We start from the raw sequence: 72,089 nt of genomic DNA, 5'->3' as shown, positions 1-72,089 counted from the left end.
CACCAACTTTGCCTCCCTAAGCTCAAGAGGGAAGAACCTATTAAGGAAAGCATGTTTAAACTCCTCCCACAACACCACATAGCCATTACCTTTCTCACCCTTCCATTGATCAAACCAAATTTGAGCAACCCCCTTGAGTTGGTAGGCCGCCAATTCTGCCTTCTCACAAGCACCAACATCCATAATGGTCAAGATTTTGCATACCTCATCGATGAACTCTTGCGGGTCCTCATCCACCTTTGAACCATGAAAGACCGGAGGGTTCATCCTCATGAAATCTCTCACCCTTTCCCCCGGGGTGGTAGTTCGAGGAGCTTGGGCTCCTTGTTGCACTTGGTTAGCTACCACTTGTGCAAGCATGGTGAGTGCATCACGGAGCTCACCATTGGTGGGTGGCTCTTCCGGTGATCGGGCCCGTCTTCCCCTCATGTTTGGCATGATGATCTAGCAATCCAAAGAACAAGCGTTAGGGAGGAATCACCTTATCGCACTCTAAGCACGACATAGAACATGAAGAAGGGAAAGCTTTCCTAAAACGTTTGTAGCCTCCCATTCATAGTCGTGGCGCGCTTCACAATCATGATTAGGATTCTACTCAACGCGGTGTGTTGGACTCCGAGGATTTAACAACCTAGTGCTCTGATACCAAGCTTGTCACGACCCAAGCCTAGGGCCTAGACGTGACATGGCGAATGAGGAACCCGAAGGAACCCCAAATAAGACTCTCAAACTTGTCATCACACTTCATCGGTTGCGGAAGTACATTCAACATTAATTAACACGAAATAGGGACTAAGAGCAAACCATTTCAAAATGACATCATAGAACAAGAGTCAAGCTCATTTACAAAATACTTGTCCAACACACACCTCTACATACATAGATAGGACGGGGCCATGACATACTACCGGCTCCCCTCATAGTCAAAATACAATTGCAAGCTAAAGTCTCAAAACATAGGAGTAGGAAACATAACATAGCCCTCGAATCATTGAGGACTCACCAACAACTCGGATAAGCACCGTACTAGCCACGTGAATGGAGAGAAGGATCAAGAGTAGCTCCGGTCCCTACATGGTGACATCATGTAGACAAAATATGCGTTAGTACTTGGAATGTACTAAGTATGCGGGGTGCAACACAACAATAGACAAGGACACAATCGAAATACAAGAAATAGTTTCATAGGCATTATGAATAACAATATGAGGATGCATGATCAAAGTGAAGTCAAAACATGTTTAAGTAAATCTATACTAATAGTAGATATCATATGTGAATGCATGATCTAACCAATCTATAACCCCAACTTAGGATGGGGGATGCCGTTCACACCCGGACACCCTGGTGGCAAGGTATAAACCCCTCACATGGTTGATGTTGGTCACACCCCAAGCATCCTAGGTGGTTAGATATAAACCTCTCACATGGTTGTCCGGTTCTTTTCCCCCGGACCGGGTATGGTCATGCAACACTTTATATAGGAAATTCCCATTAGGCTCTAATGCAATCTCACGTATGGAATGAACATATACACAAGCTTAGTTTTTCATCAACACATCTCTGGATTTCCATACATCTCATAACTCAAACTTTAAAGCATCGATTCATCAATTCTCCATAGTTGGACATTTTGTCAAACACCTTGAAGGCATGTAATGGAATCAAAGAGCATGGAAAATAGGGTAGTAATTATGCAGCCAAACCAGTGAACAACCTACAACAACACCTTTTTAACATCCACAATATCACATGAAAATCTCCACATCCATTCCAAATTTAGGTTCAAGTTCTAGAGTCACAACATGCTCAAAACAATCACTTTTCATGTTTAAAATTCAATGTGCAGGAAATTATTACAAAGAACAAGACTAATTTATGAATCTTAACTTAAACCATGAATTAGTGAGTAGAATAGAGTCTAGGCACTATGAGTGGAAGGACCCATGAGTTCAACACCACATACCTTGAGTTCTTATGAAGGTCTTGAGAGTGTCTTCAATTGAAGCTTGGAACTTGGAGCAAGAGTCTCTTCAATCTTGAGGAAGGTTTTGGATTAGGGTTCTTGAGAGAACTTGAGAGAAAATGTATCTAAGTATGGGAGAGGTGTTTTGAGAAATGTTTTAGAGATGGGAATTGAACTAATGGTATATAGGAAATAACATATGCCCTTTGGAAAAATGGTCCAACACTTAGAAAAAAAAATGAGGCGGGTGAATAGTAAAAACGCTCACTGGAATTTGCATTTCCTGCCGGACAGATTTTACGAAAATGGGCATAACTTCTTCGTCCGAACTCCGAATGAGGTGAAACGAAGTGCGTTAGGTAGCTAACTCAAAGGGATTTCAATGGATATGTTATTGGCCACCCAATAATTTGTGTGCTAGGAGATATGACCCTCCAAAATAGACCCTCGAAAAAGGCTTCACTTGGAAATTTCGGATTTTGATACGGTTGCTCTAATATTTGGGTTAGACCCATTTCCCACTCAATTTGACCCCCTAAACAAGAATATGAAGTCGGATTTTTGAAAAATGAAACGAATTTTTTTGATATAGCTAAACAAGTTTCCGGTAACTTCCGAAGCACATTTTTAAGAACCTTTTGGGTCATTTCAATATCTCCCCCTTGGGAACATTCGTCCCCGAATGACGATTCTAAACACTTCTTAAAGTCACAACTCTAGACTAGCAGTCCATCATGCATGCACTACATCTAAATGCAGATAACCAAGGAAGAAACTTCAATTCCAAGCTAAACACATTCAATGCAACACAAGGGAGTAGGAAGTACTTCTACCAACCCAAAATGCATGAAATTCTATATCTACTCATTTTTAAGGAGGAATTAACATCTCCTAGCTAAAACATGCTTAACACACTCTCATTGAGCCTAAATGCAAATTATTCTCAAAAAGCATTTATTCAAGGAGGAATCTTTTAACTCCAAACTAAGGCATGCTCATTAACTCTTCTCATGAAGTCTATATGAAACTCTACTCAAATGCACTACAACATGAGGCACACAATGCATATAAGTCATTTCTATCAAGACCTAAGCATTTTCATGAACATACATATAAGGAAATCATGGAAACACATAAACACACAATAACTCTACTAGATAGGCATACTATCTCCCACTTGGGAGTAAGCCTACACAACTCTCCCAAACATCATTCATACTAAGGACAATTTCAAAGTTTAACATAACAAGTCACAAAAGGCAAGAAATCCGAAAATTCACTAAAGCATAAAACACATACCGGAAAGGACATGAGGAGATCACTCTTGATCTTCTCTAGATTGGAGAGCATAAAACCTATTCTTTTTTTAGGCTCCACATCTTCACTACTAGAGGAAACTTGCTTACCCTCTCTTCTTGTAACCTTAGCCTTTGAACACTCTTTCATCTTGTGGCCACTCTCACCACAACTAAAGCAACCCTCTTTACAGGCCAAACACCTACCCTCATGCCTCTTACCACACGTAGCACAAGGGGGCCATAGGGACTTATTACTTATCCCTTGAGGTCTAGGGGTAGACACCCTCTCATCCTTATGCTTAGGAGCATTAGAAAAGCCTTGTCCGGAAAACTTTTGTTGATTCCTAGAACGACCATGTCCATTGGACCCATCATGAAAGGACTTATCATTATCCATCCTAGACCTCTTTTTCTCCCTAGATTTTTCCTCTTCAAGTTTATCTTTCTCCATTTGTTGAGCATACACTATAAGACGTGAGAAATCCACATCATCATGGAGCACTGCCGTACGACATTCTAATTCTACCACCTTGGACACACCCGTCAAATACCTACTCATCATATCCCTTGGACTTGCTACCATAGATGGAGCATACTTAGACAATAGAGTAAATTTTAGGGTATACTCTTGAACACTCATGTTACCTTGCTTAAGGTTGATGAATTCCTCCACCGTAGCCTCCTTCAACTCCCGGGGAAAGAACCTATTTAGAAATGCCTCATTAAACATTTCCCAATCTATGGGACTCGCTTCTACCGATCTACCATCTTTCCATTGCTCATACCATATTTGAGCAACATCCTTCAATTGATAAGCGACTAGTTCCACTTTTTCTACCGTACTCACTCCTATGATAGCTAGCACCTTATAATCCTCCTCGATAAACCCATCAAGATCCTCTTCTACCTTGGAGACACTAAACTCCGGAGGGTTCATCCTCAAAAACTCTCTCACCCTAGAAGCAGCGATCCCCCTTATTGGGTTTGCCGGAGCTACCACCTCCCTATTCAGTTGTGCCTTCAAGGCTTGGGCCAATATTAAGAAGGCCGACCAAATCTCCGCATTAGTCATATCCGGAGGAGCTTGGTGTGGCACTTGGGGAGGAACCTCTTGCTTAACATTGCCTTCCTTTTCTCTCCTAACATTTTCCCTTGTACTAGCCATACCCTAAAAAACAATGGGCACGGATTAAAAGAAGGGCCTACAAAAGCCAAACTCTATGGCACGACTTAGAGAATCAAGAAGTGATATGTCCTAAACATCCAATAGCCTCCTATTCATAAATGTGGTGCGTTTCACATTTATGAACAAGACTTTACTAGATGTAGTTTGAGACAATCCTAGAACCATTCTAAACCTTGTGCTCTAATTACCAAGTTTGTCACGACCCAGGGGTACACCCTAGATGTAACATGGCGTACTTGACCCCGAAGGGGTCTCATACAAGCCCTTAGCATATGATAGCATAAGATAATAGAAAAGTGCGGAAAATTTAAAAAACTTGTATCCATACAATCAAAGTCATTTTCATAAAAGCAAACATAAGTCTTTACTACACTTTGTCTCAAACCATCTAATACAACTTTAGAATAAAACTCTTGGGACACAACCCATACAATAGTCACAACATAAAATAAAAGACATAAAGGAACTAGTGGATTTTGTCCTAAAAGCAATGAGGACTCACCAAGATCTTCAAATCCTTGCAATTTCTAGAAACCTATCTCCAAGATTAGAACTCAATCTCCAAACCCTACATTTGATGAGAATATAGGCAAAATATGCGTTAGTACAAAATGTACTAAATATGTTAGCTAGCATAGTCATAAGAGCATAAGACAAGGGTTAGTCAATATAAGACATAATCCAAAATCATATGAAATACTTCATGAAAGATAAACTATAAGCATAAGTGAAATATCATCATAATAAGTAAAGTCTCCAACATAAGGAGCATATAAGCATTATTTGACTCTTAATCATCTATACCATAGTAGACTTATTCTCAAGTAACCTAAAAGCATGCATGTGCAATGGATGAATAGCATCCCATAATACCACCCAAGCCATGTATTCTTTTTTGGTCATCTTAATCATAGCCTATATACATGGTCAAGACTTTACGCTTCTCTACCATAAGGGCACCATACTTCTAAGTAACCTCGAAGCACACTTGTGCAATGCATTAAAGGCATCCCATACTACCCTTCACACTAAGCATAACCTTGAAGTCATCCTAGTCATATTTACCCTCTTTTGGTCTCATTATTAGCTTACTTCATATAGACAAGGGAACTATCACCTTTAGTCAATCATCTCATGGAAGGCAACTATAGCAACAACCCAAGCTAAGTCTATACTATATAAGAGAACACTTCATAAGTAGCTTCAAGTCATACTTGTGCAATGTATGAATAGTACTATCCACACTAAGTACCACTTTAGGCTATCATACATATTCCCTAGTTGGGGACTAATCCTTCTACTATTTGCCATTAGTCATTTTAGGTACTTCTCTATTTAGTACTAGGCAAGTCACAACACATGAATGAATTCTATTTCTCAATTCAAGGCTACCAAGGAATAGCACCCTAAAAGGCTAGACAATGCTATCATCTTTGTAACATTACTATATTAAGCTAAACTAACTACCTTGGAAGGCACACTAACATACAAGTCCAAGCTACTCTAGGAAGGGTATAAATGTTCCATCATAGCTATCATGAAATAGTCTTAAACCAACTAAGACATGCTACCCTTACAGGCATACTATGATGCTATTGTAAGCTACCCTTAAGAGAGTGTGATTCTCAATCCTAAGCTACCCTTAGGAGAGTATAAGTCCTCTATCCTAACCTACCATGAAATGGTCTTGGCCAAACCAAGACATGCTACCATGAAGGCATCCTAATAATGCTAGTTCAAGCTACCCTTAGGACAATATAGATCATCAATCATAGGCTACAATGACTATCCCTAACTCAAACTACTCTTGACATGCATCTTACAATGCTAAGTCAAGCTACCCTTAGGAGAGTATGATTCCTCAATCCTAAGTTATCCTTATGAGAGTATGATTCCTCAATCCTAAGCTATCCATCTTGGTGTTATCTTACCAAGTCAAGCTATACATGAAGGGAACCTATGACACAACTTCAAGTTATTCTATACTAACAAGCTTTGATTCATTTTAGGTTATTAAGTCAACCTAGAATCATTCTATGTGAGAGAACCTTGGATCTCATAGCATATTTATGCCTAACTGTGAATAAGAGAACAATACACAACACGATCACATAATATTGGCTTTACCCCCAAATCCATAAAATTGATAACTACAAGCTTTATTCGCAAGCTTTACCTCTTAATATCATCTTTATACCTATATTTCAAGGTATTCTAATCACATTCTTCATTAGTAGGTGATTATAGTCATAATTGATCATAAGGTTCAAATTCAACTTTACTAGTTATGATCCTTCATATTCAATAAGGTCTAGTTCAATTCATGATTATATGTTCCTAACCTTGAACAATTACTACACATGACATTGATTTTAGAAGATCACATATGAATCCTCAATTTCACCTTTAATGGCATAAACCCACATAATATCACATTCATCAATTAGACAAGGGTTTACCATAGAAATCACATAAATTCATCATAATATCATAATTCAATGCTAATTCATTCATAATTAGGTATTATCCACTAGATTGGAATCATACCTAAACACTACCTGCAATGTAGGAAGAAACCCTAGCTAGAGTTGGGTTTTGACTTCACAATTGTGGGAAAAGCTAGGTGGCTCTATGGGTGGAATAACCCATAGATGATTAAGCTAACATACCTCAATTTAAAGCCCTAACCAAGCTTGAAACAATGGAGGAAAATCTGCCCCTCTTCCTTCTCTTCTTCTTCTTCTTCTTCTTCTTCTTCTTCACTTCTAGAGAGAGAATTATTTGGAGAGAATTTGGGTTCTTTGAAGAATGAATGAAATCACTTAGTTTAGGAGTATATTAGGCTAATATAGTTGGTTTAATAACTTACTAACTGATGCTTATCGTGACCAACGATACTATCCTATGATATGAGTGTCTACGATCGTTGATAATATAGTAACCCAACCAAGGGTTGGGGTTGTGTCCCAAGAGAGCAGTTTTGAGAATTAATAGCTAATTAGAATTTCATTCATATTAGTCGTAGTTAAAGACATTTGCGATAAAAGAAATTGTAAATTAATGGATTGACACAAAAGTGTCAAATATCAAAGGGGGATTTTGTAACAAGTAAATAAACAACAAAATAAACAAGAAAATCAAGTATGGGGAAAAGTTCTTGGGATGTGACCGCAATTCAAGTTGAGATAGATTGTTGGGTACATGCTTTCGATAGGAAATTTACAAAATAATATTGACTAGGCTAAGCTTTAAATGGAAATAAGTTCCCTCTCGGGCAACTTACCCCATTTCAAATGCGTTCCTCTCGGACACCCATTTGCCGCATGAAGACCAGCCTATGCCTTACCCCACTCACTCTCTCGAGCTGAGTGTAAGGATATGGAACTAGGGCTCACTCTCTTGGGCTGAACATCATGTTGACCCACCCCTTAGGCCATTAGTCTAGTGGTTATTGTTTTGCGACCTCTCTCTCAGGCAAGCCGAAAACACATGGTTGGCTTTGTATTTGCAACTACAAACCCTTTAGATTAAACCACAACCACTAGGTGAAATCACCATTAAAATACATCAAGCAAGACCCAACAAGAATATCAATCCATATTTGCTAAATCACACCCCAAGAATGGGGGTTTTTAGCCACACATCAAGACACAAGAAATTACACCTAACATGATAATGAAATCAACTGGGTATAAGAAATTAAACCTTGAATTAAGCAAAGGAAGATGAATAGAGAAGACCCACTTCCAACTTGGGGAAGATGAACTCCTTTCTTCAAGTTTCCACAAAACCCTCTCCAAACTTAAGAGAAAATATAAGCTAAAGTATGTTCTAAGGTGAAAAATAGTAGTTCCACACCAAGTGAAAATTATATTAATTGTTCCACACTAATTCTACAACTCTACTAGTATTTATAGATTTCACAGATTTTGCTGCGGAGGATTGTTCGGCGACGTTAGTCGAGTTCGCCGTCTGACTCGACAACTCGCCCTTCGTCAGTTTCATCGCCGTTTCATTCTTACCTTCAGCGTCTTCACATTTTGCACCTTTGGGCAGTATAGTACTGCTTCGAGGAACTATTCGGTGGCGCGCCGACTGTTTCTTTCATCCCCTTTTGATCCACTTCCTTTAGAACTCTGCATACTGGAACATAGGGTGAAGTGTGTTCCTTCGGCGATTTGCCAAGCAGACTTGGCGATCCTCAGGTCTTCATTTCTTCGTTCTTTTCAGCCCTTTTTGCTCCATTTTGTGCCCAAGTGTCCATGTTTCTAGTATAACTTCAAATACTTGAAACTTATGAGTTTTCATTAGATATTGAGCTAAAATAAGCATTCAAAGACGCTATTTCCATTAAAATAAAGCCTAAATGAGTCCAATTTATGGACTCATCACTAAACGACCTCCATTAACCCCTAACTAATTACTAATTAACCCCTAGCCCCTAACTTAAAAACTAAATCTTAAAAACTGTCCCCATTCACGAAACCCCCACCCACAGACCATAGGTGGGTTCACGGATCGTGATGCACCTCCGTAGGTGCTGGACTGAGGCTACAAGTTGCAGGACAACTCAGGTTTTGACCCACGACCCCAACCCATAGGGAGTGGGTCCATCTATAGCCATTAGGTGGCTTCTGTAAGTGCTGCAAATTTGATAGCTTTTGGTGCTATTTTGAGGTCCTCCTCAAGGACCCCTTGGGTGGTCGTACCTTGATGCCCTAACCCTAAAATATTCATACTAAGTTTGGGAAGTCATTTTACGAGCCTAACCCTCATCACCAACTCTAAAACTCTCATGCAAGACTCTAGAACTCTCTAGTCTAACTTACTAGTTTTTGGGTTGTTACAGGTGCCTTAGGGGAAGAAGAGGGCTAGTGCATTCAAGCTGGTGGAATTTGTGATGGTCCGAGGGGAGAAAGTTAGATGCAGAAGTGATGATATACATGTTATATGTTTGAGCATGCCACAAACTTCAGGCATGACTATTAGAGCATGATCCAGACTCAGACTCTGGATGACTTGAAAGGTTGGCTGGCCCCCCTACTTTCTGACACCACCCTGAGGTGGATTGATGCCGGAGTGCCTATAGAGAAGAAGGATCTCAATGCGGCTAGATATTGGTTTGTATTTATTAGCAGCTTAATCATACCGTCCTAGAACGAGTCTATCCTCTGCCACCCAAAGACAGCCTGCCTTGGGAGTATCATTGCTAGGAAGCGGCTTCCTTTGGGCTTGATCATTGAGCAGGAAATGGCCTTGTTGGCCAAGCAGCGCCAGACATCCTTCCCATTCCCGGTATTGATAACAAAGTTATGTCGACGGGCTAGAGTTCCACAAGATGAGAAGAGGGATGTTGAGATTACACCCACTTCTTCTACAGATATTTAGCGTATAGAGGACGAGTACATGAGGGATGAGGCTGGTAGCAGAGGAGCAACCCTGGTGGACACATCCCCAGAGGTTGACATTGATATGATACATGCAGAGGCATGCATGCCTACTCCGGCCACTAGGCCTTCAGGTACTTCTAGCACCACTCTTTCCGATCCTCCTGGTACCTCAGCTAGTCCCCCTCCACCTAGATCTATTGTTGGTACTTTTGCTTCTATGTGTCCGATCACCCAGGTCATTTGGCCTAATCCGCCGATGTGTGTGCCTCCCAGTTAGAGGTCGTTGTTCCTAGGATGATTGAGGGAGCCATTGCTGCTCCATTGACACCTCTCAGTGCATCAATTGATACCGTTACGGTGAGAGTAGAGGTATGTGAGAGAGGACGGGGTTCTATTTCGGAAGTGACGGCCTTGAAGGCCGACATTATTGGGTTGAGGAAGGATGTGGACTGTAACACTCCGGAAACTAGTAGACCTAGCTAGGGCTTGACGTTAGGGTTAGAGCCTTGAACGTACCTTCCCCTACCTTAAAAATTCATGTATTAGTGTTAGAACATCAAGGTCTAAACCCCAAGGACCAAACCTAGGTCCTTGAGGAAAAGCCTCAAGGAGGTTGCCTGAAAGTGACCTACGGAGGGCACCCACGCCCCGTAGAGAGGAGTCATGGGTCACGCCTACCAAACCAGATCCCAGAACCATCCTGAGACCCTGACCCACACTTCACCAGCATGGTTCATGGGTCCAACCACTATCCATAGGTGAGGGGGTTGTGGGTCACACCTGGAAGGTAGTTATTGGGAGTTAGTTGAGGGGTAGTTTAGGGTTTTCCATTTTAATTAACTATTAAGTGACATCGTTTTATATTATTTTTGACTAACTATATAAGTGTTTTAAGCCCCTAAACTAAGTCATCTAAATCATAACTGCCAACTTCCCAAATCAAAATCAATTTCCCCCAAAATCTTCTCTCTAGAACTCCAAGGAAGAAGAAGAAGAAGAAGAAAGTCAAGCTAGGGTTTGAAGTAGAGGCCTTTTCCACTAAATTTTGTGAGGATTATTCATCAAGGTATGGTAGTTCTTGATCCATGGATAGTTTTCATCCATGGAGTCCCTCCAAACTCAATTTAAAACTAGTAGATTCCCCAAAAAGTTAGGGTTTTACTTCAATTCATGGATTCCTTTTCAAAAACGTTTTTATTGATTTAATTACTTTATATTATGATTGAATTGTTGTTTTGTTATAGTTGTATGATAAAATCTCCCAAGAATCCATGAAATCCCATATTTCCCAATTTATGCCTTTGTGATGTGGGTGACTTGATGAAGAAAGAATACTATGAGATTGTGCTTATAGTAATTTAGTCAATTGAATCATGTTATTATGCATATCTAATGTTGTAAATCTAGATGTATTGGATGGAAGGTGATCCTTGACCCAAGAAGGGTAAACATGAGAATTATACATGATTGTAGACTCATTATATATACTTTATGAACATGATTATAATCTAATTGTTATGTTGATTGAAAGTTCATTCTCATAAAATCATATTGAACATGATGTGAAAGTTCTTCTCACAATATGATGATTCTAAGGTTAAAAGTCCATTCTCACCTACTGCATCTATGAGCTATTTTATGAATTGTGTTGGATAGTGAGTTAAGGCACTCTTCCATGCAAGTAAACTCAATTTAAGACTAGCAAAATCAAGGTTGATGATAAAGTCAGCGAAGTTTCCATGGTGTTCTACCTTTGCGTAGTCTCGGTCCACAGTGGAAGGCTCTGCACCTGAGCCTCATTAGACTCAGCTGAAGTGTAAGGTGTAAGTGAAGGAAATAGAAGTCATGCCTTACCTAAGCCTTAGCCTAGTCTATATCCACATCTGATGCAACTCCGTACCGACGCCTCACTACTACTTTCATTTTTCAATTAATTAACGGCTAAGTGATTTCATAACCTGAGCTTTCCTTAACCAGCTGACCTTACTTCGTAACCTTAGCCTCCCTTTCTTTATAGTTTTCTAGTTCGACTAAGTACTTCGTAACCTCAACTTACTTTTTTGCTTACTGTAGCATAGGCCTTCGCCACTTCAAAGGGCGCTTCGCCCCTTTTTTTTTGAATTGAAAGAGGGGGTCTTACTTATTCAGGGGGGATGAAAGACAAATAAAGGGATCAGGGGGCTTTATGATCAGAGAAAGAGAAGGGGCGTGGTTGGTGTGTCACTGGGTCAGTGGGGGAACCCTAGGAAGGGGGGACGACCCGCCGAATTCACATCATAAATTGCCAACATGAACACAAACGAAATCTTGAATTGCATATAGAAAGAAAAAAACTCTATTCTTGAGGTATATGAAGAATGGATTTTTGGTCCCTTTCGTCCAGTGGTTAGGACATCATCTTTTCATGTCGAAACACGGGTTCGATTCCCGTAAGGGATAGGTACTCATTCCCCCACTTTAGTTAGTGTTCATTCTGAGTGATCGCTCGCTATCTGGCTGGAAAAGATGGTCCGGAAGCTTCCTCTCTCCCAGCAAGCAAGATGAGATCACCTCTTCTCTCAGTAATGGACTTCTTTTACTTCGTAACCTTAGCCTTAGATGTCCTTTAAAAGATTCTCAAACCTCCAACAGACAGAATCTCCATGCATGCGTTCTTTCTCTCCTCCCCTCAACTATACATCCTTTTTTTGCTTTTGGCCCTTTATGCTAGGCATTGAACCCCACCCCACGGAGCGGTGCTGTCTATGGAGCCTAAAGCTTAAACCATGGCAGTAAGCAGTAAGTTGGCCTAGTCTCTCGCCTAACCTTCGCTTCTTCAGTGGCCAAGTTTAGGCGTTCAACATCGGCCTACCACCTTTTTTTTCTCAAGGTTGAGCTTGTTCAATTGAAGCTAATACTATGCTGACCTTCCCTTGTTCAAGAGAAAGTGAGGACTTTCTTTTAGCTACCGGCCCAAACAAAAGAGATTAGCCTCTTGATCGATCGATTGATTGGATCGAAGTACGAAGGGGTTATTGAAGTCTAGATCAGCCCAAGACTAATGCCGAGCAACTAGCTGCTGCAGGATTGGACGTCTATCTATCTCACCATGCTCCCCTACTCCTATAAAGGCCGTTGGAAGGAATGCTCTGCTCATCTTTCTTACGACTCGTTACCGCAGCGCTCGTTCACCCCTTCTGCTTCTTCCATTCAAAAAAAAAAAGGTAGTTTTCCTTGGTAAATAGCGTCTTGAAGTGAAGCGAAGGCATTATTGAAGGAAAGAAATGATGGGTCGGTCAATTCATTAGGTAGGAGATGCATGGACCTGTCTTAACCGCAAGTGCATTCGCTATTCGATTCCATCCTAAATCCCACCAATTCCAAATATGTATCTCTTCTTTACTTTTAAGTGACAAGGGGGTGACAAAGGGTATACTTTCTTCTCTATGTCGCCGTCTCATCAATGAGCGTAGATTAATAGCCAAGCCTACCCTTTTGTGCATGTCAATTGTATCCCATTTTCCAGTATAGTTTTCTTTGATCACAGATCGACAGGTGATCCGTCCTTTTCCCCCTTTCTCATAAGGCTTGGTCTGACTCTGAGAAAAGAAATTCTGTGTTTAGGTCCCTACTAAGCAGAATTCGTAAACTATGCAAAGGCTCTTTAAGACTTTTTCAAAAGTTTTTAGTAAAAAAAGCAAAACCAATTCTCAACGCCCTTACGAGGTAGTGATAAGTTAAACTACTCGTGTTGGCATGGAAGTCAGCCCAGGTAAACTGATTCCATTCTGCTACTAGGGTTCCAAACCTTCCCCTGAGCTCTAGAATCTAAAATACCTTTTCAACTCAAGAAATGCTAAAGCTATTTAGAGTTGGTATTTCTAACTAAGTCGGAAGGAGGGCTTGGGCAAAGAGCAACTCTCAAGTACTTTACTTCAGTCCCAGTACTGAAAGACGTGACTTCAGGAGTGGATTTCGGAAGGAAAGACTTCGTTTACTTCCTGCAAATTGCTTATGTAAAAACTAGTAGAAAGAAAGGGGCGTTCCACCACTTGACTATAAGGAAAGGAATTTGAAAAAAAATAAGAAGTAAATTCGCATATAAAGAGATGGGTTTCCGGGCTTAGATTGAAATGGAATCGAATGATTACAAGATAAACAATGAGACAAAGAAGAGCACTTAGACAATTACACTTTGAGTACAGGGAAGTCTGTTGGTAGGAATTCCTCAGGGCTATTACGGTTTTTCACCGAGCGGGTAGGATCGAAGCGATTGCAGCGAAGAATTGATCTGAAATGAAGCACTTCATCTATAGGCATTGTAGAAAGGATAGAATATGCGCCTAATCAGTTCTTCTCGAATACTCCAGTATGATGGACTGGGGGGGTCCACCAGATAAAATGCAACACGATAGAAAAGTTCGCTCAGCCACATAAGATCCTGAATCAAAATCAACCATAACTACCATCTCGGTCCATTTTCATTCTCTTCCCTGCCCGGGAAGGGGGATCAAAGAAAGGTAGCTTGCTTCTCTCCTGGACGGATGGCGACTTATGTAGTGGTCGGCCTTCCTACCAGAATGCCTTCTTGGTCGAAGAGCCCCTTTTTTACTAGTAAGGACGCAGGAAGCAAAAAAACTTGCGCGAAGGACGTTTTCTTCTCTGCCCTCTCCTCTCCAAAGGCCAAGGGAGAGACTGCATCCCTTTCCTTCGGTAGCTCTTTTGGTTTCCCAAGGATAGCGGTAGCTGGGGCAAAGCCCGCTTTCTTCGCTCCGCGAATGAGAGAGAAAGTCAGAGGAAAAAACACGTTCTCTCTTTGCGAGATCCGAAAGTGGAGAACGCATAGCATTCTATGGGTACATAGGATCAAACGTAAAGCAGCGCTCTCTTGGCAGAGTTTTAGGCGGCAAGAGACTTTAGGGCTTGTTGGAGCTTCTGAGCGTAACGAATCGAAGCCGAAGACGGATCAAGGTAGCTTGCCTGCCAAGCCGATAGGCGAAGGGCTGAAGGATGGAACGCGCAAAGTAGATCGTGCACCTGTCGTGTGACCCGTTGGTCCTAAGCAATGTCTTGCGCGAAGCGACCCACTTAGAAAAAGCCCCCCTTTATGTTAGGGGAGCACTAAAATGCAACTTCGATCGGATGCGGGTATCAAATCCCGCCGCTGAGATGTCCAGCGGATTCCTGGGCCTTGACGAATGGCCGGCCACCTTTTACGTTAGAAGAGCAAAAGGCCCAGGGCATAGCAGGATGAACCAATGTGAATGAGTGTAAGCTTCGTTGCCCGAACACGATTGGTGCTGACCACACTAGGTGCTACCGTGGTAGCAAGAGAGGCCAGGCGGTGACAATTGAGAGGTTGTCACTGAGCATTCCTAGTCACACGGGAAAAGAGGTCAAATGGCAAGGCAAGGCCATACGCCCGTTTGGCTCCTCGCGGAGTATAGCTCACATCCAAACATCTGATTGGGGAACGGGGCAACGCCCATGAAGCTCCGGCGGAAAGGGAAGGCCTGCCAGGCCGTATGCCCATGGGTGCAGGATTCTTCGAAAAAGCGCGGGCTGACTCGGAGACCTGGGACCCTGGCTTAGTAATGAATGAAGGGAAGCTCTTCGAGCTTTCTCCGCCAGCGGCTTATGTAGTGGTCGGCCTTATAAAGCTCGCTAAGCCTCGCTTCCCTCTCCCCTTCACTTATTAAGTGGAAAATAGTCGTCGGCATTCTATAAGCGACTTGACCGAGTCTACGAAGCTTTGCTTTTCTTGTAGTCGGCCCGTAATGCCTCCCTTCATTTGCTTGCCTCCTTTCAGCTCAGAATGCCTAATGCCTATTATTTAGTGCTAGAAGCTAACCGCCATAAGCTCACCCTTCGGGTCTCGCTTCCAGCGCAGGAGGCCAAGCATTCTGCCAGACGTCCCGGCCTGGGAGCCCCGTTCGCCTTTGGTACTTCAGTAGATCTTCTAAAATAAAAAGCGCTACTTCAGCCTTAACTACAACTACATTACGCAAGCCCCGCCGATACCTACCTATAGAGTAAAATTCTAAAAAAAAAGTACCAGTGACGGCGACTTTCTAGGTTTATGGATTCAGTCAGCTAAACTCCATCAAACTCCTCAATCAATATCAACAAGATGTCGTGACCGCTTAGGCTTGGTTTACTTTGGTTTGAATGTAAACTAAAATAAGCGGCGTTTATTCAAACAAAGGGAGCCGAAGGTTTCCTTGTTTAGTAGTACGAAAGTAGTTCTACTATTAAGATGTTTAATATTAATAATAAATATATAGTGTTGTAGCTGTAGAACAGAATGACGTTCGCCCTTACTTTGACTTTCTGAGAAGGACTTAAGTAGCTAAGTTTCCAAAGGCGAACACCCCCCTGTCCTTTATAGTATAGTCGTAAAGGGCTTCTCAGAAAAGTAAGGAAGAAGGCATTCGAAAGGCCGACCACTACCACTATCTCATAGGCATTCTGGTGGTAAAACCGACGACTACACGGCTCTATACCAAGTCATGAGCGATAGCGAAGCCAAGCCGCCGTCTATAGGCGAAGGGACGAAAGCCCGACGAAGGCCTATGCTACAGTAAGCAAAAAAGTAGGTTGAGGTTATGAAGTCACTTAGCCGTATACTATACAAAGGGAAAGGCGTCGGTACGGAGTCACGTCAGCTGTGGATATAGACTAGGCTATAAGGAACGGAGTCTTAAACTATGGACCGAGACTACACTAAGGAACAAGGAAGCTTGACTGAGAAAAGAAGTCAAGGAACGAAGCAGCTTCTCTAATAGCCCCGTTGAATAGGCGGGCGAAGGCTTTTTGAAAAAGTATTTTTTTTCTTGTAAATGCATTTTTTTCTATTTCGAGAGAGGGGGCTTCAAGTTCTTAGGAAGAGCCGTACGAGACAGCTCACGTACGGTTCGGGAGCCGAGCCCCTGCGCAGGGGCTTAGGTCAACACTTATATAATAGCCAGTCATCAATTGGAGGCGGGCAAGATGGTGATGAATTGCGATTGGTCTAAACCTTCGACTAGCGACTTATTGCGGCCTGCCCAGAATGCCCATACAGACTAAGACCTTATTCACACAGCGAAGAAAGGCCGAGTGGAAGGGGGCAGTCAGCTGGCTGCTTCTTTGCCATGCGCTTTGCTTCGCTTTATTTTTTAGAAGAAAGAGACCAAATGAGAGTGAAAGGCAAGGGCAAGCGATAGAAAAGTCCCTCGCGCGAACTACTACTACTAGAAAATGGTGAGACCATTAGTGAAAGAAGGACCAAGGAGGATCCTATCAGGAAAAGTTATCGTGGTCTTGTTCTAGCAAAGGTCACCTTAGACTATGGGTATCTGTTCGCGATGACCTAACTGGTGTTGTGAATCAGTTTCACTCTCCTCCATCGAGTGAAGGGTGGTTCAGTCAACCGCCAACCCTGACTCCTCCACCAGATAATCTGGCCTGGAGCTCATTCCCAGTGCGCGAATCGAAGGGGATGGCCCAGCCCCGGGTTCGAAAGGAGAGAAACTAAAAAAGCTCCATGCATAGTCGAAGGGCATCTTCGGAGATACTGTGCTTCTGAGGATGGATTGAAAAGGTTTCCTTGTTTGAAAGATAAAAACAAGGAAGATTCTAATATTTTGCGCAATATTTTTCTATTACGGAATTGGACATTGAGACAAAAAGCGAAGCGGAAATCGCTTCGCTTTCTGCCTATTTGGGTCTATTTCGTAAAATACAAACTCTATTTCATATATATTTTGAAAAATATATAGTCAGACTAGAGACTAAAGTAGAGTAGGAGGAGTCAGTTTTCTTTGAAGATCGAGGAACGTAGTGTCGGACAATTATGCCATTCGGAAGAAGTCTTCTACAGAAGAAAAGCCTGTTACGAGTAAGTGGAGAGGAAAGATCTCCAGAGATTCTTATCTCATTCCATTCCAGTGGCTCAACCAGTAACCAATGGCGAAAACTAAAAAATCCATGGTTTCCCGGTAGAACCCTATTTCGCCCAAGTTGTTTCGGAACCGGAAAAAAGAAGCGGTTTTTCGCACAGCTTGCTCATAGTGCAGGTCCCACTTGTATATCGTATTTGGCCGAAGAAGCATCGGACAGGTTGGAGTTCTTACCTTCTTGGGACTCCATGGACCAAGATCTGCTTTTATTATATGGTCAATACGATCTACTTTAGTAGATATATGGATGTAGAAAAAGCAACTAATTTGGATGAAATAGAAACATCTCTTTTCCATTTCTATTTACCCAGTTCATATCTTTGTTTCGTGTGTTCCTGGGAGGAATTCGATCTCGGAATACCACCTAAATAACTACGGCCAGAGAGTCAAATAGGTCGGGAAGAAAGAGTCTGAGGTCGGGTTGGACGACATACATCTTGGTTGGTTCCACCACCACTAGAGATTGGACATATATAGAATCTTTCTTCTAAAAAAGGGATTCTTATATATATATTTTTAAAATAGCTGCAAGACAAAAACCGAAAGCCCTTCTTTTATTGTTGTTCCTCCCAGATACATGGCTTACATACCCGGCTCAACATTCTTGGAAAACAATCGAATCGAGGGTTCGGGAGCCTATAAGTGGAACGTTTGCTATGCTATAAGGACTGTGCGCCTACCCGGATTGGCTTCGCTATCGCTCCCGTGTAGGGGTCGGTCTATCCCAAAAAAGGGGTCCTCCTATCTGAAAGGGATTCCGAAGCGAGCGAGTTCCCTATTCCGTATCTCGGCCATCTTATCTGCAAGGGCGGCTTCCTCCGTTTCTGGTTTGCATGTCTTTCATTCTGAATTGCCTCCTTTGACTCGTGCATGCTTGCGTTTAGATAGGTTAGATACTTCTTATATTAGGAGAATTATTGTAAAGGAGTAGTAAGGGAGTGAAACCCCGATCTAATCTTACACGTGCGAGGACAGTCCTCTGAATAGAGTCCATTGCATCCCACAATAATCGACGGGCAGCCCTCGTACATTTAGCATAAACCGCTGAAAACTCGAAAGTCTGTCCACTCTGAGTGGGCAGAGCCTTATTACCTTATTAATAGGAGGGATGCAAGGAATTGATGCTACGAATGCCATAGCAAGTGAATCAGAATAAGCCCTAGCCCAGCTACTGATTGGAAAGTCTTATCGTCATCTGTATAAACATTTATCTACAGGTTTTTCACTTTTCATTCATTGAATGACTTGATTCCCAAAGGATGAAGGAAAACTTCTAGTGTACCCAGTTGCAGGTCATACACTATATCTTGCACACGAGATAGAAAAGTAAGAGTTCGGAGAGTTGTCTGACAACCTTCCCAGTTCCCGCTTCGGTTCCAAGAGAAAGGAAGGGGCTGATCCGATAGTGCGTGCTGGCCGGTTCGATACTATACTCCTTGCTTTCAGAGCTGGAAAGAGTGAGTGGAATAAACGAAAGGAGTTGAACGAAAAGATACGTATATCTTCGAGCTTGAAGTGAACGAACGGAATACTTGAAGTGAGTCTAACTAGTATAACGAGTAAGACAACGAGTACTAGAGCTCCCTACTCTCAGTGGACTACTTATAGGAGGATAGGGAAAAGCTGCGTGCAGTTCAAGAGAGATCGACCAAAATCAAAGGGGGGATAGAGCAAGGGCTCCACGCTCAAGGGACGGGCTATTCTACATAATACGGATAGGCGTATAGCCTTTTTCTTCTTACGATCCTATCGTTTCTGCTTCAGCGGAATATTCTGATTCGGCTTTAGCTGCTTCGTCTGTATCTTCACATTATTCAAATGATCCTGAAGCGGACCTTTCCTCTGTGTTTGTTGTAGCTCGCCCTTACTTAGTTCCTTCCCTGAGCTAACCTCCCCTACCACGTTTCTATATGCCATTAGGAGAAGTCAGTCTGTGCAATCCGCAATCATGAACCCGGCTCTGCACTAAAGAAAGGTGCGTCTGTATTAACTTTCATTCAGAACAAGCAACGGTGAGCTACCGCGGATGCCTGTGTTAACAAGCACCAAACGGTGTGAACAAACACCGGCCGGCTTCTTGCCGGTGTGCGTTAGTGAAGCTAATAGTTCGGATGCCAACGTTTTCTTGCTCCGTTTCCTTGGTACCCGAACCGGAGAACTATCCACAAGACTGATTCATGCTCCAAACTCGAGAAGAAGCTTTCGAAGGCGTGTGTACCATTACTTGTCCTTGTTATTCCAGTAGTGATTTTTGGCAAGATCAATATATAGTGATCAGTTATGATTGCTCAAACTACGGTACATAGTTTCAAGTTAGGCCTTACTTCAGTCTGGTCTCCTCTCCCAGGTCTCAGCTTCAGGCTCCCACCAAAAACCGTATGAAAATGGCAAGGCAAGCAAATGCACGAACGTATTGGAGGCTTTCTCTCATAAGAATCTTATTTTATCAGTATACGCCTGATCGGAGAGTTCAGTCACACCGATAGGTCCGCTACTTCAAAGGCATCGCCTTACTTAGATCACCTGGGATTGGATCTTCTTCGACCTCTAGCCATGACGCTCATCCCTTACCTTGGGATTCAGTAGGTTTCCTATGCTATGAATCAGATCTTTGGCTTTACCGTGTTACTATTCGGAGAATGGAGGTGATCTCTCTCTATCTTCAGTCAGTCATTTCTACCAGCTTCAACTAACTTCCTTTAGGAAGGAAAGAAGTCCCATTGATTGAGCTGTTGATGGAATAAGGGCTACTTTCAAACCTGAAAGAGGTCCAGGTCTTGGAATGGGCTAGGTGCAGCTATTGAATTTGTCCTAGTCGAAAGGGAAAGGCGATGACTATCAGTTTGACTCTTTTTCCAAAGAAACGAGTGGAATATAAGACAGCGAGTAAGGGAATGAGTTGTCCAAATAAGCTCTTAAGAAGGGAGTTTCACTCGACAATAAAGGTTTGTACTGAAACCATTCTCAGACGGAATCGACTGACTTCTAGTTGCATCGGATCTAGAGATCTGTTGCCAGTTCCGATAGAAGGAAATGGAGTAAGGTTTAGGCTTTACCCAATAGTTGTTGAACCCGAGGTTGGTAATAAACTGAATCTACTCAGTCTTCTAGCATAGCGGAGTGAGGTATATCGAAGAATGAACTTGCCTTCAACCACAAATGGGGTCCTTTAGGCAGCCGATTGCCCATTTGCTTCCACTGGCTTATGTCGTGAAAACTCATCAATGAAATAATGAAATGAAGAGAGGGGATTTTCCCATCCTATGAGCCCTGCGAGCTCATGAGTCGTCAGCCACTCAGAGGGATTTATCGCCGAAACGCAGCGACGAAGGGCTTACCCCGAGACCTAGCATCGTCAAGGTCAGGATTAGGGCACGAGTTCTAAAGTGAATCATAAGGGGTCGCATATATAAATCAGGCTTGTGCAAGCAAGGGATACTTTACTTCAAGAGAATAGTGTGCCTCACTTTAGCTAGGCTGAGAATACGATTTCCGACATTAACTTCAAAAGAAAGAAGGAGAAGACGATCTGCGGCTGCAAGTGTGTATGAAATAGCGCGTATATAGGAGTTGTTTGAATGGGTTGTGTCAGCCTTTTCCATGTACTGCAATTGGTCATATCACAAAAGGCAAGCAAGGCCATTTATCTTATCGTTGAATGCACAAATCCCCTATTCGCCCAAGGAATTCTTACCGAAGGGTAAATGTTAACTACTTGAATAAGAAGACCGGAGTCTACCTTCACATTAGGAGTTCCCTCATTTCAGATTATGTAAAGTACCCAAGGACGTAAGCCTTTCGGCTGGTTTAAGATAATGAGAAAGAAATGAAACCCCATTTCAGGTTGATTCGATTCCCCCGCTTTCCCAGGAAATGAGTTGTGTAGCGGTTACCTTAGGGTTAGGGAGGGAATAGCCTTTCAATCTACTAGTAGCAATTCCATAGCTACCTGAAAATACACTTTCTTTTTTTCTTAAGCATCCCGCCTATTCCTTAATGTTAGCTCAGACACTAGGCAATAGAACGAAGTTAGTTCCTAATTCCCATAGTTTCTGCAGTGCTTCTTCTACCCATCTCGATCAAAAGCCCCTTCTTTCCTCATTCGAGGGACATTTTTCTTTAGAATTTCTTAATGGAAAGAGGAAATCCGTTGTTCGGAAGAGAATACAGAGAATCGCGAGGAGCTAGAAGAAGACTGTTGCTATCCGGCTATCTCGAAATTCAATGTATGAATAAAGGGGCTTTTAAGCGCTTCCCTCATCTTAGAGTTGCGTATTCAATTCGCATAAAAGAAGTGAGCAGGATTTGCTGCCGTTTAGAAGCACAACATGATGCATATACGCTCTTAGTACAAACACGTGCAATACTTTTGCCACGAAGAGCTTCTTGCTCTCTAGGCTTGAAGGCGGCAATCTAGTTTCTATTGAAACAAAACGAAGGAACTTTCCGGAGTGAAGATTTAGATTTAAGTCTAAGGCAGCGAGTGAGCCGAGGAGTGGTTGAGTGAAATCAGTAGCTGCCTTTTCGGAATAGGAATGGCCGATGTTCTTGCTCTTCTTCAGTCTTCTTAGGATGAAGCTTTCACTGGAATTTCCTACTCTAAGTTCAGTGACCTGGCACAATCTAATTATTAATTAATAGAACCCAGAATAGGCTCAAGGCCATCTCTTCCAACATTTTCTTACTTCTATCCCTTTGAATAGCAAAGTTGCCCGCGTTTCGTAAGGCCAAGAGTTCTGTCATTCCTCTCTATCAACTCGGAGTCTAAGGCAAGGAACTTTCAATTCCATTTTCTTTTCTTTTCATAGGCTCTTTTATTGAGACCAAATCATTTCTTCTTTCAAAAGAGTCCCCCCCCCTCCTGCTATTACTACTAAAAGACACTAGCCGCAATAAGAGATGAAATAAGACCGAAGTCGTTCAAAGCGAAAGATGTTTTGATCACAGACAGGTTCTAAAAGAAGAGAAAAGAGAATAGGGGCAAGGGCGGCAACACCAGAGAAGGAGCTAAGACCGCTTAGGCCTTTTACTACTAATGCCCCACACTAAAAGAGAGAAATCTATGTAACTTTGGATCTTAGCAGCAGTTTCCAAAAAGACTAGTAGCCCTTATTCCTTGCATCAACAGGCAATCCCGCATAAAAGAAAGGCTACTGACTTGGCTGATTCAACAAACAAGGGAAAAGGGCATCCATTCAAACTGCTCTCATTCCTATGTTGACACCAAGAAAAAGAAACCCTGGAGCCTTCCTCTCTATCCATTCCTTTTTCATAATCATAAAGGATGGAAATTCTTAACTTACTAAACCAACAACAGCGGAGTAAGCTCCCATATCCGTGAAGGACTACTTTCCAGCTGAGGAAAACTTCTCGTTATTGCTTTTGCTATTAAAGAGTAAGATGTTGATTCTATAACAGCTCTGATTCCTTCACCGAGAACAAGAAGGAAGTCTTATAGAACCAAGCGCTAAAGAAGGGGGTGGGATCTCTCCTAAAAGAAAGAATTGACCTCGAACCTGTCCTACTTATTCTCCCTTTCCCGTTCCTGACCCTCACCCTCAAGTCACGACCTAATGTAAGTTCTTTCAGTCATTTTCGAGCTAGCATAGCTACTGATATGGAATAGCCCTTCTCTAGCTTGGAGCTTGGAAAAGCGGAGTCCGATCTACAATACGCCATAACCATCTACCCCGTCCCGAGCCTCGTTTGCTAAGCGGGCTCATAATCCAAGCCTCTTGGTCTGAGGAAGGGGAATCCCATCGTGCTGGCTTGGCATGGAAGGAGGGCAGCCCAAAAAGTCTTTTTCGCAGCTTGGTCAGCGTAAGCTCAATGCTTATGGCTTTACCCAACATTGTTACTCTGCTTACTATGTCTAAAATGGGACCGCGAAGACAACCCATCACTGAAACTTTCTTTGCTCTCGCTCGGCTCACTCCCACCTGTCTTCTTCCCACTACAGTGAAAGATCTTTCACATCATCATATGAGGAACCTCACTAGCCTTCTCGGCCAGTTAGTCTAACCACAGGGATCCCTTCTTGCTTATCCACCCACCGTAAACGATTACTAACGAACTTGGAATACGAATGAGATAAAAAAGGCCATCATTGGGGCAAACGATGCAATAGCTTCGGTTAGAGCAAAGCCCAAAATGGCATAACCAATTAATTGTTTTGCCAATGATGGATTTCGCACAACCGAATGAATCGAGGGTTCGAAGGAGAGTTCTATGATCTTGGAAGTCAATCAAATCTCTCTTTTGGTCAAAATCGGTATGGGTTGTGAATCGAATCTGTATGTCCTCTAACCAAATTAGCGCATATTTCTTTTTCTTTGTTGAATAGTGGAGCTCCACTCCAGTGAAGCAATACTGAATCCGGAGAGTTCGATCCATGTACTTTGTTCTGTACACTACAGATTTGACTACTTGCAAACCTCTAACCAAGGCTTGCTTCCTAGGATCTAGTCTAGATAATCTATCTATGATCTTTCCCCTCAAGCTAGTTAGGGAACTACCTTCGCTCTGCACCTTATCCTTCGATCCAAGCCAAGAGGCAAAAGGCAAGCTCACTTAGAGGCTGCGGTCATTCTTGATTAATGTAGCTTCGTCCTCCTTATCAGAATTGGTCTCGTCAGATGCATGGCCGATGAGGGAGGCTCTAGAAGGAAAATAAGCGGATGGAGACTCTGAGGGTTAGGGGATAGGTTTGATCGAGAATTTCATTACCTAAGTATGCCACTATAGCCACTAAAAGGGTCATATCTTGTTGAATAGGAAGTGAAAGGAGCGAGACCTTGCAGAGTAGGTACGGAAGGGAAGGCCTCTTCAGAGGTAGTTAAAACCCTTTATTTCAGGGAGGCAAGATAGGATCTTTCTTTTAGGCTAGGACCACATACCCTAATTGAGACCCGGAGGGAGGTTGGATCTACTCTAAAGTAGAGTAGTTGTACTTGCCTTTTTCTTAGAGTGGATTGAGGAAGAAGTGAAACTCAGATGAGACGTAGTCTTGCTGCATCACCTGAAGAAGAAGGGGCTAACCTATCCAATAAATAAGCTGGATCCTCTGGAGTTAGATGGCTAGGATAGCTACTTACCTTACTGGTGTCCGAAGAAGTCTCTCGGTACATATATCATATGAGATGTGAAAGCGATTTCCGACTTAAAGACTACTAGTTGAAGTAGAGCCAACTCTAACATTCGACCAGAAGGTCAGTGCTGGGAAAGCAAAGAATGGAATGTTTGTTCTAAAGAAGAAGGTTGCTTGATTATTCTTTTCAGGAGAAAACCATAAGGACTCTGTAGATTGCAAGAATGCATGTTCTGATGCTTGCAGGGCTCATTTACTTCCAACAATCCAACAAAGTGAGTTTCACAAAGGGAGGTTAGCGAGATCCCAACTCTGAGGAAAGAAAAGAAGCTCGACCATGAAAAGGCAAGTCGGGTTTCACCACATATGTGTGGTACCCGGCCCCACACAAACGTGGACTCCCATGGCTTTCTTGGAAAAGAGGGAGTATCCCTTCTTTCTATTAGCTCTTGTAGCTATGGGCATTTAGGATAATCTATGTATCTTAAAAGGATCGTTAGAAGCTTATCCTCTATCTTTTATCCCCCAACATCGTGGTTGTTTGAATGTCTCTATTGTTATCTCCGAACGCTACAGACGCTAGTTCTCATCCGTTGTTCTCTCTTAACGTCCGGTCTTCAAAATCCTGTCTTTGAGGAAGTCTCCCCCGACTTGGATTTAGGGGGCTCACTTGCCCAATGGATGTTCCAATTACTAAGCTGACTACCTTCCCTACCCTGGTAGCTCTTCAAGTTAGTTTTCTTTGCCTGCCCTCCATGACTAAAGTGAGTAATGGGAATAAGGTTCTCCCTCCACTCCTACTAGTTCTGGATCTCTCGATCTAGGGCGCCTTTCCTTCACTCTATTCCCAAGTCCTGGGCTAAGCTGAGCTTTGAAGTCGGGCTTTCTTCCTAAAGCCAAAGTCCGGTCTCTTCCAAGTGATTTCCTTTCCTGCATTCCTTCCTAAAGGCAGGACTGGGTGGGATAAGTTGCTCCCTCTTTCCTTGTACCGAGCTAAAATAAAGAATGATGAAACCTGTGGCAAGGCATAAATAGAGGCATTACTCGGGTGATTTCATACTTCTGTTCTTCCTATGGATTCCCTACCCAAACGGGAGGGGTACGGAACATAGGGACTCAAGCCAAGGCCTTTTTTTCATTCTATCGTGCCTATCAATGTGGCTCCCGACTCTAGTTCTATCATTTGATACTCGATCTGGCTAGACGCCCTTTCCTATGGAGGTTCTGTGTAGGATTTCAATCTGAGATTATATTAAAACAAATAAGATTCTAGGTATAGCGTTACGTCTGCATCGTATGACTTTTTCTTTTTAGTACAAGTCTGACTTAAAAACTACAGTTATTGAGCTTCCTCTGCCTACGAGAATGGGTCTCCCCCTATCAACTATCTTATTCAATAACAGATTCTTTGAAATTCAAAAGACTTAGTTCATAGATTGCTCTAGATAATGAGAAAGGAGAGTAGCCCGGAGTGCAGATTAAGGGAGTACCTGGTGTGCTTCTTTATGAAAGATTCACTGGGGGAAGTCCAATTGAGTATAGTGTGTGCCACATGTTTGTCGATGGATAACGAAAACCGTACCGAGCCTGCCACTTCCTAACCCAGACTTCCAAATCTATCTGATTAGCCCATGGGCTGAATTGGTCCTTTAAGTGGGATTGATCCCTGTACCCCTTCTCCCTCTATTAGTATTTGGATAGTGTTCACACAACCGTCCTTTCTCTTTTATCTTTTGATTGGTGTTCCCTATACTCCCATTCTCCTTTTGGTGGGATTCTGTCTCACCTCCAATTAGCTTTTGGCCTCTATTCGGAGGTCGGGCTTCATTTCGTAAGCGTAAACTATATAAAGAGAGCCATTCTATGACTATGAAGGGTAAGCGAAAAAAAGAAGTTCCTTAACCCGATTCTCTATTCAATTCCACAATCAACTCCACAAATTGAATATCTTATATAATTAATATACGGCTCCAGAAAGAAAGGCAAGCAGTTTGCCTGGTTCACCAAGTTCTACCACTGCAGGGCCCAATCATAGTCAAAAGCAGAAAAGAGAGGATTTGCAAGAAAAAGTCAAATAGACTAACCTATGAGCATAAGAAAGAAGAGGAAATCGAATTGTGTATGATGAGCTTGAGTCGAGTCATAAAAAGGGCTCATCATAGCCCTTTTAGAGTGACTTTCACGGTTATGATGAGCTTTCTTCTCCCTCTCCTATTTCAAAGATCAAATTCCAGTTTTTTCTTATGTAGTAGAAATGCCCTACAATCTAAAGTTTTATGCTTCATGTAAGAAATGTTTTTGATGGATGCAGGACTTGGGACCCTCAGAATTTGTATGCAAGATGAGCCTACAGAGGTGCCAATCAACCGAGACACCAGGTTTGAGAATAGGGTGGGATTCCTGGATCTAGTGGCCGGTGAATCGTTGATCAAAGAGTGAGCAGCCGCCAGGTTTAATGATTTGGTGGGATCTACAAATGTAGTGGCTGGTGAACCACTTCTTCTTCTTCCACGAAGATTCAGACAAAACCGAGCTTGGATGGAACTGAACAAGATTGAGCAAACGAAGGCAAAGATCAAAGGCTTTATTATTGAGAAAGTAAAAGGAGGTTATTCAGTAGCCATTGCAGGTTTCATTACTTTTCTTCCATTCCGCCGCAGAAGGAAAAGGATATTCAGTGTGCCTGATTCATATGCAGTTTCCTCTCTCAAAGATGCCCAATCAAGAAGGATGTGCCACCATTCCCGATGGGAAAGAAGCTAGGGCAGTTAAGGAGGGTTATATTGGGTGATCGTATCTGAACTTGAAAGACTATCCGTGGAATCAGAATCAGATTGGATTGAAGGTAAGGACGACGAAGCTGGAATTATATGGTTTCGATTCTTCCTAAGTGATTAGGTCACTCCTCTTCTCTCCGATTGGGGAAGTCTCCAATTCCCTTACTTCAATTTCCAATGACTCAGTATAATGCTCATTTGACTGTCGCGTAGGTAATGTGTTTACTGGTCCGCCGGGTGAGACCTTTTGTACTCCTTATTTCGTTGATTAAAAGCCGGATGAGAATCCTCTCAAATCCTCGAATGAGAACTCCCTTAAGGAAGGGATGAATCTAGGGAATAAGTCGCAAGGATAGTTCCATTTCTCCGCTAGCCGGGGACATGACTTCCAGCTGATAAACCTGCTCTTGCTCCATTCGCTGAATCTGGAGATTTATACTTGTTAGAAACTGTATTCTTACTCTTCTTTGTATTTCCGGGGGTCTTTCGCAAACTAAGGCAAATAAAGAGTCTTATTCTCCCTTTCAGTCAGCCGGAAGTAAGAAGATTGCTGCTCTAGCCCTAGCTGCTCTACGCGGATACGATCTTTCCTTACTGAACAGCTTCCCCAGATCATGTTACAATTAGAGTTGCGGAGATAGAGAAGGCTCATTCTCCTTTAATAGCAAAGGCCTTTTCACGAGCTGGGCTCGAACCTGCGCTTCCCTGTCTAGGAGTGCATTCCGGAAATATAGTTGGAGATGAGTCTGTCGACCAGTGCTTGAACTAAGATTGTTTCAAAAGAGAAAGGGAATGAGTCTGAAAAGACAGGTCGAGAAGGGTTGCGAGCTCAAACGAATAGAGTTCAAGCCGAAAGTGTTTCAAAATAGAAAGAGAAAGGCTGGAACGAAGTAGCTCGCCTAAAAGGAGGGGAACGAAGCACTCGGCTGAGATTGTTGGAAAAGAGAGGCAGGGCCCGAGGCACTTGCTAACGAGCAGGCGGGACAAGACTGACTTGAAAAGACGCTCTACTTGAAAGGCAATGGCTTTGAGGGTACTAACTGTGATATATGGGTAAGGAAAAAAAAGAGTAGCTCAGGCTCTCGAGGCATACTAGCGGGGCTTGACTAGAATCGTAGAAAGAAGCTGGGGAGAAAGATCCAAGTGCAAGCATTGAGTCAAACTGATTCAGGTATAGCAAGATAGTTCTTGTCTCCTTCTTCTACCTACTTTCCTTTATAGCACTTCTAGCCTTGAAAAGATAATCTTTCTTAGTTGTCCACTACCTCACTCTTTTTTTTTCCTATCTCAAGGGAGTTCAGTTCCCCGAGGATGAACAAGCAAGACTACAAGGCTACTTCCCCGCCTATAAATGTCGCATCATAGTATGCTTGCCGCAGCATAAGATGCCTATCGCATGATAAGATGGATGGCGGAAGCCCATACGTACCAATTCGTCTCTTTAAAAGATGCGGGTCTATGAGACTGTATGGCGACGGTATGGTGTAATTGCGGGTATGGCCTGGTGGCAGGCGTTAAGGATACCCGGTGCTAGGGTATTGATGCAAGGATGCAAAAATGACTCCATGTGTTTTTTTATTAACATAATATTCTACATTACAAATATATCCTAACACCCGGGATGGTGCTACCCTTCTTCCCTATCCGGAAACTAATCCAATGAAAGCGCAGAAAAGCCCAGAGACTGTACTGAGCCATTCGGTGACTTTCGCGGTCGCCCTCACTAAACCAACTTGAATCTGAACTACTATTTGCGCTCACCTCACCGGAACCTAAATTTGTATTCACCTCTGCTACATCACCTGAACCACTAGTAGTAGTACGATACTTATGGTTCTGAAAGATCCAAGCCCTTCCAAAACCGTATTAGTACATATTTTACCTCCTCCCGCATAGGCGCATCTCGTAGAGGCGGTCAACCCATTTTTTATTTAGACTATCAATCATTCGTTATCTCTCTTGATCATGGTAAAAATTTCACCCTTTAAGGTCGAGTAGAAATCAAACCTGGGATATCGAATCCCTGGTATTTTACATTAAAGTTTACCAGCGATAGGTAGCACACCCAGTTCGCGGGTCTCTCAACCCGGCACCCATCGTTTATACACCTGCTATGAGAGGTAATCGTGTCCGCCCAGGACTCGAATACATGCAGCAGTGAATGGCATAAACAGGGATTTCTCAATGATGCCTTCACCCCGACCGGAGCCCTTAGATATGATGCAAAAGGGCTCTTGGTCTATCCTTGATCAGAGATTTCTCTATGAAAAATATGAATCGAAGTTTGAAGAATGGGGAGGGAGAAGGAGCCCTTGACCCGCAGGAGGATTTATTCAATCACATAGTTTGGGCTCCTAGAATATGGGCCCTTGGGGCTTTCTATTTGATTGTATCGAAAGTCCCAATGAATTGGGATTTCCCTATTGGTCACGTCATTTGGGGCAAGCGGATCCTTTATGATGAAAATGATGAGCTTCAAGAGACTGATTCGGGGTTCCTGCAGAGTGGAACCATGCAGTACCAGACACGAGATAGATCTTCCAAAGAACAAGGCCTTTTTGAATAAGCCAATTCATTTTGGACCCTGTAGATCCACTCTTTTTCCTATTCAACAGATCAGCCCCCTAGCTCTGTGTTTTCACATCGAGAATTATATGCAGATGAAGAGCTGTCAAAGGGGCTTCTTACTTCCCAAACGGATCCTCCTACATCTATATATAAATGCTGGCTTATCAAGAATACGCAAGAAAGGCACTTCGAATTGTTGATTGATCGTCAGAGATGGCTTAGAACCAATAGTTCATTATCTAATGGATCTTTCCGTTCTAATACTCTATCCGAGAGTTCTCAGTATTTATCAAATATGTTCCTATCTAACGGAACGCTATTGGTCTTAGAGGCGATTAAACTTCTAGAATAAGAGAAAAAGTTCCCTACGCTGAAGATGTTGATTCTCCCTCTTCTTCTCCTGCCACATGAATGAATGTTTCTCTTAAGGGAAGCTCTCGTGCCCCAAGCTATCTATTCAATTCCCATGTCTGCATTTTTGATTTGGAATCCAACTAACAGTATTCCCGACCCCTTAAGAGACTCGTATTCTCTAGACTGATGGAAGACGCGGGCCTGGCATATTCGATAAAGTATCCTTTTTCAGTTTCCTTTCAATCTCTAGACTGACCGTCGCACCCTCACCTCAGAGATTGGCTGAGCATAGATAAATCTTAAAGTGTTCTTTCATCTGCGTTTTCCTTTATGGTAGATTCGAAAAGTATCCCATCTTTTAATCGTTAATCTCATAAAAGAGGAATCTCGACGCCCTAAAGTACGACCATTATTGGAATTGGAATCGGCCAGGCCTTCAAGGCTTCTATCTCCTCTCCTGTTGATTTTCTTTATTTTGTCACCTCACTTCGTTTGACTTTCAACTATGCAAATAAATAGGTGGGGTTATCATTGCGTTAAACTTCCTTGAAAGGGTACAGAGTGGATCCTCGTACCATACTCGAGCTTTGGATCAATTCCTTTGACCGGTCCTTTCGAGCTTCCAGTTCATTCTGGATTGCAGCCTAGGAGGGCACTCTGGAGCAACCTTTCAAACTGTTGTTGAATCCATGGGTAGGGAAGAGAGAACCAGGTGAACTGAAAGATCTTAGTAGCCAGAGGAAAAGAAAGCAAAAGCGATTCCCGTAGTAGCGGCGGGCGAAATGGGAGCTGCCTAAAGCATGAAAACGGGGTTGTGGGAGAGCAATACAAGCGTTGTGCAGCTAGGCGAAGTAGCTCGAATGTTGCACCCTAGATGGCAAAAGTCCAGTAGCCGAAAGCATCACTAGCTTAGGCTCTGACCCGGGTAGCATGGGGCACGTGGAATCCCGTGTGAATCAGCAAGGACTACCTTGAAAGGCTAAATACTCCTGGGTGACCGATAGCGAAGTAGTACCGTGAGAGTAAAGAACCCCCGGAGTGAAATAGAACATGAAAGCGTAAGCTCCCAAGCAGTGGGAGGAGCCAGGGCTCTGACCGCGTGCCTGTTGAAGAATGAGACGGCGACTCATAGGCAGTGGCTTGGTTAAGGGAACCCACCGGAGCCATAGCGAAAGCGAGTCTTCATAGGGAATTGTCACTGCTTATGGACCCGAACCTGGGTGATCTATCCATGACCAGGATGAAGCTTGGGTGAAACCTAAGTGGAGGTCCGACCAACTAATGTTAAAGAACCAGCGGGTGAGTTGTGGTTAGGGGTGAAATGCCACTCGCACCAAGAGCTAGCTGGTTCTCCCCGAAATGCGCTGAGGCGCAGCAGTTGACTGGCCATCTAGGGGTAAAGCATAGTTTCAGTGCGGGCCGCGAGAACGGTACCAAATCAACGCAAACACTAATACTAGATATGACCTCAAAATAACAAGGGGGGCAAGGTCGGCTAGTCAGACAATGGGGGATAAGCCTCATCATCGAGAGGGAAAGAGCCCGGATCACCAGCTAAGGCCCCTAAATGACCGCTCAGTGATAAAGGAGGTATGGGTGCAGAGACAGCCAGGGGGTTTGACTAGAAACAACCACCCTTGAAAGAGTGTGTAATAGCTCACTGATCGAGAGCTCTTGCGCCGAAGAGGAACGGGGCTAAGCGATCAGCCGAAGCTGTAGGATGTCAAAACACATCGGCAGGGATATTTGAATTCCTTGTCCACTCTTTCCAGTATTTTCAAAAAACAACAATTAGGAATAGAGAATATATATCAAAGAAAGGTCTAACTTATGGAATCATTTTTTCCATTGCTATTTGATATATTTGGTCATTAATATTAGTGAATTAGGTGAAAATGCGGAAGAGAGGGATTCGAACACTGGGTAAACAAAAGCCTACATAGCAATTCCAATGCTACGCCTTAAACCACTAGGCCATATCTTCTACATAATGATTATGACCCAAAAACCGAGTGAATAGCGAGTCAGTCATAAACAATTATTGATTAGATAGGTACGACCAATCCATTCTAACTAGAAAAATAGAAAATTTGGCATTCCCGTGTTCTTTTTTTGAATATCCTCCTTCCTTGGATTAGTATTGGGACGCATATATCAAAAGCTCAGTATGAAATTTGAATGAGATATATCTTTCTTTTTTCAAATTCAAAATGTTCATAATTGAGGTTACACAAAATCGGAGCCAGAAAAGGAAAAAGTGGAATCTGGAAAAGTATTCTCTAAGGGTAATGTAATTGAGTGAAATTCATTTTGTATTGTACAAGAAAGGAATTCCATTTGTGTATGTGCTCCCGATAAAAATAAATAAGGTACTCTATTCCATTACATACATGGATCGGGTTGAAAAACCAGACCCAGTCTCTCTTGGAATTCTGAATATGCCAATAAATAATGAATTGTACTAATCCACATATGTCTCTCTCCCATCAATCGGTACTAGTTGAAGTAATGAAAAAATCCCCTTTCCTTACAGTCAAATTGCTTTCATCTCCTTTGATGAGAAATGCGAAACAAAAAAGAAAAAGAAGATCCCTCGTTGGGAATGAAATTATGCTCCCTGCCCCCCTTTCATAGAAAATGGAGAGATGAATATATCTATTGAATCCGTCGGGACTGACAGAGCTCGAACCCGCAGCTTCCACCTTGAAGGGCGGTGCTCTGACCGATTGAACTACAATCCCAGGAAAATTAGGTGTACAGCCTAAAATCAATTTAGATTCGAACCATTTAGTTTCGCTATGTTATAAGAGATAGACAAATGATATACTTTATTATTATTATTAGATAATTATATATAATTATTATGAAAAAAAAATGCAGTAGACTCATAGTGGGCTAATTCGTGAATTGAATCAAATGGGGCCTTTTCATTTCCAAATTAGAACTTAATTAAACTAAAGAGTCATGCTCTTTAAACGCCCTATAAGAAGAAGAAAGAGGCTTAAGTCGTCGCTTCCAATCCGATAAACGGCTTTTTCATTTTCCACGAAAGTCCGTCCCAACAATTGTTGTAGAGGATATAAATATGAATATGAAAAAAAAAAAGGTAATCGCTTGGAGAGTCGTTTTTTCATTTTTAAGTGGAATGTTCATTATTATAATAAGTAGTCAATTAGGAGAACTATTATCTCACTACAAAGTATACTATTCCTCATCTTTCATTATTCATCTTTTATATTCGTCCAGGGAAAAAGATATTCTAGATACCCCCATCTATTATGAATCGCCAAAGTCTTCCTACTTCTCCATTGTTACAATCAGATCCGAAAAATGAGAAATCAATCAAGATGGACCTGAATTGAATCATGACTATATAAGCTATTCTGATATTAAGAGATTTAATATAGATGAAATTTGTGGAAGCGGACCTTTGATTTCCTTGGACCACATAAGAATTCGTCGTCCAATTGAATCTGCTTTTTCCTGGATGCTCTATAGGAATCCACCGCTATTCCTTTCCTCCATCGATAAATGTTCATCCCGAGTCACAAGCGCAATCTCTTTTTTTCACTATTTTTTCTTTTCGTTATAGTAATGCAATGCAAGAGGTCGGAAATCTGGTTGTTTCTGATGATGAAAAGAGCTTTTATCTTATGTGAAATTTATGAAAACCCAAAATGTCGGTAATGTTAGAAGACGACCTACGACATCTAATGGTCAGATGTCGTAGGTCGGTATATCTTTGAAAGCTCAGACGGAGAGAATAAATGGACTCCTCGAGGGCTAGTTAAGCCACTTTAGTGCAAACCAGAAGGACTGGAGTTGTTGGATGTTACTCAGTCCTGCTATAACTTAACAACCAAAAAGCTCTGCATCGAACTTCAGCCCCTTCGAGTTGGCCATGGGGTAACAGCCTCTGACGCCTCACACCATTGCGACAGGAGGGGGCTTGCCCATTAGCCTACTTTACCAAGAGATGGCAGGAGCGCAACGACCTTAGCCCAAACCTACTAAAACAACCTAAAGATTTGTACGTTTGCTGAGCAGACCCCTTAGACATTTTAGAAAAGGGAAGGAAACTTCTCACCCCGAGAAAGGCGGGAAGCTACTGCTTCAAGAATGGAAGTTTCTCCTTTACTTTTTTAGAACGTATCGCTATTTTGAAATTAAAAAAAGGTTTATGGATGAAGTAATCGGAATAACAAGTGGTTACAGTTGCGGAAAGCGGGAAAGTCGGGAACCGTCGATTACCTTTTGAATCAAAGTAGCAACAAGCCGAGTATTACGACTACAAGGGAGAAGCAAAGCTTCGTAGACATCTTCACTTCCTCCTCGCTTCTTTCCTGGAGACTAGCTTCTCAAGTGGGCGGCTTGGTAAGCAAGCTATCTTCAGCATCGGTAAAATCCCTATCAATAATAGGCCAGAATGGTGGGGAAGGAGGCCCTCCCTACTTCAATGGAAAGGGGGGAATCGTCGTTTCACAGCCGCTCCTCTCCTTATAGTCAAGTGGCTTTCACTCCCAAGAAGTGGGAATAGGAGTCAATCGATGACAAAAAATTGCCTACTGCCTTATCTCTTCTGGAAAGAGTTATATCTCCCTTAGGTTTGAATTCCTTCAGGAGATAACCAACCATCTTCCCTTTAAGATAGGGGTTAGGGAGGGAAATTGAAGTGGGAGTCCTTCTACAAGGGAGTTTTGCTCCAAGGGCTATGGATCGGGGCGAGGGTTGAAGCAGCGAGTTGGTTTGTGAGGGTATACGTGTACGAGCATGCTATTCATGAAAGTCTTACCTACAGAGTAAGTATGGGCCGGATTGGGACTGCTTTAAAGGAGAGATTCCTCTTAGCCATCGGTCGCTTACTCCCAATCCTGCGCGAAACATAAGTCATATACCACGTCTGAAGACAGAAATTCTCTCGTAGGATTTTTACTTCAATAGTAGATATCAGGCCTTTCAGCATGTTGTTCACGAATTCTCCTATTTCAATAAGAGACGTGTTTGGGCCCGCTTTGAAGACAGCCAAGAACTACTAGCACAAGATCCAGTATTTGAAAAGGTTCATACCCATAAGGGTTCCAAGCTTCAACCCACTGCTCGAGCAACTTACTTATATATTGACTTTTCTTGAAAGGGTTCTTTTCAAATGAAAAAATTCATTATGACAGCGGTTCAAGGAAAACATATTAGACTTGCCCCACCCGGGCATAAGCAGGAAGAAGACTTTCAGATTTCAATACACAGAGAGGTATCTCTTGAAAAGCTTCTAAGAAAGCCAGTCGAATAGAATGGGGACTTGCTTAACAGCAAAGAAGGAAATTTGGTTAGAACGGGGAGCTGCTCTCTCGCACTTCCCAATCTACGTTCAAGCACACCAATTCCAGCGGAATTTGAATTCTAAAGGGGTCGCATGCGGAATGGAAGAGGCTGGCTGATTCGATCAAGAAGGGCTAACTCAATGGAATTCATAACTCTTTCAATCTTCTCCTTATTTCTTGGCCGGGCAGTAGTGTTCTCACTTCCAGGAAGAGCCACATCAGGGAGGATGGCTGCTTAAAGCAGAATTCAATAAAAGCATAATAGCGGAAATGGGTTAGAGCTATGATCAACTGGGTAAACCCGCGCAAACAAAAATTATTTCTGATTAGGGATGATAATCGCAATGGCGAGGGTCTGTTACCTACCATAAGTAGGGACTCACAGAAGACTATTAACGACTCTTCCAAGAAAGAAAAGAGAAAGTGTGAACCTAAGTCAAGATCCCACTTCAGATTCATAACATCTTCCACCCTCTGAATCAAAGATTTACTCACTGCCAACAAAAACATACTATATTTACTAGTTTAAATGATTCACTAAGCTAGTTAAAAGCCTTATTACGCAATTCCACCAGTGTGTAATACATCCAACATTCTCAATATTAAATGTTTTTGGCAAGCCAGAGCAAGACTTCTATGTGGGAACCACCCTGTAAAGGAGACATGTCTAGTCAAATAGGCTTCTAATAAGAAATTTGCTCAGTCATTATTTATGCAATGACTTTCCTTTTTGTAGTGTCAACGTTACCTTTATATCTCCCTCGTCTAGTCGAGATTCCCTAAGAGAAAGGGATCAAATCTGTAGTTGTAGTTTCTATACGTCAATCCAATCTTGCTTCCATTCATCATCCATTCTGAGGAAAGATTCTTGAATAACAGGCTAAGATTATTCTTATAAGTCCTTGTCCATTATGTATGCTCCAGTAAGAAAGTCCCTTACTTCGGCTAGTAAGGATTTTCATTTTAGGCAAGCAGGCTGCAGCACGAGTACCCTTTTTTTTACTTTTGCTACAATAGAGGAGATTTCCATTGGACTAGCTAAAAGACTTAGATAACACACCGGGTTTACATAAGAAAAAGTTCACGTAGAGGAAAGAGATTAGACTAGTCATTGTACTAGTAGCATCTATGAGCCTCCCGCTTCGGTACCACCTCCTTTTTTACCACCCGAGTTGCCATGTCAACCCTTTACGGTGCTTGCTTCCTAGCTATAACTCACACAGTGCAAACATCATAAATGAGAACTAAGCATAGTCTGACTCCCTAGCGCACAGAGCAAGAGTAAGCTACTTCACTCGAGAAGAAGAAATTGTTGAGTGAACAATCCGGCCTCTAGCCCTTCAATGATGGATTTGTCTTCAAAAAACCCCGACCTCAGTAGAAAACTAACTGCAGGGCTCTCATTAACACTATTGAAGACGTAGCCAAATATATAAACTATTATACCATCCAATGTATACTGATGAAAGCGGTTTAAACATTCCTGCTCATCGGAAGTGAGTTTATTACTAGCCTTAAGGTAATCCTTAGCAGATGGTTCATCCCCCTTAATCAAAAGATTAATTAACAATGGTGAAGCCTGATACATATTTGTATATCATCATATGGATATGCTAGCTCTTCCATATTTTTTTGTAATTCGATTAATCTATCACTATCGTACTTGTGAACTTGCGATTTACGCAATAAATCCAATACAGTATTTTGGTATTTAGAAATATTTGAGATATTTATTCCCTTAACAAAATAATCATCATGGACCAGAACATCATAAAATTGACCAAAGAAGATATCATAACTGGAATCAGTTTGATAACACCTGCAAGAATAACGGAGCCTGGCTATCAAAACTGGATTACCTGATCTATACATCATCATAGAGATTTGTTCATTCATTATAGTAGAATATAAACCCTAGAAAGAAAGACTTTTCTTTCACACAGCTCACCCGTGCCAAACCCGGTAGCTCTAATCTCTCATCTAGGAGAGAGCAAAATGGCATTGATTAAATTCATGGTAAGCAGGGATTATAGCCTATAGAGTGTTCATAAAACTTATACCATTTTTTGCATTTTTAGAAACTATATTCCTTTAATAATGAACACAGTAAAGGGCATACTTTGTAGTTGCAAATCTTCTGAGAGTATCAAAATAATCAATATGATATTTCCAGTTCTTCTGGAATGAGGGGTATAATTGTTCATTGGTTTTTTTATTGCACACTATATCCATATAGGACTCGTAAGCTTTAACTATTTTCTCAATCTTATATGCAATAAGCTGATTGCTAATTTTTTTATCAAACTCATTTGCAAGCCTGTCTCTTGATATAAATAGTCATTCCTTTCTTTCCTTTGTTAGAGAATCACCTCTCTCTGGTCTGGTAGGAATTCCATCTCTTCTGTAGTCATGCCTGTAGTCAGCCAGGGAGTGAGGAAAGCCGCAGCTCTGGTGCTCGATCTTAGGTCTGAGGTATGGGTCGAATCATGATAAAGAAGGTTCGGTGGTTGTATAATTCCCAATACTAATGAATGAATGGGTCGAGCTCTTCCTTAATGGAAAGGATTGTGGCTATAGCGCTTGTGGCTGCAGCCATGCAACGGATCCGGGACCGCATTAGCGCTCTGGAAGACAGGAAAAGGGACTTTGCCTAGCTACCACGGAAAGCATAGTCAGAATAGCTGGAAAAAAAAGTGTTCTGTCAAAAGTAGGGAAGAGCAAGTGTCTGAACAGATAAATCAAGCGATAGGGGCAGAGACTTTACTTCGCTAGGACAGAGTTACTAATGATTGAGGATTGGCCTAGGGCCCTTTTTCTTTTATAAGGGAAGAGATTGTAGTTGGGTACAAATAGGACGGTGAAACACGAGTAGGCAAGCACGTGGGTTGTACCGGTTAGCTTTGAGTTGTCGAGTGACAATTGGCCGAGGGGACTTTCATCATGTAGCTGGGTACAAATAATCCAGTTAAAGATGAGTAGACAGGGCGTTAGGCTAGGGCCAGTGGGTACGTAAACGAGGACAGATCACATGGTCTTGTACTTGTAACGACCCAAAAAAAAAAGGAACTAGTGAAACTAGAGCCTCACATGTGAGTTTGGAGTTGAGAACTTGATGAAATGATGAGAAATGACAGTGACGTTCGGAAACTAGTCGTTTGAACTAGTAAGTTGTAAGGGTCTTGTCGTTGAAGTTTGGAGTGTTGTTTAAGGGCTTAAGGGGTTGATTAGCTAGTTGATTAATCACCTTTATAAGCTAGCAAGACCTTAAGCTAGGTCATGAAATCATTTAGAACCGAGACCCTCAAAACAGTTTTTAGTTTTAAGTTAGGAGTGAGGGTCAACTTTAAATGGTCATATCTTTTAGCTCAAAATGAATTAGGTGGACCATTACCTATCCAATTAAAGGTATCTGAGTCCTCTTTCCAACGCCACCGAGTTTGCCCTTTTCCGATCTCGGAGTAAAAAGATATGCCCAAAATAGTGAAGCACTGTCAAAAAGGGCGAGCTTAGACGGGTTTGGTGGAACTTTTAAGTGGGTCCTTATTTATTTTCCTAAGTTGAGCCCCTTTTATTGTATGCCTTTCCTAGAAATTATAAAACCCTTCTAGACCAAATTCTTCCATTTTAAGTCACTCCAATTAGAATTAAAAAGAACTCACCTCCTCTCAAATACTTTTCTCTCTACAATCCTCCATTTTAAGAAGGTCAAGAACTTGGAGCTAGGGCTTGGATTGAAGGTGGTTTCTTCATCAATTTTCTTGGGGAATCTTAACAAAGGTATGGTGACCCTTGATCCTTGATTATCTTTCCTTCAAGGAGTCCATTCAAAAGGGTTTCAAAAGTCTTCAAAGAACAAAACTACCATTTTCTATTCTAGGTATGGGTTCATGGGTAAAATGTTTTCAAAGTCATTATATTGGTGAATTGAAGTTCTATTTATGATTTTAAGATGATTTTTATATGAAACTTCTTCAAGAACCCATGTTTTCATTAAAAGCCTAGAATTTGCTAATGAAGTGGGTTTAATGCCTATGATTTAATGTTGATAAAATTGTGTTTAGATTGGATTGTATTGTTGATTTATATGGTTTTCTATACCTATTTATGATGAATTGTTGGTATATGGATAATTGAGGATTGTGGCCTTATGGGCAAGTTATGGAAGAATTCTCTTGTGGTAAGAAAAATGGCTGGGACTTGAGTGTTGTTGATTATGGCTTTGGAGGATGGTAAGTTGGCTTAATCTCATATTATGGATAAAAAAGTTGTTCTTGCTTGGTTTGATCCACTTATGGTGGAGGTGTTTAATTATGGAATGCATTGTGACCATGGCCTTGAAGGCATAGTATGAGAAATATAAGTGTTACATGACATTTTTATGAATGGGCATTTAATGGAGCTAATGTGATCATGTTATGAACGTAAAAGTGTTATTATTGAAAGGATTTTTTCTCAATTTGACACTCATGAATGTTGATGATAGAATACGAAGGATTCTCCAATTTATTGCATATCTCGAATTGGTAGAGCTTGTGCATCATTTTCTTGTTTAAATGATTATATTATTGGTTGTTGAATCCTCAGATCGGTAGGCTAGTAGCACCCTTCCACTCATGATAATAATGAACCCTGGAATCGGTAGGCTTATCGCACCCTTCCATTAATTATAGTAATGAACCTTGGAGTCAGTAGGCCTATGGCACCTTTCCATGAAGGTTAATGATGAGACTTGAACCGGTAGGCCCATGGCACCCTTTAAAGAGGAGTTAATGAGCTTTCCTAAATGAACCTTGAAACGGTAGGCTTAAAGCACCCTTTCACGTGTTAATGAATGTAATTTGGAGTTGGTAGGCCCATGGCACCTCTCATATGTGATAATGTCAAGGTAACAAACTATTCTATGGGAATGTAGGCTAAGCACCGAGTGGATTTGGTTAGATGGAAACTCCCCCAATGGTTAGGCATGAGTTTCAATGATCGTCTACCTTATCCCATAAACTATGTGCCCGCATAGGTAGCTAGTGGATCCATTAAGCTATATTTACCGGTCTTCCTTAGGCAAGTAGACCACCTCTTTATGGTGTGGGGACTTATGACACCGGATTCCATGACAAGCTCTCATGGTCTATGTCGGTTAAATGCTTACTTCCCATCATGTGAGATTTCATTATGGTTTCTTGATAGGCTCTACAAAGTGTAGGTAGTAGTATGGGATGCTACCTATACATTGCACGAGTAGGCTTGGAGAGGGTCATAGTGAGTTTCTCTAAATCCTAATGTATGTGACACAATTGTGGCCTAAATAAGGTTATTAAAGAATGTTGGCTCTCAAATGCTTAATATGAGATGCATGCTATACTTGGGTTATATTATGAGTTATTTTCCCTTGTCATGTCTTAATTAATAATATACCTCTTATGTATGAATATTGTGCAAAGGTGAAAGAAAGGAATGATAAGTTACTTTAAGTGACCTAAATGTGGTGCCTTAGTATGGATGGTGGTATGGGACGCCATCCATACATTGCACGAGGTATAGCATAAGGGTTGCTTGAGGTGAAGGTCCAAGGTAAAGGTTTTCATGTTGATATTGTTTAAAGGTGATATTATGACTTACTTGATGTTTATGCTTGTCTTGTATGTCTTTTATGCAACTGTTCATGATACTTCAAAAAGTGGCATAATGCATGGTTTCTAGCCAAAATGTTCCTTTTAAAGCATGTTTTGCATGGTCATCATACTTAGTACTTAATTGTGCTAATTCCATATTTCTCTATTTTCTACTAGTGTAGGTTCCGGAAAGTGAGCCGGTTCTATAGTAAGCTTAGAACTTGAAGTTCTTCCAACATCTTGTGGTATGTCCTCATATGTCGAGGACAAGACTTTTCTATTCTAATTTTATGATAAGGTTCTTGTAATAGACTTAATAGACTTCTTTTGATTGTAAAGGGTCGTGTCCCTACTTATGTTTTGTGATTGTGTCTAAGATAGCCATGTGAGACTTAGACTTCCGCTGTGTGTTTTTAAAGTTGTTTTAATGAAGCTTGAATGTTTGGATGTAAATAAGTTTTTAATTCCGCACTATTATCATTATTGAATGCAATGAATGACTATGTGGCTCGTATAAGACCCCTTCGGGGTCGAATACGCCTTGTTACGACTTGGGGGTGCTCCCGGGTCGTGACAGTACTGGTCAGTTTTGAGCTGTCGAGTGACGATTGCTCCATCTCTTAAGAAAGGACGCGGGGGGCCTGTCTTATAATAAAGGGGGTACTCTCTTCTCTGATGTGCGCTATATTATTGTGTCCTATTCCTTAAGGAGTGATCCGGGATTAAGCCACGTGGCGATACCCGCCAAAAGAAAGGGGGCCTTGAGTACTCAAATGCGTACGAGGAAAGGACAATTATTCAGCGCACTTAAATCTAGTGGATGGGGTTCCATATTCATGAAAAGCCAGGTTTGAACCATGTTACGGAACCAAGACAACCTATCTTACTAATAATAAGAAAGGGTTAAGGGCCTCCAACGCCTATAAATAGAAGCTTCTTTCTCTATTTGGCAAAGCAAAGGGAGATATGGATCCAGCTACCACTGAAAGACTTTCTCAAATTAATCAAAGAATTCTAAATGTTGAAAATGAAAGGCGCGAACGTCAGCAAACGCTTCATGCTTTTTTAGAGCATGTGCCTGCTGTTTTTCCGGAGCTGGTGGAACAACGCATTCAACAGCTCCTTAACCAAATTCAAACCCTGGAAGAAGAGGGGAGGACCCTTTCCCGAGACAGGGAAGACCTTATTGTTAGGATGGCCTTCCGCATCCGCGGCGGAAACAACTAAGAGTCAGTCGACTCTTTGGAGTTTAAGAAGGTTTAAATAAGTGTCTGTAGACGCAAAGTAGTGTGTTTCTTCTTTTTCTTTGTTTAGTGGAGATCTACTCCTATGCTAAGTGTCTTTGTTGTGTTTGCATGTATCACTAGTAGTCTTCAATGCTTCCGTTGTTCACTTTGTAATGTTGTGTTTAGTTGTGTGGCTGGTCTATGTGTGTGTAAGCTTCCTATTTGATGTATTCCCATGTAACGGCTATTAATGAAAAAAATCCGCTTTGTTCTAGTTCATTCTCTTTCCCTGTTTTGTGCAGAAAAATTGTTGATTTGAATTCTTTTTGAAATCTCGTTTTTTTCTTGTAAATTTCTCACATATACAAGCTCAAACTACAGCCAAGAGGGTGGAAGTTGTGTGTTTACAGTCACTCTCCTATATCCTATAATAGCATAAGCATAGCAGAAAGCTTCCATGCCTCGCTATCCTATCTTTAAAACCGACACCGAAGGAGTTGAACGTAGTGAAAAGAGTCGTTTCTTTGATGAAAGACGCCACAAAGCTAGTATAGTTATCGCACACCTGATCTTCTTTCTGATAGGAATGATCACCTTCTAAACAAAATAGGAGTGAGAATTCCCCAACGAACGGAATAAATGAGTGAACAAGCACCGAAAGGTGTGCGTTAGTGAAACGAATAGCTCAGTCCTAGCGGACAGGACAAAACTTCCCTTGGAGAAAGCCAGCCTGAGGGAACTGGATTGGTCATTCCACCATCACTCGATTATAGAGGGTTGGAGCCCTCTCTCTGAAAGCCCTCTTGATGCGATGAGAAAATGGCTAGTATTCAAGGCTAGTCCCAAGAAAGCAAGCTAAAGGGCTATCCCGATAAGAAGATGAAGCCTGATCGGGCCAAAAATGAAAGCAATCGAAGGAAGGGGTAGAGCATGTTCTATTTTTCCGAATCTTTCAAGATGAAAATAGAGGGATTGGCTTAACTTCCTCTATGCGGTTGCATACAGCTTTGCTTGAGTAAGGAGTAGGCCATTCCAGATAGGCTGCTTTTGCTATTACTGAAGCTTTTAAGAAAAAGACCTTTCCTTTATGATATTAAGCTTTATGATATTAAGGATTTTTCCAATCATTAGAGTGGTGTCATCCCCTTTCATTCATGTCTGATGGATAAAAGCCCTTGGGCCTTCGTTCATTTTGTTTAAGAAGGCTGCGACATATACAGCATCTTTCCATAGACTTTTTCTTGCCTGGATGAAAATTCAATATATGAATAGTCATTCCCTCACAAATTCTTTATTTGAATATCTTTGCTTTGTTCGTTCTACAGATATAGATTAAACTGCCTTTCTTGGCACCATCCCTATTCTGATGGCTCAGTACAAGACCGACGGAAGAGAAGAGGTGAAAAGGCTAGCGAGGCAGAATTCTTTTTCTCTTTCATAGCGCCGCACAATGGAGACATTGTAGTGCTAGACCAGATTTACCAGCGGACAGTTGAAAAACGATACGACCCAGGACCAATTCTGGTTCTTCTTTCTATCAAAAAAAATCGAATTCGAAAGCGCACCACCCTTCTTTACTTTACAACCAGCCTCCGACCCAAGGTGCTTTTAGAAAAGGTCAGCGGGGCAATCAAAAAGACTTGCTTTTGACGCCCCGCTGTGCCGACCAGCAGCGGGATGCTACTTACGAGCTGGTCAGGGACAGGTTCCGGTCACTCTTTGATGCTATGCCATTGTGGTGGCACGGGAACCGCCGAATGGGGGCAGTTTTCATCTCATCGCTGGCGTGTGGAAGACTAGTGCATCCAAGCACAGCGCAGCCAAGAGGGTCCAAGATTGCTTCGCCGAATGGGACGGACATCGATCTTCGCTTCTACAAGGCCTGGTCGACTCTTTGTAGGAGCCTTCCTTTATCAAGGGGCGCAGCGGGCTTCCTTTCCTTTACCTTTAAACAGTTAGAGCCTCTTCTCTTATCAGTCCTTTCAGTCAGTTCCTTTTCGGTTAGCTACTTAGGATGAATCACACAGAGGCGATCTCAAACATAAGAATACAATATTTTTCAAGAGACAGAAGGCCTAAGAGAGATGGGGAACTTCTCTCCTATAAATCTTCTTTGCACGAGCTTCTGTAAGCCCCGAAACAGACTCCAATTACATGTGTGAAGCATCGTGCCATTTCAAATCAAACAAGTGAGGAAGCCATAATCTTCATAAGCAGACGTGTGAGTCTAGCTTTCAATTAGCAAGAAGGAAGGAGGCAAAGCAAGGCTTTCTTCTTTCTTTCAGAGTGAGAAAGGGAAAGCAAACGAATCGAAGCGGGGAGGCTTGAAAGGTCCTTCGAGGCTCGTCAATGGCTTGGCTTCAGGTCGCGAATGGAAGCGCGGATTAGCGGGTGTCCGCTTGACTCAGTCATAGTCTCGCCTGGTACGCACTCGAAGCCTATGTTCACTAGATAAATTGAAAAGGGTATGGTAGTGATCTCACTCCACGCATTGCACACTTTGTTCATCCAAGCTGGGCAGAGCTAGGTTCAAGATAGAGAGGGAGAGCCCTTCCATTTCTTTGATGCACACGACTTTTTCACGGAGTCTGCTTCCACAGTTGCTTGAGCGACAACCACCTTGCGTCCCAACCTTCTCGACTTTCTTTGGTGCCAAAGACCAATGACTAGTTAACCAGGAAGACAACTATTCTTCTGGACGAGAAGAGCGAGTCTCAGTCCGGGGTGAGAAGCCAATAGGAAGCTTGCTATGGGGACGGACCGAGGAAGGGCGATGGATATGTTATCAGCCAATGCATCTTCTTGCTACCCCTCAACCGCTTCAGGGGACTTCTCCTTTTTGGTTAACAACCTATGTTGGGCTGACTAAGCCCACTATCCTACAGGGCCCCTCTTGTGTCGGGTTAAGGCTCCACCTCATCTTGGGTTAAGGGCTTAGTTGAACCCAATTTCTTCACTTGTAGTCTAGGGCTTTGCTTGGCATTGGGCTTCGATATAACTTGCTTTCCTGGTCTTGAATTAAACCTCTGCTCTCCTAATTCAGTCTATAGGTTTTGGTTTAGGTTCAATCTTAGTTGTTTAGCTTAGGTCCATCAATCAATCTCTCATAAACCCCTAAGCTGAATCTATATGGGGCCGGCCAAAAATTCCTTGTAACCCTCTAAGAGGGTAAGGGTAGTGAGGCTTAGATTCCATAGAGTTCAACCTGCATTGGGCTTTAGTTAAGCCTACATCCATTTTAGTAGAAAAGGATCTTTTATGTAGCCCAACTCATAGAGAGTTCTGTCACTTGGTCTGAACCCATTTCTTCTATTCCTATGATTGTTCAGTGATGGGTTTTCTCCTTTTAGGATTAGGTTTCTATCCCGTGTTGTGCTAAGCTCATTTCTCTTTTTAGGTCTTACCTTTTGTACTTAAGATATTGCATACCCTGCAAGTCATTCATTATCCACACATGTCATACATCTTTCATATAGGATGATCTTAGAAAGCACCTAAGTGTTGGACATTTGCATGATACAGGTAAACCAATCGCTCTAGGTTAAAAACCAAACGACTTTCTCAAACTAATACTGCAGATCGACATCGGGGGTGGCTGTGACGCTTCCTGTTGAGTACAGTACACAATTCAGACTTTAAGTTCGTTTACACAGTATGAGAAAGACAATTCTAAAGAATGGGACTAAGCAACTTTTTTAGATTTCATTCTTTAATATAACATCAACATAACAATAACATTATAAAGCAATATAGGCATTTATCCCATCCATCCACCGAGAAAAACACCTGCCTTACACTAAAAGTTCACGCGCTTCTTTATTCAAAACAAAAAAAATTCTGAAATGAACCCACATATAAAAGTGGGCTGGTCTGCTCATTATTTGTGTTCGTACATTTTTTCATTATTGCAATACAAGTAAGACCTCCACTATACTAGTTATGGAGAGGATTCGTGCCGGATGGAACACGGCGCTTCGAACCATAGACTACTGTTGCTGGAATGAAACGAAGCTTTGGAACAGAATTATGCTTCTTGCTAGGCCCTGATGGCGGAACTGGCATTTTGGGGGGGAAGAAAGCGGCCCCCTTTTGCGGCAGAGTAGAAAGCTGAGCTTTCCCTCGCGTAGCTCCATTCAGAAAGAACACAAAAAGGAGAAAGAACATTATTTCGCGGATTCTTGCCATCACTGCTGGAAAACCCATTTTTCTGTAGGCATCCATCGGGTCCGAGATTATATACTGCTGCAGAAACTGAATCGAGGGGGTTGGTTGAAAGGTAAGGATAGCGTGATTGGCCGATTGGTTAGAAGGTAAGGATAGCACGATTAACTTGTTTCGGGTCTCTTGGATCATGGGCCAGAGCTACTTGGGTTTAGCCCGCTGAACATCATTTGGATGGGCTCGGATCCTTTGCATGATTTCATATGCCTTTGACGGGCTTTGAATTTGGACAGATCTGGAGGGCCTTCTTGCATGGACTTGGGCTTGCTTTGATGATGGGCAGGCCTTTTTCGCATAGGCCTTCCCTATAGTACTGGGGCTAACGCGCTAGGTCGAGCGGTCGCCGAAGCTTGCTTGTTAGTATAAAACTAACGAAACCTCAAACCAACCAATATCAAGACTACTCGGGCATACTTAGCTTTTCCTCCTAAGATAAGAGCTTTCCACCAATCTTGTCACTTTTATAAACCTCTTCACTAATTACCTAGTAACTTTGAAAAATTAATTTCCACTAGGGTAAAGTAAAATAAAGGGAAGATTAAAAAACGACTACCCTAGCCTAGTAAGTAGTTGTCTATTTCGCGTGCCCTTCCTGTACTGACTTATTGATTACTGTATACCGCTGTTAGTGGACTATCTATTGTGTAGTATGCTGCTTATCAGTTATGCCGAAGAGAAGAATATGGAGGATTGATCCTATTCACTACTAATCGTGTAGTTTCCTTCCAATATAAGGCTTTCGGGCAGTGGAAGTGTTAAGGTCTTCCACTTGAGTTCCCTTGTCAGTTGGGGTTCTAACAGTAGGAGCGCCAAGGTAAGCCCTTGCAGCCATTGAGATATATCAATGGAAATGCCAGTTTCCAGCTATCCGCTTCAAGTATTTCGTTCTGCCAGCAAGCTAGTGCTTGAAGCCTGTGGGTTAGACTACCCTAAAGCGAGTAGGAGTTTACTTACATGCAGTTGGAAAGTTTGAAAGCAGAGCATCATTTCAAATGGGCTTTGATAGATCTTTGAAATTGGAAAGATGCTCAGTCCACTCTCTTTTCGATCCAGTTACAGTTGGAGTAGTAAGCTCATCTAGTTCCCCCTCTTTCTCTCTTTCCTGCAGTTTGAGTTTTAGTTGTCTTTCCATGCGATCTCGGCGAGCCAGTCTTAGTAGTTCCCTAATAGGAGGAGGGCCCTATAGTAGTTGCTAGCTTACTTCCATGGAGTGGTAGAAAGGAAATTGGGAGAAATTTTACATCTTGTCTTATCTTATATCGATTTTGCTCTTTTTGTCTTTCTGTGCCATCTTCAGGCGATCGAACACTTTATCTAAGAGGTGGATTTCCCTCGATAGTCGACATATTATATATGATGGATACGAGTGGGCCAGGCGAGTGAATAGGTATCAGGCCAGGTTACTTTTTTGAGAGTCTAAGGAGGCTACCTAAACGATCGTTGAAAGGCTTAAGAGAGGTCAGGAAGGACAAATCAAAGAGAAGGGTGGTTCGTAGATAGTATGAGTATAAACTTCAGCGTGAAGTGGTCGGGTTCACTGCCTTCTAGAGAAGGGATTCGTGTACTGATTCTTGCCTTAGCTTCTATATCCCTCACTCGATAGATCTTATTTGTTAGAATGAATTCCTTATTGCTCTAAATGAGCTACATGACTCAGGTAGCCTGTCTCCAGAACCTCCACTTCCCACATCGAGCTTAGAAACCCGGATCGTTTTCATTAAAAAAGAAAGATTTTAGCAATCCTCATCAAGGAAGGGGTCCCATCATACATCTGATTCATGAACAGAGGATTCATAAACAGACAGGCTTGACATTCCTTAGAAAGCAGAAAAGAGAGGATTTGCAAGAAAAAGTCTAATAGACTGACCTACGAGCAAAAGTCTTGGAAGAGTGAGCGCAGGGAAGGATATTTCTTTTAATAAAGAAGTGATTTTCAAACTCACTTAAGACCGTTCGTGATCCCCACTTCACTCCTATTCCATTCCTTTCGACTCGCAATCACAATAGTCGTACAGTCGAATAGTTGAGTTATACGGGGGATAACGGTCGAACTATCAAAGAGGTCCGCTACCAAAGAATTAGGAGTTATAACATTCATAAAAGACAGAAAAAACCAATATAGGAACTTCAACTAAGAAAGAAGAAGAATAAAAGAATTGCTTAAGTAAGGTGTGCTTCTTTTTTTCGGTATACCGCCTCGTAGAGCTCTCGCAGAGCGAATTAACATAAATCTTTCCAAATATCATGAATATCCTTCACCTCATATCTCCTCGTCTTCCTATTTATAAGCCACAGCTTACTTCGACTTTTCAATTTCCCATAGAATCTCCGGAGCTTTCCTAGCCACTATGTTTTTTTTTTATCTTCTTTGTCTGAAAATAGGTTTGATTTGCTTCACCTATGAGAATTTCTACCAATTCTTATTTTATTCATCAAAGCTCATCCTAATCTCCGTCGAGATTACTGCCTTAGCCCTGTCCTATCATTTGTATAATGGAGTTCATAATTTATTGACGGATTTTTCGGGATTTTTCTTTCTTAGAATTGGAAGAAAAAGATTGAAGTGACTGTGAAAAATTGAACCTGTACCTTTCTTTGAGATTCAAACTCCAAATTATTCTTTTCTTATGAAATGTTTATTATTCGTTGATAGATCTAAAGCTTATGTCGTAGAAGCTGACATCAGGCTATTGGCCTTTTATCTACATCTTCCCTCGTAGAGTGGCGTCTTTTATAAGAAAAGACTTTCTCAGTGGAACTAAAAAAAAAAGAGTTTGGGCTCTTTCTTTTGGTTGACTTTTAGCCACGCGCGGCGGCTATGCGCATGTGTCCCAAAGTGACGTATATTTTTTGGTAATGAGTATACTCGAGAGAAAGGGTTTGGAATTCGAGCTCCTTTTATACGCTCTAAAAGGGGGTCATGGACTCCTTTTTAATTTAGGATCCCCTTTCTACATTCAATTATTTATTGAGCCTAGTGTGAAATCACCATCATTACACATTCATTCTTGGTCTGGCTGCTGGTCTAGCGAGCCTTCCTAGCCGCCTAGAGTGCAGCCTACATGTTGAAGACCATAACGTAAGTAACTCAGTGCTTCATACGGGGGAAATGAAAGCAGAATTCGTTCGAATCCTCCCACGTGTTCAATCTTTTTTTAACGGTTTCCCCAGAGATCTTTATCATTAATGCAACCTTCATTTTGCTCATTCATGGAGTTGTATTTAGTGCCTTTAAGAAATATGATTATCCACCGTTAGTCAGTAATGTGGGTTGGCTTGGATTACTTAGTGTTGCGCGCCTAGCAGGGCAGCGCGCTTTGGGATGCGGAGGGGCTATTATCGTCCAGCTCCCTAACCTAAAGCGGCACCGGGTTTGGACCGCAGGGAACTGTAGCATGGGGGATGTCTAATCCTTTTGCCACTGCAAGGCTGGCTAATCGTACGCAGCAGGCTCGAATACCCCTAGTTCTGGAAGGCACATGAGTCTGAACTCTATGTTGAATGTGCGACCGAGACTACACTACGTAGGTACTTGTGCAGGTGAGGCATCAATCGGTCCTAGAAACGGCAACAGCGGCGCGAGGAGTTAACGACTGGACGTGCTGCAACCTAGGTATCACCAAGCAGCTCTTTCGCTCTATAGGGATCAGGGGGGGCATAGCACAATTCTTCTTGGAGGAGGGTTGTTTGTCTGGGTGACTGATCCTGCCATAATGTACTTCTACCTATTATAGCACCGGCAACCGAAGTCAACCATACATACGACGATCTTCATGTGTGAATAAACGGGAGGAAAGAAAGGGCGGTAGATGATAATGAGAAAGGGCGTCGCGTCTGGACGGGCGGAATGGATGAGTGAAAGGTGTCATGTCATGGAGTGGGGAATAGCCCTCGTCTCATGTAAGACAACTAAATGCACCTCGAGGTGCTGCACAAAAAGTACAGGAACGTTAGGAAAGGCCGGGTTTCTAAAGTTAATCTCATAAGATGGAAGCTTCCCCGTTAAGTAAGGTTGGGATTTCTAGTAAGAATCTCCTTATCCCATAACTATGTGCCCCCATAGGTCATTTAGCTAGTAGATCCACCTAAAAGCTAATACATTTTAGTTTTACCTTAAGCAAGTAGGACACCTCTTTTCAGTGTGGGGCATGACACCAGATTCAATGTTAAGTTCACATGATCTATGTCTTGTTAAGGCTTATTCCCAATGTAATCAAGAACATGAATTATAAACTATGATTGGTCAAGAAGCTTTACTTAGGATGGGTAGGATTATGAGATCTAACGTATGCATGGCACAAGTAGACTTTGAGGGTATTCATAGTATGTTTCCATTATGTTGTGATGATCTATATATTAAATATGCGCTTGACTTACGCTTTCACACTAATTTTCATGATGATTCTCAAACTTGATAAAGTGCATGCTCTTCAACTAAAATGTCCATTTTTAGCATATTTTCATGGTTGGTGTGCAAGAGCAAGTTTTATTGTTTGTAATAGGTTTCGATCTTCTAACTCTTCTATTTTCTAGAAATAGCATGAACAATTGTATTTTGTGGTTTTCTAATAGTATGAGTGGCTAAACGTCCTTGTTCTGGGGTTGTAGCTACGAATCGAATGTTGAATATCTAAGGTTTATGAATTAATTCTTGGTTGTCATTATAAATTACTTTTATATTCTTGTTTTAGCATTTCTTAACTGGCCATCTAGAGATAAATATATTGTCTAATCTTAAAATCTAGAGAGGAGGGGTTAGCTAGACCAAAGAATATAGAGAGCTCAATCGATCCATTTAGTTGAGGAGATTTGTGTTCAGGAGTGACGCCCGGACGAACAACTTGCTTGGTTACGAAACAGGATAAAATATAAATGCTTGCCAGTTAGGCATGTTTATCCCCGCTCAACGATGTAGTTAGACAACTAACTGGAGTAGGCGACTAGAGGTTTGATTCCCGACTCATACAATTAACCCTGTAAACCAGTAACTTGACAACTAAAATTAGTTCTAAGCCGACAATATGATACATGAGATTCATTGGATGTTGCAGCCCTGAAATTGTCTTTTACTTGCATGAAACATCATCTTAAAGTCGTTCACTTTTGGTTACTTTTATTTATTGTATAATTCGTAGTAGTAGTTAATAATCATCACCATTTCTGAAAGTAGTTACTTTTATTTTATTTGTAGAATTGAGTATCAAATATAAGTTGATCATAAGTCTCTTGGGAACAATAACTCGTTTCTTTAAGAATCTATATTACTTGAACGACCACGTACACTTGCGTGTATATTGAGGAGCAACAACGAGACCGGTGTTTTGTCAGCATCCTCATTGTCTTCATGATATTGGTAATATGTAAGTGATCAAACATCCATCATCTCCCCTGCATCCCTGATCTGCGGGAATATTTGATTCTTTTCATGATTGAACTTTTAGTTGTATGGTTATGGCATTTTCTATATGCTTTATCTTTATATAAAGCTTGCACCATTTGAATGATTTTCATGTCAGTTTTTAATGCGGCAGAAGTTAATGTGGACATCTCTTTGTTTTTGTGTTTCATGTATATCCCCCGGTTCTGCCAATTATAGCCATTCTGCTATTTCTCTTGTTCCTAACCACTGAAATAAAACAACATGGAGAGCAATTGAGAAGTTTATCTATGCTTGAAGCCACCAAGACTGCAATATCAATGAAATTTGTAGAATTTAAAGTTAGACTAGGTCACTATAACTGATGTTGATCAAACAGATAACGGTTGTTCATGCATCCTGCATGTGCGCAGTTCCTATTGTCTCTTATTTAGATGCTCAAGCAGTTTGTGGTCGTACTGCTAATTTGCCTTTTTATTGTTTCTAGTCATTTAATGCAACAAATCCTTGTAATTGCAGCATAAAAGTCATCAAATTCCACAATATACATTTTTGTCTCTCACTATTATCTGTCTATGTATATTTTCTTGTATGTCATTGCGTTAATTGTACGGGCATTTTTTTGCAACTTTATCTCAATTTGTTGTTAGATGTAAGACTTTATTATAAATTCAGTTTTGATATGCTTTTTGGTGTTTCAGGTGGTGGTATTTGGGCCATTTATCCGGTATTAGTTTCTCCCGATTACATCTATGGCAATGTTAACATTTTTATTGCTATAATATTGTCCATATTTACCTTGTCTACCTTTAGCCTTTCTGCATTTAGATCTGCTGGTGCTCCACCAAACATACTGTGGGGAAACTATCCTGCTGTGACAAAAGAAGCACTTGAATTATAGATTTTGTGAATATTGTGCAAAGTCAAAGATACTCCTGAGTTACTACCTCAAATAGAAAAAAGAAGAATCTAATTACAGGGAGTAAAAGATACTCATGAGTTACTAGCAGTGTTTTCAAAAGTGAAAAAAGAGCAACAAGGTTGAAAAACAATAAATAATTGAAGCGCACAATTTAAAGATACCATATCTAAATGAATTTTGTGCTAAAATAATCAATCAATTAAAATAACTAATTAATTTCAGCATCCAATATACAAATAATGTCGATATTAATTCAACTCTTCAAAATCGAGATTCAAAGAATCAACTATTTCTCAGGACCCCTTGTGCATCGTTGTTTGAAGTGCGCACTTATTTGAAATGCATGGCTTCACCCATAAGGTCATGACCTCTCACATCATCCATTCGAACAATGAAGCAATGGCTTTTAGTAACACTGGTTAACAGTTAGGAACAACTCACAATGTAGTGGTGTTTCTAGCTCCAATTCCTTGAAGAGGGACAAATTTCTTGTTTGATGATAAGAATATTTATTCAAAAATATAGCAAGGAGGTGCGGTAATGCTTTACAAGATTGTAAGGGACTTAAAAAAGGCAAAAATCATTTACTCCAATCATGGTATCATCCTTTCATAACATCTTCCATTTTCTCCAACTAATCATCCTATACAAAGAGGGATGACAACCAAAATTACATACGGGCCTTTGTCTCTATCTAACTTTTCTTGAAAATGACGAAATAGAACCAACATACTGTTATTTTCCTGTAACGCAAAACAGAAACCTTTAAGTGAAAATTTGCCTGATTTCTCTGGCTTCCACCATACTTCATCTGGCTGTACATTCATCTCCCATCTAATTATTGTGTGATTGACATGAAAAATATGGTGCAGTAGTCATATTATATTCTCATGATAACATTTATTTATCAGATTGGAAACTGTGTTAGTGCAGCAAACCATTGGCATTTTGTCTTTTTCCTCATTTTAGCAATCATTGGCATGATTTACGCGTCCGTCATGTCTGTATATGCAGTTTATCATAACTGGCCACCATTAAACAACTGGAAAATTCACCTTCTGAGTGGGGCCTTTGGTCAAAAGTTGGTTATGAGAATGTTAAAGGATATTTTTATTGCATTTATGAGTTCTATGTTGTTTTTACCCGCGAGAGGACTTGTTCTTATATTTACATGTTTATTGCTAGTGTCTCTATCGAGATAGGTTTAAGTGTGCTTTTATGGCAGCAACTCTGTTTCATATATGAAGGCAAGAGATACTTGAGTCATATAAGTGCATCAGGGGGTGAAGGTACTGCAATAAAGGATTGCCAAAATTTCCTCCGATTCTTTGGCTTCTTTTATACTAGAATAAGATATTTGCCAAGCTTCTTCACTTCTAAGAAGAGACACAAAAAATGAAGGTGAATCAATTTATCTTCCTTTGTTCTCTTTATTCATTTTCATAGAGCCATTAGCGTGTTGTAAGTTTTGAATTCTCCCAAATACTGCTTTAGTTTATGGATTCTAATTGGAAATCCCATTGTATAAGCTGATTTTTCTCATAGATCATCGTGCTTATATTAAGTACACTATTGCCTCATAGGGAAGGTGGTACTTCAGGTTCCTGTGTGGCTGCGTTGGCACTGCCCTCGGAATGAAACACTTCCACTTGGGCCTTTTTTGGCAACCTCCAACATAAGAATTAAACGACAGTTGTGTTTCATTTTTCACTGAAATGTCCGTCAGTTATTTGGGTGTTAGCAAGGATCTAGTTTTGTTTTGGAAGCTCTGGCCTCTCACCCTATGGATCTGTTAATTTATTCTCTTCAACTCTTATTTCCTGAAAAGAGACAAATTTGTACATATGTATTAGTAATAGAAGTAATTGTTTGTGAGATTTGACCAAGGTAGAGGAAGAAAAACAGCCTCTTGCAAATGCAAGGTAAGGCTGCGTACATAAGGCCTAATGTGGTCTGGCCATTCCGCAGGGGGAGCTTATTATGTTGGGCGGCCTACAGAGCGAGAAATGAGTCTTGGTCCATGACTTAGGGGCATGATTAATAGTTTATGTATGGCATTTTGGCCTAAGATTCTGATTGTGGTATCTGATGATGCTATGCAGGTCTTTATTAGGTATATGCTATTTTTTCGTGCGAAAAGGTGGACATATGATGTATACAGATAGATTTCTTCATACATTACAAATTTCTGTAGAAAGACCGGAAGAATTTGTTCCCCATTTTTGGCATGATGTATCAGTAGACTGAAAATACAAGTGAAATAGGTTATATAGTTGAAGCCTACCTAATACCCCCCTTCTCGATAAACTCTATTTATAGTTCAATGGAGGAAAAGACCCTTATAATCTGGTGAAGCTAAAGAAGAGAGGAAGTGAAAAGGATTGGATTGGTGTAGGCATGTTTAAACTTTTTTTCTATTGTAATCTTGTAGCATATAATCTTATTTTTATCTTGACCTTGAATATGTTTTTTTTCCTTCTTTTGTTAAAATGTAATTCAGAGGATAAATCCTCATCCTAGTTTTTCCTTTTGGATTAATTAAATTTTGTGACAGTTGGGCTTTTTCAGTCTCTACTGTATTTCGATTATCACACTTCTCTTTTATTCTAAATGTTTTGTCATTCTTTTTATAGTATTTTTTTATGACCCCTTGACATTCTCATGAGTCATGTATAGTGTGACACTGGCACTTCACTTACAAGCACTACAACAAAAGAGACATTTAGCGGTAATTGAGTTAATGTCATTGCATCTAGTATCGTTAGTCTTTAATGACATTTATATAGAGTATTGGTTATAAATAATTATATGTATACAAAGTAGGATTTGGGGAGGATAAAGTGTATGCAGACCTAACCACTATCTCGTAGAGGTAGAGAGACAATTCTGGAAAGATCCTCGATATCGAATGTGATTTTTTATTTCTCGAGAGACATCACGTTGTTCTTGTTGATGAATTTTGAAACCAACTTTTGTAAAGGATAATTAACAAAGAAGAACTGAAGAAGTAATTAACAAAATTTGTAAATGCAACTTAAATTTAAAGTTTTACATGAAATGATAAAATTCAACATTCAAGGAAATATTAAAGACAATTTGAGCTTAGAGATAGAATTCAAGGAAATGATTCAAATACAATCTTATAGATAGAAATCAAATAAATTATTAAAATTAAATCTTGAAGTTAGGGGGAAGAAGTCACATCATCCTTTTCTCCATTGTTGTTTTTGTCTTTTCTCTCACAACCAACACTCATCTTGTTTGTTTTGATACTTGAATCTTCGTTTGTCAAATAATTCATATTTGAGTTTTCTTTAGTTGGACATTTCCAACTATATTCATCTTCAATTGGTGAGACCCTTGAAGTACACTGTGGAATGCAAGGAAATTTAATGAGATAATCAAAAATAAATTTAACTATTTCTTTTATTTTGTCAAATATACAATTACCAAAAGTAAAGAAAAAAAACTATTGTTGAACAATATTAGAAACTTGTGAAAATACTTAATGTTATAGAGGAAGATAGGCATGTTTTTTATGAATTACCTTATAGAGGTTATCGATGGAACGAAATTTAATACTTCTGGGTATTCCTTGAGTGATATGATAGTTTCCATCCTTTTCATCTCTTGTCAAAAGTTTTGGGCCATAATTCATAGTATTGTCATTTAAAATACGATCAGAATTATATGTGCTACCATCTTCACATGTAACTTTATTGAGCTCTGACTCACCTGCAAATTATATGTGAGATTACATGATATATGTGAAACAAATTATAAGTTTGGACGGGAGCTTCAATCTAATTATTGTATATTAGACTACCACTATGTTGTGTACCATTTAGGTCAAGAGTTTCAATTATCTTGAGCTTATTGATTTAAAATTTAGGGTTCATCTCTACTTTCGATAAATTCAGATAATTAAAAAACATAAATTCAATTTGTAAGATGTAAAATTTATAAGTACCATCAATATCTTCTTGTTGTTGGTTAGGACCTCCTCCAAAGAATTCTTTTGATCATGTCTTATGTTGCTTTCACTGCATTCTTTGAATTTTTAACTTTCTAACTCATGTAAATCCACATTATTTTTCATAAATGATTGGACGTAGAAAAGTATAAATACAATGAGCATGCTCGATTTCAATTGACATAAATGTTGAACAATTACCTCGCAAGCATGAAGGAGTGGATACAAACACGTATTGTCAATGTTACTGTCCTTTAAGGTAAGATTAGGATTATTCAGTGGTCTATCATCATTAAGGCTCTCAAATTCAGCTAAAAAATCATGAATAATGAAATGAAAGATAATTAATAGTACAAGTCAATTATAAGATATAGAATAATTAATAATTTATATATCCTGAATAATTCGTTGTTCATGGTTATTTGCGCTCTTTCCCTCTTTCATGGGAAGTTGAGAATTGCTCCCCTTGTTCCCTTGAAGAAAATATTAGTCAAGTATTTATTATACTAAAAACAAAGTATTAGAAATACTTTAAAATTCAATATTTGACTACTAATACTTCAATTAATTTGGAAAAAGTTATTTACTAATAAGATTAAAATTGAAAATTCCTATTAATTTTCTCTTTATTTCTTAAAGTGGACAAGGAAAATAAAAATCAATATAAGTCAAAATTACATACCATGAATATTTTTTTGCAGTCGATTGTCATGTAATATATTCTTGGAAGAGTCCTCTTGATCCTTTCCATAAAATTTCTAGTTCGTCTTGACATCCTCTTTGTTTTTCTTTTGTGCTTCGAGCATATTAAAAGTATACTGTGTAATTAAATTCAAAAGGCAAAATCAACTAATTATTTATATTCACAACTCATGCTCGCACAAAGTAATATCTTCCCTCCATTTTAATGAGTCGAAAGTTGGTAAACAAATGAAATTCTAGAAATCACAAAAGATAATTAATTAGAATAATATACACATATGCCGTTAAAGATACATAGAATATATCTCAATTATCCATGTACATATACATTGTATTTCATAAATTGAAAATGATGTTTAAAAAGAAGAGATAGATATTAAATACAGACCGTACACATAGGACTTTCTTGCAATACATAGTGGTTGGCTTCGAATCACATGAAGTCCATATAGATGTCCACTCCTATTTCCTCTAAAGCTCTTCCTGTGGGGAACACAATCAGTCCATACAAGGACCTACTGAGTCATCCACCCTTGCATCTATTTGATGCATCATCACCTGTCATTCGCCTGTCACGTGTTGCCACCAGAGTCATAAATACTCGAAGTAAGCTCCTGGCTATCTGAGAGGCAGAGGTTGACTATAAACTTCATCCCTCTCTGGACCTCAAGGAGCTTTTCCAGAGCTGAATTGCGTGTGCACTTCTGCCAAAGCAAAATCACGTGTGTACTTGGTGTATAACCTTAGCAGTATCTTCCATCAGAACCCAAAATCGACAACGAATATATCCTTTAGACTTTGCTAGAAATGGCCAAACACTAAAAAATCGGTGGAAAACCAGCCTAAGCTGAGAGCAAAGACAGAGCTTATAGTTTTGGGAGAAAAATAGAAGGATGATTACAAGGGATGAAGGAAGCATCATCCTCTAGCGACACTCATTCTCAGATCGGGATGAAAGTCTCGTTCTCAAAACGGAAACTTGAGTGAATGCTACTAGAAAAATCTATGGATGTCTCATTGTATTTAAATTAGACAATTCATATATATAAATGCACAACAACAATTTCAACATACGCAGTACAATTTCACAAGTAGGTTTTGAAAAATATAAAATATACAAAAATTATGATTTGAAATTGGTAAGATGTACATAGACTGTAACGCTACTTTTTGGGGCTAGGGATATTTTTCCAACATACCTTCGACAAAAAGAAAAAGGAAACAGGGTTGCAAGAAGAAAAAATCAAACATCTATGAATCTCTTTACTCGTCTTCTAAAATTTACTAGAAATTGTCTATGAATTCAGAATTACGACACTTACTAAAATGAACCACAAATATGTAGATGTATACAAAAGCAAAAAATGAAGAAATGAAACAAGATTTGGATTGTAACAAACTTACCATCACCCAATCCGCATCCTTCATTGTAAGAGAATAAAAAATAAAAATGAATGAATATAACGAAGAAGTAAATCAATACCTTCTCAACCGAGTTTATTTGTTCCTCTTGATTGTTGATCTATTTCCTTAAAAAATTGAAGTAAGTGAAGAGATAAAATAATATCGGCTACCATATATATATTGGTTCAAGCATCTCCTCTTGACCGCTTATATATTTTTTCTATAAGTTTGAAATTAAAATGATAAAGTGAATTTCTTAGTATCTCCGGTTTTATATACACATCTCGTTTGCTGAGTTGTTCTTGAAAATTATGTTTATTCATTCATTTTTTAAAAGTATGTTATTTGTCAAATAAAGGCGACACGAATTTTTAAAGTACTACTGTATAATTAGACTATAAATTTGAATCAATTATTGTAAAGAAATTTATTGTTATGCTAATAGTGATATTTTAACATTAATCGAGAAATTATTTAAAATATAGTTATTCATTTCTTTTAAATTTGTCATTTATTATATTTTGTAGTGTGTTTTAATTATAAGAATAATACATGAATTCTCTTTTTATAATATTAGTAAGGTGATCAATTCTCCAAAGAAATTGTATTTGATATATGGTTTTAGCTAATTCTTCACCATTACGGTATACTAGACTGACTCCCATTTTTCAAATTATTTATTTGCCTTTTAATTTGGTGATTAAAATTTGCATATAGTTATTGGGTTTTTTATAGGATTTTTTTTTATGATTTAGTAACATTAATTCTTATGCTAGTTCAATAATTTTATAAGGCATAATACATAAATATGCTCTTTAATTTGGCTTTAGCTGACATCTATGCCCTCCAACTTTGAGTGTGCATAAGTAGACACTTAAACTTGTAAAACACTAAAAAAATAGAAACATTCGTCCTACGTGACATCCAACATGACAAGTTTGAATCCTATGTGGCATCCTACGTGATTATGCTACGTAGAACGTGCGTGTCTACTTGTCCTATTTTATACTAGTTTAAATATTTATTTGTGCACATCCAAAGTTAGAGGGCATAACTGTCTACTAAAGCCAAATTAAATGACATATTTATGCATTATGCCTTTTTATACTTTACTATGACAAAATGAATTTAAATAATTTTCAAGGAGTTAATTAGATCTGTATTTGAAAAAATTATTACCCAATTCAATAAGTGCTTATCATTTTTAGATTTTGACCAAATAAATTTATATATTTCTCATAAAGTTAGTCAATTTAATCCAATAAACTCACTACAAAATTGATAAAGAACGTTAAATTGTGATTGAAGTAGTAATAGTTTTCTTAAAAAAGATATTAATAGTTAGTTTGACCAAAAATTAAAGTATTTTGAATTTCTATTTTTGAGGTGGAAGACCCCATATCTCCTCTATTTAAAATCGTTTAGATTATAAAATTAACAAATATATAACACACGTAAAACAATGAGGAAATTTCATACATAGCAAAGATATTAAATTTAATAAGTTTCCTCAGCTACAATTTGTCTAATTACGCTTCATAGTTATAGTTTCGTTTACTATGAATATTTTCGTTTCTATAATTCACTTGCCAATATACAAACAAGCTAAGTATATATAAATTTTGTATTTATACATTTAGAAAATTTTCAGAACTTATACAAATCAAATGTATCAACGTGATAATTATAGGGGAAATTACACGGATAGCAACTATATACTACTTAATTAGCTAACATAACTATAATTTTTATTAATTACCACTTACAACTTAATTTTAGATATAATTATGTGTGCATCTCTCCTCTCTTCCTCTCTCTAGCCTCTCTCCTCTCTTATACATATACAAGTACAAATCATACAAATACAAATTATACATATACATATACAATTATATGACAGATATACAAATACAATTCGCCTCTCTCTACTCTCTACCCTTTCTCGCTTACCTCTCTCCTCCCTCTCCCTCTCCCTCTCCCAATCTCGCTTGCCTCCCTCTTCCAATCTCGCTTGCCTCCCTCTTCCAATCTCGCTTGCTAGATTTACAAATGCATATGTATACCAATTACATATATACAATTATCTAACATATATACATATACAATTCAACATATACACATATACAATTCACCTCTCTCCATTCTTTCCCTCTCTCGCTCGCATCTCTCCTCCCTCTAATATGTAGCTACAAATAGTAATTAGCAAACTATAGCTATAGAGCCTAATTAAGTTTATTTTAGTGGCTATTTGCGCAATTTCCTCATATTTATATTCAAGCTAAGTAAGCATATACAAATTCTGGATTTATACAATTAGAAACTGATTTATAAAAATTCTGAATTTATACAATTAGGAGCCGAATTATACAAATTCTGGACGTGGCTCACATAAATATGGTTATATGTTAGTGGCGAAAAGTATTTTCTTCAAACTATAACTATGTTAAATAATTAACTAGTATATATTTGCTTAGTCTCTTAAAATTTGTCCTTGTCTTAATTGGTATATGAGCTTGCGTCAATAATGAACAAAAATATTCCTTCATTTTGTGATATTGAGCAAATATATCCGTTGTAATAATGTGTGCATGTATATATACCCCTATGTTTAACAAATGGTGCATGTATATCCTCATGACCAACTATGTAGAATATACGTATTGAACAATCACAATTTACAGTTACCCTTAATAAATGTATTTTAAATTAGATAAAATTGTAATTATGAGTTATAGTTTCTTACAATACCTCATTATTAACTGTTTTGGTAAAATATAAAAGTCGAATAATGTTTTAAATAAATATAATTTTTTTGATTTTGGTTGTCAATTAAATTGTCATTTAATTCTTTGTTTTATTAAATAAAATTATCTTTTTAACAAAAACAATATTAAATTGCTTCAAGATATCGACCTTAATGGTGGAAAGCCAAGTGAAAGGAACATTTCTTTTTAAGTGAAAATAAATGTATTATAAATTAGATAAAATTGCAATAATTATGAGTTATAATTTCTTACCTGACTTCGTTATTGACTGTTGTGGTAAAATATAAAAGTGGAATAAAGTTTTTAATAAATATTGCCTTTTGATTTCAATCGTCAATTAAAGAATCGTTTAAGCCTTTATTTTATTTTATTTTTATTTTTTTTCCCAAAAAATATTAGATTGCTTCGAGATCATATTGATCTATAAGTGTCAAGACCAGAGCCTACACCCCGGACGTGACACGGCGTACAAGACTCCGAAAAGTCTCATACAAGCCTCATAGCATTCATAACATAAGACATAAGAAAATGGTACGGAATTTAAAATCTTTAATCCATACAATCGAAGTCTTTATTTAAAAACAAACATCGGAAGTCTAACTTGTCTCACAATGCCATCTAATACAATTTGAATCAAAGATACGGTCACTGCCCTTCAACATAGTCCGAAATGTAAAATGATATAAAAGAAAACTAGAATGACAACTCTCATCCTCGAACCATGAGGACTCACCACTAGCTTTGGAGAGAATCAATACAAGCTTGAACATTAGAAGTCACCTTAAGATCCGGAACCTACACTTTGTAGAAAAATAGAAGAAATATGGATTAGCACACAAAAATGTACCAAGTATGATAGCCATGAAAAAATCATGCTTAAAAAGGACATTTTGGTTTAAAACCATGTTATATGCCAATTTTAAGAAACATCATGAACTTTGTACAAGAGGCATAAGATACAAGCATATTCAACATATAAGCCATTACAACACACTAGAACCATCATCTAAGCTATACTTGTGCAATGGAGGAATGGCATCTCATACTACCTTTCATACTAAGTACCACTTTGAGGCCACCATAGATGAACTTACCATTCTTCATACTCATCTTTAATCAATACGCATGGATAAGGAACATTCACATTTAATAAGTCATGACAAGGATAGTTAAGCATTTATCATTACATTAAGCCCTTAAGTCAACAATCTCATTAGCATCATTAGGAGGACATTCATTTCATTAGACATTGAGACATTAGAGAAACACAACATAGCCCTCTCAAAGCCTACTCGTGCAATGCATGAATGACATTTCATACTACCACCTACACATCATAGAACCTCTTGAGTAACCATAGCACGTAACTCATATGATGGGAATAAGCATTAACCAACATATACCATGTGAGCATATCATGAAATCCGATGTTTATCCCACACCGTAAAGGGTTGGTCTATTTGCCTAAGGTAGGACCGGTAACATTTTAGCTTAGGTGGATCCACTAGCTAATAACTTATGTGGGCACATAGTTATGGAATAAGAAAGATGTTCATTGAAACCCGGCCTAACATAGGGAGAGCTTCCATTTTACCATATCCATTTGATGCTAAGCTTACATTCCCATAGAGTAGTTCATTCCTAACATTATTATACATGAGAGGGATGTCATTTGCCTACTGACCCAAGGTACATTATTACACACATGAAAGGGTGCCATGAGCCTACCGATTCAAAGTACATTATTAGGATAACTCATTGAATCCTCATGAAAGGGTGCCATAAGCCTACCGATTCAAGGTTCATCATTATCATTCATGGAAGGGTGTCAATAGTCTACCGATCCAAGGTGCATCATTATAGTAGTTCATAGACTCATTCAAGGGCTACCATCATTAGGTCTACCGATTCAAGACAAAGCCTATAATACTTCATTAATCATTTATCAAAGGTCTACCACCATTAGGTCTACCGATTCAAGACGAAGCCTAGAATACTTCATTAATCATTTATGAAAGGGCTACCACCATTAGGTCTACCGATTCAAGATGTATCATTTCATTGAAGAAACCCTTTACAACATAGCATCATCATTCATAAGTGCATAATTGAGAATAACCTTTCAATAATAACATAATTGCATTGTAGACATGATCACATTACTTCCATTGAAATCATAAAGCATATACATAGCATCATGATTATTCATCAACTCTTCATAAATTGCCCTCCAAGGCCATGAATCACAATTCAACCCAAACATCTATAATACTACATTAGATAAGGGTAATATCATGATTCAATAACTCAATCAATATAGACATAATCAATTAACACGCTTCCATAATCAATCAACCCACGTCATAAATTCACAATTTAGTATTTTGGAGGATTCATGGTTTCATGGGGGAATTTCATCATAAATCCACATTAATTCATAAATTAAATCATAATTCATCGTAAATCAACCATTGAAAATGTTTTGAAAGGGAACCCATGACTTAGATTGAAACCCTAACTTTTGGGGGAAATTGGAAGCTTTGAAATCATGTTTTGGAGGGACTCTATGGGTGAAAGCTACCCATAGATGAAAAGCCACCATACCTTAATGGAGGTTTCCCCTTAAATTTGATAAGAAAGACCTTGGTTCTTCAAGCCCTAACCTCCACTTCTTCTTCTTCTTCTTTGGGAACTTTCTAGAGAGAGAAATTTTGGAGAAGATGAACTCTTTTGGATTTTTGGGAATAATGAAGTAAATGGGTGGTTTATGACTTAAAATCATTTATATATGTGAAATAAAATAATAAAAATCGACCCCATTAATTAACTAATCAATTTGGAATTTACTAAAGTACCCTCGACTAGGCAACCCCTTCCTAGGGGCCACGTCCACCTTCACGACCCGTCAAGGGCAACAGGGCCTGTGGTGGTGTCCGTGGTCCCTTGACCAGTAGCTCCTCCAACTTGGCAAGTATCCCATGAGGCTAAGGCAACCCCATGAGTCTTCCCACAGTCCATGGTCTTCACCACGAGCCGTGAAGTGGCTCGTGAAGGGGAGCCTTGGCTTGGGCACTTTTGGGGCACATTGCCTCACCCACCATGGGTTGTGAAGATCCTCGTGGTCATGGTAGGCAGTGGCTAGGTGCTTTTTAGGCAGCCTTGTCCCCCTAGCCATGGCACTTGCCCTTAAGCCTTGACGTTAACCCTCACATTTAGGCTCTAGTTTAACCTACTAATTTCCGAGGTGTTACATTATCTCCCCCTTGGGAACATTCGTCCTCGAATGACACATTTAAACATTCTCGTAATTAAAGACTCAAGACTAGCAGGCCATCATGCATGAAACATCATATCAATGCACAATTCATAGGAGGAAACATCATCTCCATCTCAATATACTCAATGCAACACTAGGAAGTACGAACTACATCTAACAACTCATTATGCATGAAAATTTCAACATTTCTCATTTTATTGGAGGAATTACCTTCTCCAACTTAAAGTATGCTCATCATAACATCATGAAGCAAATTATGCAATTACTCTCGAAAGCACATTTAAGCATGTTCAACAAGTTATCATCTCATGAAGCATATTGACAACTCATACCAAATGCACATCAACATGAGGAATAACAATCATGAAAACTCATTTTCTCATTAGACATGAATTCATCAAGAACATGCATAACATAAGGAGACCATGGAAACACAAAATCCCACATGACTCCAAAACATAAAACAAACCATAAGGAACTCTTTGTCTTAAGCTTGAATAGGAATAGAAGAAAGAGATAAGGATATCAGAACTCTCAACAACCTTACTATCAAACCATACCATCTCCCCCTTGGGAGTAAGCCCATACTAAGGCTAACATCAAAATAGCACAAGGACCTTAATAAAACATTCACAACCATAAGGAACTATCACATACCGGTGCCTTAATCCGGAAGGGCTCCCTTGTACTCTCCAGACCGGAGTGCATAGAAATGAACATAATTTGTAGGAATAGGAACCGTACCATTAGGATAAGCTTGTTTGGCAACTCTTCTTTATGTCGAGAGTGTAGGGAAATCTTTCACTTGATGATCACTTTTTCCACAACCATAACACCTATTCGTACAGGCTAGGCACTTCCCATAATGCTTCTTTCCACAATTGGTGCAAGTAGGTTTAGGAAATGGAGGTCTACTACCTTTCTCTTGGTTAACCCTAGGAGTGCTTGAAGAATCATGGTTAGAAGATCTCTTTTTGAACCTTGGTTGATCTTTCTCATCGGACCTAGATCTCTTCATCTCCCTATTTTTTCTCTTAAGTTTGGACTCCTCAATTTGTTGAGCAAACACCATAAGCCTAGAGATATTCATGTCACCATGGAGCATTGTCATACGTCATTCTTCCTCAACCAAGTCAAACACACCCGTCACAAATCTACTCATCTCATCTATCGAATTCGACACCAAAGATGGAGCATACTTATATAATAGGGTAAATTTCAAGGAATACTCTTGCACACTCATGCTACCTTGCCTAAGGTTGATAAATTATTTCATCTTAACTTCCCTCCTCTCACGGGGAAAAAAACTATCAAGGAATACTTTCTTAAACACTTCTCAATCTATGGGACCCTCTCCTACCGACCTATTGCTCTTCTATTGAGTAAACGAAACTTCGGAAACATCCTTCAATTGGTAAGCGGATAGCTCCGCTTTTTCTACCGAAGTCACCCCCATAGCATCAACTACCTTATACACCTCATCCACAAACTCTTGGGGATCCTCTCCCACCTTGGAACCAAGAAACACCGGAGGATTCATCCTCACAAAATCCCTCAACCTAAAAGCTATAGTGCTCACATTAGGGTTCACGTGAGTCTCAATTCCCCTATTGGCTTGAGCCGTCATAACTTGATCTTGAGTAGTTTCAACTTGAGAAATCATTAGAAAAGTCGACCTAACTTTCCCATCTGTCATGGCCAGAGGATCAGCCGAAACTTGATTACCTTGAGGAACTTGGTTACCTTGAGGACCTTGGAGAGGAACTCCCTCATTCACAATCTCCTCTTCCATCCTTCTTGTGTTCGCCCTTCCTGTATTCATATCCTATAGACACAAGAGAAGGGTTAGAAAAAGGACTTGTATAGAGCTAAACTCTATGGCATGACTCAAATAGTAATGAAAGAAGTGTAGTTTCCTAACGTCTTATAGCCTCTCATTCATAAATGTGGAGCACTTCACACTCATTAACAAGAAGCTACTAGACGTGGCTTGTGAGACATCAATCCTAAAAACCATCCCAGCATCTTGTGCTCTGATACCATGTTTGTCACGACCCGAGCCTACACCCCGGACGTGACATGGCGTACAAGACTCTGAAGAGCCTCATACAAGCCTCATAGCATTCATAACATAAGAAGTAAGAAAATAGTACGGAATTTAAAATCTTTAATCCATACCAATCAAAGTCTTTATTTAAAAACAAACATCGGAAGTCTAACTTGTCTCACATGGCCATCTAATACAATTTGAATCAAAGATAGGGTCACATCCCTTCAACATAGTCCGAAACGTAAAATGACATAAAAGAAAACTAGAATGAAAACTCTCATCCTCGAACCATGAGGACTCACCACTAGATTTGAAAAGAATCAATCCAAGCTTGAACACTAGAGGTCACCTTAAGATCTGGAACCTACATTTTGTAGAAAAATAGAAGAAATATGGGTTAGCACACAAAAATGTACTAAGTATGATAAACGCAAAAATCATGCTTAAAATGGACATTTTGGTTGAAAACCGTGCTATATGTCAATTTTGAGAAACGTCATGAACTTTAGTACAAAAGGCATAAGATACAAGCATATTCAACATATAAGTCATTACAACACATTAGAACCATCATCTTAAGTAACCCTAAGCTATACTTGTGCAATGTAGGAATGGCATCTCATACTACCATTCATACTAAGTACCACTTTGAGGCCACCATAGATGAACTTGCAATTCTTCATACTCATGTTTAGTCAATACTCATGGATAAGGAGCATTCACATTTAATAAGTCATGACAAGGATAGTAACTTATAATAACAATCCAAGTTAAGCATTCATCATTACATTAAGCCTTTAAGTCAACATTCTCATTAGCTTCATTAAGAGAACATTCATTTCATTAGACATTGAGACATTAGAGAAACACACCATAGCCCGCTCAAAGCCTACTCGTGCATTACATGAATGGCATCCCATACTACCACCCACACTTCATAGAACGTCTTGAGTAACCATAGCATGTAACCCACATGATGGGAATAAGCATTAACCATCATAGACCATGTGAGCATATCATGGAATCTGGTGTCTATCCCACACCGCAAAGGGTTGGTCTACTTGCCTAAGGTACGACCAGTAACATTTTAGCTTAGGTGGAACCATAAGCTAATAACTTATGTGGGCACAGTGTTATGGGATAAGAAAGATGTTCATCGAAACCCGTCCTAACATGGGGAAAGCTTTCATCTTACCATATCCACTCGGTGCTAAGCTTACGTTCCCATAGAGTAGTTCATTCCTAAAACATTATTACACATGAGAGGGATGCCATTGGCTTTGTCACGACCCAAGCCTAGGGCCTAGACGTGACCGGCGAATGGGGAACCCGAAGGAACCCCAAACAAGCCTCATAGCGTATCATTACACATCCTTGGTCGCGGAAGCAATTAAAATGACCATAAGCGATAAGCATAATCAAGGGGAAATCGGGACTAAGGGAGCAAGAAAAAAAAAGAGAATGATACATAAATACCATAGATGAGTCAAGCTCAAGCATAATACACAACTTGTCCAACACCACCTTTAAACATGGGTACTTAGCGGGGGCCAAGACAAACTACCGGGCTCACCCTCATAGTCAATACATAACAAAAAAGGAAAAGTCTTATACATAGCAAGAGATCATAAGCAACGTCCCCGGAATGGAGGACTCACCAATAACCTCGATAGAAAATCGTATTAGCCACGCGGAGGAGGATGGTCAAGCGTGCTCCGGTTCCTACATGGTGACATCATGTAGGCATAGAGTATATATTAGTACGTTTGAATGTACTAAGTATATGGGATGCAATGCAATGCACAATAGATGGACATCATAGGCAAAATGCATAATCATACCCGATAGATAGCATATTAATGAAATGATATGTATAAGGATGCTTACATAAAAATCATATTTAGTGGGGCGTAGTACATGTGTGGCAAGTGACCATCAATATAGTATTTCCAAGGCCTACCACCCCTTGGAGAGGCGAAAGATGGTACAAACCCTCAATGTGGTTACCGGGCCTACCACCCCCCGAGCTAGGGACCAAGGTACAAACCCCTCGATATGGTTATACGGGCCTACTACCCCCCATACTAGGCAACCAAGGTACCAACCCCTCGATACGGTTACCCGGGCCTACAACCCCTCGAGCTAGGCTTGGTCGACTCACAACACTTATATAGAGAAAATCATATACATGTGTCTATTTCATCATCATTTCAGTAATTATATAACCATTCGGCTCATAGGACGTACATTGGACCTTCCATTTCCTAAGAATTCTATAAATGGGCATTTTATCAAACACATGGTGGGCTACTGTTCATGTAAATAAAATCATGTATTTCAAGAGTACTAAGTCCAACCAATTCCAAAATCCATATAAATCAGCCCACCAACAACATACATATATATAAATCAACCTTCATAATTTGATCATGGAAGCATGAAAACCATAAACATCACATAATAATTCCATTTCATGATAATATGCAAAATAGACCATAATAGGTGTGTAGTAGTAATTCCATACTTCAAGAGTTCATAAATAACCATAAGGACCCATAAACTTGAAGTAGTAATAGAGGATAAATGGTTGGACTTGTGGAAAGAAAGGTTTCCACAATCAAACTCACATACCTCAACTTTGGAGAATCCTTGATGAAGATTGGAATGGAGAATTGAAGCTTGAGATTGAGTCTTGAATCCGGAATTAGAGCTTGAGATTTTTGAATTTGGTTGAGGATCTTGGTGGAATTTTGGAGAGGTCTTAGAGAGTGTTTTTGAAGTTAAAAAAATGACTAAGTATGGGACATATCCCCTTTTTATAAAAAACGTCCTCAACCCGCCTCAAAAAAATAGCTCACTGGAAATTGCAAATCTGCACAGACAAGTTTTACGAAAATGGTCATAACTCCCTCATCTTAACTCAGAATGAGGTGAAACCAAGTGTGTTGGAAAGCTAACTCAAAGAGCTTTAATTTAATAGGTTGTGGACCTTCCAGTTCCTTGTGTGCTAATAGATATCCCCCTTTAAAGTTGACCCTCCAAATCGCATTTTTTTGCGATTTTGGAATTTTGATACGGTTGCTCTAAAATTCGGGTTAGACCTATTTCCCACTCAATTTCATCCCATGAATAAGAATATGAAGTCAAATTTCCGAAATCATGCACGAATTTTGAGATATATGGAAATTACAATTATAGGTGTTTCCGTAGCACATTTTCGGTCATTTTTGGGGTCATTTCAGGCTTACCGATCCAAGGTACATTATTACACACATGAAAGGGTGCCATGAGCCTACCGATTTAAGGTACATTATTAGGATAGCTCATTGAATCATCATGAAAGGGTGTCATAAGCCTACCGATTCAAGGTTCATTATTATCATTCATGGATGGGTGTCATTAGCCTACCGATCCAAGGTACATCATTATAGTAGTTCATAGACTCATCATGCAAGGACTACCACCATTAGGTCTACCGATTCAAGACAAAGCCTAGAATACTTCATTAATCATTTATGAAAGGGCTACCACCATTAGGTCTACCGATTCAAGATGAAGCTTAGAATATTTTATTAATCATTTATAAAAGGTTACCACCATTAGGTCTACCGATTCAAGATGAATCATTACATTGAAGAAACATTTCACAATATATCATCATCATTCATAAGTGCATAATTGAGAATAACCTTTCAATAATAACACAATTGCATTGTAGACATGATCACATTACTTCCATTGAAATCACAAAGCATATACATAGCATCATGATTATTCATCAATTCTTTATAAATTGCCCTCCAAGGCCATGAATCACAATTCAACCCAAACATCTATAATACTACATTAGATAAGGGTAATATCATGATTCAATAACTCAATCAATATAGACATAATCAATTAACACGCTTCCATAATCAATCAACCCACGTCATAAATTCACAATTTAGTATTTTGGAGGATTCATGGTTTCATGGGGGAATTTCATCATAAATCCACATTAATTCATAAATTAAATCATAATTCATCGTAAATCAACCATTGAAAATGTTTTGAAAGGGAACCCATGACTTAGATTGAAACCCTAACTTTTGGGGGAAATTGGAAGCTTTGAAATCATGTTTTGGAGGGACTCTATGGGTGATAGCTACCCATAGATGAAAAGCCACCATACCTTAATGGAATTTTCCCCTTTAATTTGAGAAGAAATATCTTGGTTCTTCAAGTCCTTACCTCCACTTCTTCTTCTTCTTTGGGAACTTTCTAGAGAGAGAATTTTTTTAGAATATGAACTCTTATGGGTTTTTGGGAATAATGAAGTAGATGGGGTGGTTTATGACTTAAAATCATTTATATATGTGAAATAAAACAATAAAAATTGACCCCATTAATTAACTAATCAATTTTGAATTTACTAAAGTACCCTTGACTAGGCAGCCCCTTCCAAGGGGCCACGCCCACCTTCACGACCCATCAAGGGCACCACGGCCCGTGGTCCCTTGACCAGTAGCTCCTCCAACTTGGCAAGTCTCCCATGAGGCTAAGGCAACTCCACGAGCCTTCCCAAGGTCTGTGATCTTCACCACGAGCCGTGCAGTGGCTCGTGAAGGGGAGCCTTGGCTTGGGCACTTTTGGGGGCACACTGCCTCACCAACCACGGGTGGAACCACGACTCGTAGTGGCCACCACGGGTCGTGAAG

The 72,089-nt window shown here is 40.0% G+C and overlaps 3 protein-coding genes and 2 pseudogenes across 3 annotated transcripts; 3 read left to right on the top strand and 2 right to left on the bottom strand.

Annotated features, from left to right (window-relative positions):
- The first annotated feature begins 14,005 nt into the window (after window positions 1–14,005).
- On the top strand, window positions 14,006–17,095 carry LOC125840581 (60S ribosomal protein L2, mitochondrial). The gene is made up of 2 exons (XM_049519551.1): window positions 14,006–14,861; window positions 16,771–17,095. Exons 1-2 carry the CDS (start codon window positions 14,364–14,366, stop codon window positions 16,885–16,887), a joined length of 615 nt encoding a protein of 204 aa, XP_049375508.1. The 5' UTR covers window positions 14,006–14,363; the 3' UTR covers window positions 16,888–17,095.
- Window positions 17,096–17,590: 495 nt separating this feature from the next.
- LOC125840582 (uncharacterized mitochondrial protein ymf1-like) lies at window positions 17,591–20,217 on the top strand. The gene is given in 2 exon segments (XM_049519552.1): window positions 17,591–17,982; window positions 17,984–20,217. Coding segments are annotated over 2 exon segments (477 nt in total). The 5' UTR covers window positions 17,591–17,653; the 3' UTR covers window positions 18,132–20,217.
- Window positions 20,218–46,576: 26,359 nt separating this feature from the next.
- LOC125840583 (uncharacterized mitochondrial protein AtMg00170/AtMg00620) lies at window positions 46,577–47,051 on the bottom strand. Its single transcript, XM_049519553.1, has one exon. The coding sequence runs from the start codon at window positions 47,049–47,051 to the stop codon at window positions 46,632–46,634; it is 420 nt and encodes a 139-aa protein (XP_049375510.1). The 3' UTR covers window positions 46,577–46,631.
- A 7,057-nt stretch (window positions 47,052–54,108) lies between these two features.
- Window positions 54,109–54,617, top strand: LOC125840596 (protein S-acyltransferase 11-like; annotated as a pseudogene).
- Window positions 54,618–56,402: 1,785 nt separating this feature from the next.
- LOC125840595 (uncharacterized) lies at window positions 56,403–67,161 on the bottom strand (annotated as a pseudogene).
- Between the last annotated feature and the right edge of the window lie 4,928 nt (window positions 67,162–72,089).

The sequence above is a fragment of the Solanum verrucosum genome, unplaced genomic scaffold, assembly GCF_900185275.1.
Source record: "Solanum verrucosum unplaced genomic scaffold, falcon-dt-bn FXZP01000188.1, whole genome shotgun sequence".
Taxonomy (NCBI): Eukaryota; Viridiplantae; Streptophyta; class Magnoliopsida; order Solanales; family Solanaceae; genus Solanum; species Solanum verrucosum.
This window is presented reverse-complemented; position numbering and strand designations above follow the sequence as displayed.

What these genes read in the sequence shown, in the direction of transcription:
- LOC125840581 (XM_049519551.1), top strand. Translation starts at nt 14,364, where the DNA reads ATGGCGACTTATGTAGTGGTCGGCCTTCCTACCAGAATGCCTTCTTGG. An exon ending in AAGTAGATCGTGCACCTGTC is followed by an intron (nt 14,862 to 16,770) that starts GTGTGACCCGTT and finishes GCTTAGGTCAAC; the next exon opens with ACTTATATAATAGCCAGTCA.
- LOC125840583 (XM_049519553.1), bottom strand. Translation starts at nt 47,051, where the DNA reads ATGATCCAAGAGACCCGAAACAAGTTAATCGTGCTATCCTTACCTTCT.